At 38.2% G+C, this 70,713-nt stretch overlaps 26 non-coding genes and 2 pseudogenes across 26 annotated transcripts; all 28 read right to left on the bottom strand.

The window, feature by feature from the left end:
* Positions 1-27,761: 27,761 nt before the first annotated feature.
* LOC134990346 (U1 spliceosomal RNA) lies at positions 27,762-27,924 on the bottom strand. Its single transcript, XR_010195186.1, has one exon. It is a non-coding gene; the product is annotated as a U1 spliceosomal RNA (small nuclear RNA).
* Positions 27,925-28,076: 152 nt separating this feature from the next.
* On the bottom strand, positions 28,077-28,240 carry LOC134990328 (U1 spliceosomal RNA). The gene has a single exon (XR_010195170.1). It is a non-coding gene; the product is annotated as a U1 spliceosomal RNA (small nuclear RNA).
* Positions 28,241-28,911: 671 nt separating this feature from the next.
* LOC134990336 (U1 spliceosomal RNA) lies at positions 28,912-29,074 on the bottom strand. Its single transcript, XR_010195177.1, has one exon. It is a non-coding gene; the product is annotated as a U1 spliceosomal RNA (small nuclear RNA).
* Positions 29,075-29,226: 152 nt separating this feature from the next.
* LOC134990330 (U1 spliceosomal RNA) lies at positions 29,227-29,390 on the bottom strand. The gene has a single exon (XR_010195172.1). It is a non-coding gene; the product is annotated as a U1 spliceosomal RNA (small nuclear RNA).
* Positions 29,391-30,061: 671 nt separating this feature from the next.
* On the bottom strand, positions 30,062-30,224 carry LOC134990339 (U1 spliceosomal RNA). Its single transcript, XR_010195180.1, has one exon. It is a non-coding gene; the product is annotated as a U1 spliceosomal RNA (small nuclear RNA).
* Positions 30,225-30,376: 152 nt separating this feature from the next.
* LOC134990326 (U1 spliceosomal RNA) lies at positions 30,377-30,540 on the bottom strand. Its single transcript, XR_010195168.1, has one exon. It is a non-coding gene; the product is annotated as a U1 spliceosomal RNA (small nuclear RNA).
* Positions 30,541-31,211: 671 nt separating this feature from the next.
* LOC134990338 (U1 spliceosomal RNA) lies at positions 31,212-31,374 on the bottom strand. Its single transcript, XR_010195179.1, has one exon. It is a non-coding gene; the product is annotated as a U1 spliceosomal RNA (small nuclear RNA).
* A 152-nt stretch (positions 31,375-31,526) lies between these two features.
* LOC134990323 (U1 spliceosomal RNA) lies at positions 31,527-31,690 on the bottom strand. The gene has a single exon (XR_010195165.1). It is a non-coding gene; the product is annotated as a U1 spliceosomal RNA (small nuclear RNA).
* A 671-nt stretch (positions 31,691-32,361) lies between these two features.
* Positions 32,362-32,524, bottom strand: LOC134990342 (U1 spliceosomal RNA). Its single transcript, XR_010195183.1, has one exon. It is a non-coding gene; the product is annotated as a U1 spliceosomal RNA (small nuclear RNA).
* Positions 32,525-32,676: 152 nt separating this feature from the next.
* On the bottom strand, positions 32,677-32,840 carry LOC134990331 (U1 spliceosomal RNA). The gene has a single exon (XR_010195173.1). It is a non-coding gene; the product is annotated as a U1 spliceosomal RNA (small nuclear RNA).
* Positions 32,841-33,511: 671 nt separating this feature from the next.
* On the bottom strand, positions 33,512-33,674 carry LOC134990335 (U1 spliceosomal RNA). Its single transcript, XR_010195176.1, has one exon. It is a non-coding gene; the product is annotated as a U1 spliceosomal RNA (small nuclear RNA).
* Positions 33,675-33,826: 152 nt separating this feature from the next.
* On the bottom strand, positions 33,827-33,990 carry LOC134990325 (U1 spliceosomal RNA). Its single transcript, XR_010195167.1, has one exon. It is a non-coding gene; the product is annotated as a U1 spliceosomal RNA (small nuclear RNA).
* A 671-nt stretch (positions 33,991-34,661) lies between these two features.
* On the bottom strand, positions 34,662-34,824 carry LOC134990337 (U1 spliceosomal RNA). Its single transcript, XR_010195178.1, has one exon. It is a non-coding gene; the product is annotated as a U1 spliceosomal RNA (small nuclear RNA).
* Positions 34,825-34,976: 152 nt separating this feature from the next.
* On the bottom strand, positions 34,977-35,140 carry LOC134990327 (U1 spliceosomal RNA). Its single transcript, XR_010195169.1, has one exon. It is a non-coding gene; the product is annotated as a U1 spliceosomal RNA (small nuclear RNA).
* Positions 35,141-35,832: 692 nt separating this feature from the next.
* LOC134990347 (U1 spliceosomal RNA) lies at positions 35,833-35,974 on the bottom strand (annotated as a pseudogene).
* A 152-nt stretch (positions 35,975-36,126) lies between these two features.
* On the bottom strand, positions 36,127-36,290 carry LOC134990329 (U1 spliceosomal RNA). Its single transcript, XR_010195171.1, has one exon. It is a non-coding gene; the product is annotated as a U1 spliceosomal RNA (small nuclear RNA).
* A 672-nt stretch (positions 36,291-36,962) lies between these two features.
* On the bottom strand, positions 36,963-37,125 carry LOC134990341 (U1 spliceosomal RNA). Its single transcript, XR_010195182.1, has one exon. It is a non-coding gene; the product is annotated as a U1 spliceosomal RNA (small nuclear RNA).
* Positions 37,126-37,277: 152 nt separating this feature from the next.
* On the bottom strand, positions 37,278-37,441 carry LOC134990322 (U1 spliceosomal RNA). The gene has a single exon (XR_010195164.1). It is a non-coding gene; the product is annotated as a U1 spliceosomal RNA (small nuclear RNA).
* A 671-nt stretch (positions 37,442-38,112) lies between these two features.
* Positions 38,113-38,275, bottom strand: LOC134990334 (U1 spliceosomal RNA). The gene has a single exon (XR_010195175.1). It is a non-coding gene; the product is annotated as a U1 spliceosomal RNA (small nuclear RNA).
* A 152-nt stretch (positions 38,276-38,427) lies between these two features.
* On the bottom strand, positions 38,428-38,591 carry LOC134990321 (U1 spliceosomal RNA). The gene has a single exon (XR_010195163.1). It is a non-coding gene; the product is annotated as a U1 spliceosomal RNA (small nuclear RNA).
* A 665-nt stretch (positions 38,592-39,256) lies between these two features.
* LOC134990340 (U1 spliceosomal RNA) lies at positions 39,257-39,419 on the bottom strand. The gene has a single exon (XR_010195181.1). It is a non-coding gene; the product is annotated as a U1 spliceosomal RNA (small nuclear RNA).
* Positions 39,420-39,571: 152 nt separating this feature from the next.
* LOC134990350 (U1 spliceosomal RNA) lies at positions 39,572-39,735 on the bottom strand. The gene has a single exon (XR_010195188.1). It is a non-coding gene; the product is annotated as a U1 spliceosomal RNA (small nuclear RNA).
* A 692-nt stretch (positions 39,736-40,427) lies between these two features.
* Positions 40,428-40,569, bottom strand: LOC134990343 (U1 spliceosomal RNA; annotated as a pseudogene).
* Positions 40,570-40,721: 152 nt separating this feature from the next.
* Positions 40,722-40,885, bottom strand: LOC134990333 (U1 spliceosomal RNA). The gene has a single exon (XR_010195174.1). It is a non-coding gene; the product is annotated as a U1 spliceosomal RNA (small nuclear RNA).
* Positions 40,886-45,531: 4,646 nt separating this feature from the next.
* Positions 45,532-45,605, bottom strand: TRNAN-AUU (transfer RNA asparagine (anticodon AUU)). Its single transcript has one exon. It is a non-coding gene; the product is annotated as a tRNA-Asn (tRNA).
* A 10,454-nt stretch (positions 45,606-56,059) lies between these two features.
* TRNAN-AUU (transfer RNA asparagine (anticodon AUU)) lies at positions 56,060-56,133 on the bottom strand. The gene has a single exon. It is a non-coding gene; the product is annotated as a tRNA-Asn (tRNA).
* Positions 56,134-58,397: 2,264 nt separating this feature from the next.
* TRNAY-AUA (transfer RNA tyrosine (anticodon AUA)) lies at positions 58,398-58,471 on the bottom strand. The gene has a single exon. It is a non-coding gene; the product is annotated as a tRNA-Tyr (tRNA).
* A 2,261-nt stretch (positions 58,472-60,732) lies between these two features.
* On the bottom strand, positions 60,733-60,806 carry TRNAN-GUU (transfer RNA asparagine (anticodon GUU)). Its single transcript has one exon. It is a non-coding gene; the product is annotated as a tRNA-Asn (tRNA).
* Positions 60,807-70,713: the final 9,907 nt, after the last annotated feature.

Below are 70,713 nucleotides of genomic sequence, written 5' to 3'. Positions count from 1 at the left end.
CAGGGCTCTAAAATCAATGCAAGGTCTAAGCGAGCCATCCTTTTTCTCCACAAAGAAGAAGCCTGCACTTAAAGGAGATTTTGATGGTCTAATAAATCCTTTCTCAAGGCTCTCCTTTACATAATCATTCATAGCCGCAGTTTCTGGCCCGGATAATGCATATAATCTTCCCTTTGGCAATGCGGCACCAGGAATTAACTCAATAGCACAATCATAAGGCCGATGGGGAGGCAGAATGTCCGCATTGCCTTTGGAGAAAACATCAGCAAACTCCTGGTATTCCACCGGAATGAGTTCTGGAATGATAGCTGCTACTCTGACTGGAAACGTGATACATTCCTTATCACAAAAAGTACCCCAATGTGAAATCTTCCCCGACCGCCAATCAATGGTGGGATTATGAAAGGCCAGCCAAGGGTGACCCAGAACAACTGGAACTGCTGGGCAATGTGTAAGAAAGAACTCGATTTTCTCGGAATGTAGAGCTCCTACTGTAAGTAGTACAGGGGGTGTACGGAGAGAAATAATCCCATTAGACAGCGGACTCCCATCTAAGCCATGCATGGTGACACACCTACCCAAAGGTAACTGAGGAATGCCTAAGGCCTTAGCCCAAGTTAAATCCATAAAGTTTCCTGCAGCTCCACTGTCAACAAAAGCCGACACCAAAGAACTGAGGCTGCCAAAGGAAACTTTAACTGGGACTAAAAGGGAGTTATTCGAGGAGATAAGCTGCAGACCTAGGTGAACCCCCTCACAATTCACCTGGTCAAAGCGTTTCCCGACTTGTTCGGACAATTACGAGCAAAATGTCCCTTACCCCCACAGTACAGACAAAGACCAGAATTTTGCCTTCTGGCTCTTTCTTCAGGAGACAGCCGGGAGAGACCCATCTGCATGGTCTCCTCTACGTCTTCAGGAATGGAATATACACACGGACTTGTCCTTACAGGTGCTCCTTTTTCAGCCCTCCGCTCTCTGAGACGACGATCAATCTTAATAGAAAGCTCCATGAGTTTATCGAGAGTCTCAGGAGCAGGGTACTGAAGGAGACTGTCTTTTATAGACTCTGATAAGCCGAGGCGAAACTGACTGCGCAGGGCTGGGTCATTCCAGCCACAGTCGTTCGACCAACGGCGAAACTCCGTACAATAAACCTCTGCAGGATTTCTACCCTGTCTGAGAGGGCGCAACTGACTTTCAGCGGACGCCTCTCTATCAGGGTCATCATACAAGAGCCCTAAAGACTCAAAAAAAGCGTCAATTGACAACAATGCCGGATCCTCTGCTCTTAAACCAAATGCCCAGGTCTGAGGATCCCCCTGGAGCAAAGAAATAATAAACCCGACCCGCTGAGATTCAGTACCCGAGGAAGTCGGTCTTAAACGAAAATAAAGTTTACAGGATTCTTTAAAATTAAAAAACTCTTTTCTATCACCAGAAAAACGGTCAGGCAAATGCATCTTTGGTTCAGGGACTACCCTTGGGGAAGCTCGCAAAAGATCTTCCTGCGACTTCACCCGAAGAGAAAGATCCTGAACCATCTGAGTAAGTTCTTGAATCTGGCTGACTAAGAGCTGACCAGGATTTGGCCCTAAACCTGTTGGATTCATGAGGCCGATAAACTCTCACAAAACTGAATGAGAAAAAATTAAACCCCGTTTAATTTTAAGTTTTGGTATGGCCGGTAATAATGTTATGATTCCAGCACTCTGGTCAGAGAAGATCTTATGGCAAGGACTGGAGCACTGGAACGGAATGCTGGGGAAGGGAGCAGGACAGGAAAATAGCCCCTGGCGCCCTAACTCTGTTGTCTCACCCGTGTTGTCAGAAATCCCCTGCAAGACTATGGTTTCTTGAGCCCTTGGCAGCCGCGTTTGAAGGGCGGATTATGTCTGCCCAACTTCGATGCCCCCCCGGTCTTAATGAGAGACAAAGGGAAACCTGAGACAGGGTGATAACAAGAGGCCCTCTAACTAAACAACCAGGCCAGGGGCTAAGCAAACTCAAAACTATAATATGTGCGGAGAAACCGCCAGGAAACAGGACAACCAAAATATCCACTTGTCCAATTCTCCTACCCGGCACCGCCAAGTACCAGAGAGGACTTGTGGAAGCGGAACCATCCGCAAATGCTCCAAACACAAAATATAAAAGGTAAAGCGGCTGAGCCGCAACACACGGCAGAGCCGCAACTCACGAACACCACTGGATATAAAACGGTGATCAGTCAGGACTCCAGGGAACCAAACGACCTCTTGGGATGAGATGACAACTCCCGAATACCGGACTTCTGCGGACTGGAATGACCGGATACAGCAGGACTGGAAACAGACTCTCAGCAAACAAAGGCAGCATGCAGGAAGCTATTACCGGCGTCTGTGAGAAGCCCTGGGAGTGTATTTAACAAGGAGTCCTCCAATCAGCTGCTAAAGGCTGATTAGAATAAATGCCGTGCAGCTGCCTTGCTGCACGGCCAGAGAGCAGGTGAATATCTTAATTTCCTAAAGCCTAGCAACGGGGAACGCGGTCCGCCAGTGGCGTCCCCGTTGCTAGGGTCCGTGCGGCTCAGCGCGCCCGGCGTCTAGCGTTGCTAGGGAGCCGGCGGCTGTACGTGCACGGCGTCTCTAGTTGCTAGGCGCCGGGCCGCGCAGACCATCAAGCGGACCCCGGCGCCTAACAGTATGACTCCCAAAAACAACAACCGCGTCATTGGGACCAACTGCGATTTTGGCAAGTTTAGGAGCCAACCATGTTGTTGAAGAACTGTCAGGGAGAGTGCAATGTTTTGCACCAACTGGTCCCTGGATCTCACCTTTATCAGGAAATCATCCAAGTACGGGATAATTGTGACTCCTTGCTTGCGAAGGAGAACCATAATTTCCGCCATCACCCTGGTGAAAATCCTCGGAGCCGTGGACAGACCAAACGGCAATGTCTGAAATTGGTAATGACAATCCTGAATTGCAAACCTTAGGTAGCTTGAGGCAGTGGCTAAATGGGAACATGTAAGTAGGCATCCTTTATGTCTACCAAAACCATGAAATCTCCGTCCTCCGGACTGGAGATCACTGCCCTGAGAAATTCCATCTTGAAATTTAATTTCTTTAGGAAGAAATTGAGGGATTTCAGATTTAAGATTGGTCTGACTGAGCCGTCCGGCTTCGGGACCACGAAGAGGCTTGAATAAAAACCTTCTCCCTGCTGACTAAGGCCAATTTGAACAATCGGTGAGGGGGAACGTCTTGAAACCCCAGTTTGTACCCTTGGGACACTATTTGTAAAACCCACGAGTCCAGGTCCGAATGAATCCAGAACTGACTGAAGAGTTTTAGACGTGCCCCCACTGGTGTGGGCTCCTGCAAGAAAGCCCCAGTGTCATGCAGTGGATTTGGCAGAAGCAGAGGACAATCTCTGGTCCTGCGATCTTGAAGAGGCTACAGACCTCTTCCTTTTCCTTCCTCTACCTGCAAAGAAAGGGGAATCTAAACTTCTTGCATATCTATTGGGCCAAAATGACTGCGGTAGATAATGATGCGTCTTCATCCGTTGACAGGGAACATAGGGCAAGAAGGTTGACTTACCATTGAAATGAGGATGCATCTTGCTGCCTTTCCAATGAAGCAAGTTTAATTTAGTAATAGGTGAAAAACCATCCTTACAAAGGTGTTAATCAGAGACTTGGCTTTGTGGACACTTTTCAGAGAACAAATTTGTTAGCATAAAAATAAAGCCAGAAAATGAAGAGCTGTTTAATCACTCAATTGGATTTTTCTGCCAGCATATTTTTTTTCTCTGCAACCCACTGCTAAATTGTGCTTCCTAGCTGTTTTTATAAAATCACTGAATCAAATCTAACTCTGATTACATCAGAGAAGGCCAGGTACCCTACACCATAACAGGGGGTTTGAAATTTTGACTTGTCTACTTAAAGATCACCAAAATCTGATAACAAGGTCAATTAGGTCCCTGGGTGGGATTGAACCACCAACCTTATGGTTAATAGCCGTACATACTAACTGATTGCGCCACAGAGACACTTTGCGAAAGACCATACTGACAAAGGCTAATAAGCATTCATCTAAAACGTTTCCTAGAAAAACTTTAAAAAGTCAATAATCTGGAGAGTTTTTGTAAGATGTTTCTTCCATCAACCAACGAAGAAACACATTGGTACTTTCCCATGATGAGTGAGTGCTTCAGGATCTCTTGCACTTACATGTGCAGCAGAGTACTGCAATGGAAGCATGCTGGGCCCATAACCCAGAGGTAGGCAGATTGAAACTATCCTCTGCTATTTGCATTTTTTTTTGTTAATTAAAGTAATCCAAAACTGGGATTGATATTTTGGCTCTTTTATTTTTACTTAAAGTACAATAACTTTTACCATTTTAATTTGTTTTAATAGTATATTGACAGTATTGTTTTCTTTCAAAAATCCACTTCATTTTCTTTACCCTATTATTAAAATGGTAATTGACAAAAACAAACTACATTGTCACCAGAAGAGCAATACAAAATGTACAAGTGATATATTAAAATCATCTTTCCAGCTTGAATTTCAATGATGCATTGGGGCAACGATTTTGTGAGAAACATCTTCACCCTTAAATAAAGATTTTCTTAATTCCTTACCTGTGTGCTAATTAGATATCACCTTGTTTTCACATTAAACAGACTTCCACATGAGAAAGCAGCAAGGATGCAGTGGCGTTAATGTTTCCTGGTGTCAACCTGTATTATTTCAGTAGACATTGAAATGAGGATGCATCTTGCTGCCTTTCCAATGAAGCAAGTTTAATTTAGTAATAGGTGAAAAACCATCCTTACAAAGGTGTTAATCAGAGACTTGGCTTTGTGGACACTTTTCAGAGAACAAATTTGTTAGCATAAAAATAAAGCCAGAAAATAAAGAGCTGTTTAATCACTCAATTGGATTTTTCTGCCAGCATATTTTTTTTCTCTGCAAACCACTGCTAAATTGTGCTTCCTAGCTGTTTTTATAAAATCACTGAATCAAATCTAACTCTGATTACATCAGAGAAGGCCAGGTACCCTACACCATAACAGGGGGTTTGAAATTTTGACTTGTCTACTTAAAGATCACCAAAATCTGATAACAAGGTCAATTAGGTCCCTGGGTGGGATTGAACCACCAACCTTTTGGTTAATAGCCGTACATACTAACTGATTGCGCCACAGAGACACTTTGCAAAAGTACATACTGACAAAGGCTAATAAGCATTCATCTAAAACGTTTCCTAGAAAAACTTTAAAAAGTCAATAATCTGGAGAGTTTTTGTAAGATGTTTCTTCCATCAACCAACGAAGAAACACATTGGTACTTTCCCATGATGAGTGAGTGCTTCAGGATCTCTTGCACTTACATGTGCAGCAGAGTACAGCAATGGAAGCATGCTGGGCCCATAACCCAGAGGTAGGCAGATTGAAACTATCCTCTGCTATATGCATTTTTTTGTTTGTTAATTAAAGTAATCCAAAACTGGGATTGATATTTTGGCTCTTTTATTTTTACTTAAAGTACAACAACTTTTACCATTTTAATTTATTTTAATAGTATATTGACAGTATTGTTTTCTTTCAAAAATCCACTTCATTTTCTTTACCCTATTATTAAAATGGTAATTGACAAAAACAAACTACATTGTCACCAGAAGAGCAATACAAAATGTACAAGTGATATATTAAAATCATATTTCCAGCTTGAATTTCAATGATGCATTGGGGCAACGATTTTGTGAGAAACATCTTCACCCTTAAATAAAGATTTTCTTAATTCCTTACCCGTGTGCTAATTAGATATCACCTTGTTTTCATATTAAACAGACTTCCACATGAGAAAGCAGCAAGGATGCAGTGGCGTTAATGTTTCCTGGTGTCAACTTGTATTATTTCAGTAGACATTGAAATGAGGATGCATCTTGCTGCCTTTCCAATGAAGCAAGTTTAATTTAGTAATAGGTGAAAAACCATCCTTACAAAGGTGTTAATCAGAGACTTGGCTTTGTGGACACTTTTCAGAGAACAAATTTGTTAGCATAAAAATAAAGCCAGAAAATGAAGAGCTGTTTAATCACTCAATTGGATTTTTCTGCCAGCATATTTTTTTTCTCTGCAACCCACTGCTAAATTGTGCTTCCTAGCTGTTTTTATAAAATCACTGAATCAAATCTAACTCTGATTACATCAGAGAAGGCCAGGTACCCTACACCGTAACAGGGGGTTTGAAATTTTGACTTGTCTACTTAAAGATCACCAAAATCTGATAACAAGGGAAATTAGGTCCCTGGGTGGGATTGAACCACCAACCTTATGGTAAATAGCCGTACATACTAACTGATTGCGCCACAGAGACACTTTGCAAAAGTCCTTACTGACAAAGGCTAATAAGCATTCATCTAAAACGTTTCCTAGAAAAACTTTAAAAAGTCAATAATCTGGAGAGTTTTTGTAAGATGTTTCTTCCATCAACCAATGAAGAAACACATTGGTACTTTCCCATGATGAGTGAGTGCTTCAGGATCTCTTGCACTTACATGTGCAGCAGAGTACTGCAATGGAAGCATGCTGGGCCCATAACCCAGAGGTAGGCAGATTGAAACTATCCTCTGCTATATGCATTTTTTTTTGTTAATTAAAGTAATCCAAAACTGGGACTGATATTTTGTCTTTTATTTTTACTTAAAGTACAATAACTTTTACCATTTTAATTTGTTTTAATAGTATATTGACAGTATTGTTTTCTTTCAAAAATCCACTTCATTTTCTTTACCCTATTATTAAAATGGTAATTGACAAAAACAAACTACATTGTCACCAGAAGAGCAATACAAAATGTACAAGTGATATTTTAAAATCATCTTTCCAGCTTGAATTTCAATGATGCATTGGGGCAACGATTTTGTGAGAAAACATCTTCACCCTTAAATAAAGATTTTCTTAATTCCTTACCTGTGTGCTAATTAGATATCACCTTGTTTTCACATTAAACAGACTTCCACATGAGAAAGCAGCAAGGATGCAGTGGCGTTAATTTTTCCTGGTGTCAACCTGTATTATTTCAGTAGACATTGAAATGAGGATACATCTTGCTGCCTTTCCAATGAAGCAAGTTTAATTTAGTAATAGGTGAAAAACCATCCCTACAAAGGTGTTAATCAGAGACTTGGCTTTGTGGACACTTTTCAGAGAACAAATTTGTTAGCATAAAAATAAAGCCAGAAAATGAAGAGCTGTTGAATCACGCAATTTGATTTTTTTGCCAGCATATTTCTTTTTCTCTGCAACCCACTGCTAAATTGTGCTTCCTAGCTGTTTTTATAAAATCACTGAATCAAATCTAACTCTGATTACATCAGAGAAGGCCAGGTACCCTACACCATAACAGGGGGTATGAAATTTGACTTGTCTACTTAAAGATCACCAAAATCTGATAACAAGGTCAATTACGTCCCTGGGTGGGATTGAACCACCAACCTTTTGGTTAATAGCCGTACACACTAACTGATTGCGCCACAGAGACACTTTTCAAAAGTACATACTGACAAATGCTAATAAGCATTCATCTAAAACGTTTCCTAGAAAAACTTAAAAAAGTCAATAATCTGGAGCGTTTTTGTAAGATGTTTCTTCTATCAACCAACGAAGAAACACATTGGTACTTTCCCATGATGAATGAGTGATTCAGGATCTCTTGCACTTACATGTGCAGCAGAGTACAGCAATGGAAGCATGCTGGGCCCATAACCCAGAGGTAGGCAGATTGAAACTATCCTCTGCTATATGCATTTTTTTTTTGTTAATTAAAGTAATCCAAAACTGGGATTGATATTTTGGCTCTTTTATTTTTACTTAAAGTACAATAACTTTTACCATTTTAATTTGTTTTAATAGTATATTGACAGTATTGTTTTCTTTCAAAAATCCACTTCATTTTCTGTACCCTATTATTAAAATGGTAATTGACAAAAACAAACTACATTGTCACCAGAAGAGCAATACAAAATGTACAAGTGATATATTAAAATCATCTTTCCAGCTTGAATTTCAATGATGCATTGGGTCAACAAATTTGTGAGAAACATCTTCACCCTTAAATAAAGATTTTCTTAATTCCTTACCTGTGTGCTAATTAGATATCACCTTGTTTTCACATTAAACAGACTTCCACATGAGAAAGCAGCAAGGAAGCAGTGGCGTTAATGTTTCCTGGTATCAACTTGTATTATTTCAGTAGACATTGAAATGAGGATGCATCTTGCTGCCTTTCCAATGAAGCAAGTTTAATTTAGTAATAGGTGAAAAACCATCCTTACAAAGGTGTTAATCAGAGACTTGGCTTTGTGGACACTTTTCAGAGAACAAATTTGTTAGCATAAAAATAAAGCCAGAAAATGAAGAGCTGTTTAATCACTGGATTGGATTTTTCTGCCAGCATATTTTTTTTCTCTGCAACCCACTGCTAAATTGTGCTTCCTAGCTGTTTTTTTATAAAATCACTGAATAAAATCTAACTCTGATTACATCAGAGAAGGCCATGTACCCTACACCATAAGAGGGGGTTTGAAATTTTGACTTGTCTACTTAAATATCACCAAAATCTGATCACAAGTTTAATTACGTCCCTAGGTGGGATTGAACCACCAACCTTTCGGTTAATAGCCAAACACACTAACCGATTGCGCCACAGAGACACTTTGCAAAAAGTGCATACTGACAAAGGCTAATAAGCATACATCTAGAACGTTTCCTAGAAAAACATTAAAAAATCAATAATCTGGAGAGTTTTTGTAAGATGTTTCTTCTATCAACCAACGAAGAAACACATTGGTACTTTCCCATGATGAGTGAGTGCTTCAGGATCTCTTGCACTTACATGTGCAGCAGAGTACAGCAATGGAAGCATGCTGGGCCCATAACCCAGAGGTAGGCAGATTGAAACTATCCTCTGCTATATGCATTTTTTTTGTTAATTAAAGTAATCCAAAACTGGGATTGATATTTTGGCTCTTTTATTTTTACTTAAAGTACAATAACTTTTACCATTTTAATTTGTTTTAATAGTATATTGACAGTATTGTTTTCTTTCAAAAATCCACTTAATTTTCTTTACCCTATTATTAAAATGGTAATTGACAAAAACAAACTACATTGTCACCAGAAGAGCAATACAAAATGTACAAGTGATATATTAAAATCATCTTTCCAGCTTGAATTTCAATGATGCATTGGGGAAACGATTTTGTGAGAAACATCTTCACCCTTAAATAAAGATTTCTTAATTCCTTACCTGTGTGATAATTAGATATCACCTTGTTTTCGCATTAAACAGACTTCCACATGAGAAAGCAGCAAGGATGCAGTGGCGTTAATGTTTCCTGGTGTCAACTTGTATTATTTCAGTAGACATTGAAATGAGGATGCATCTTGCTGCCTTTCCAATGAAGCAAGTTTAATTTAGTAATAGGTGAAAAACCATCCTTACAAAGGTGTTAATCAGAGACTTGGCTTTGTGGACACTTTTCAGAGAACAAATTTGTTAGCATAAAAATAAAGCCAGAAAATGAAGAGCTGTTTAATCACTCAATTGAATTTTTCTGCCAGCATATTTTTTTTCTCTGCAAACCACTGCTAAATTGTGCTTCCTAGCTGTTTTTATAAAATCAATGAATCAAATCTAACTCTGATTACATCAGAGAAGGCCAGGTACCCTACACCATAAGAGGGGGTTTGAAATTTTGACTTGTCAATTTAAAGATCACCAAAATCTGATAACAAGATCAATTACATCCCTGGGTGGGATTTAACCACCAACCTTTTAGTTAATAGCCGTACACACTAACCAATTGCGCCACAGAGACACTTTGCGAAAGTGCATACTGACAAAGGCTAATAAGCATTCATCTAAAACGTTTCCTAGAAAAACTTTAAAAAGTCAATAATCTGGAGAGTTTTTGTAAGATGTTTCTTCCATCAACCAACGAAGAAACACATTGGTACTTTCCCATGATGAGTGAGTGCTTCAGGATCTCTTGCACTTACATGTGCAGCAGAGTACAGCAATGGAAGCATGCTGGGCTCATAACCCATAGGTAGGCAGATTGAAACTATCCTCTGCTGTATGCTTTTTTTTTTAATTAAAGTAATCCAAAACTGGGATTGATATTTTGGCTCTTTTATTTTTACTTAAAGTACAATAACTTTTACCATTTTAATTTGTTTTAATAGTATATTGACAGTATTGTTTTCTTTCAAAAATACACTTAATTTTCTTTACCCTATTATTAAAATGGTAATTGACAAAAACAAACTACATTGTCACCAGAAGAGCAATACAAAATGTACAAGTGATATATTAAAATCATCTTTCCAGCTTGAATTTCAATGATGCATTGGGGCAACGATTTTGTGAGAAACATCTTCACCCTTAAATAAAGATTTTCTTAATTCCTTACCTGTGTGCTAATTAGATATCACCTTGTTTTCGCATTAAACAGACTTCCACATGAGAAAGCAGCAAGGATGCAGTGGCGTTAATGTTTCCTGGTGTCAACTTGTATTATTTCAGTAGACATTGAAATGAGGATGCATCTTGCTGCCTTTCCAATGAAGCAAGTTTAATTTAGTAATAGGTGAAAAACCATCCCTACAAAGGTGTTAATCAGAGACTTGGCTTTGTGGACACTTTTCAGAGAACAAATTTGTTAGCATAAAAATAAAGCCAGAAAATGAAGAGCTGTTTAATCACTCAATTGGATTTGTTTTGCCAGCATATTTTTTTTCTCTGCAACCCACTGCTAAATTGTGCTTCCTAGCTGTTTTTTATAAAATCACTGAATCAAATCTAACTCTGATTACATCAAAGAAGGCCAGGTACCCTACACAATAAGAGGGGGTTTGAAATTTTGACTTGTCTACTTAAATATCACCAAAATCTGATCACAAGGTCAATTACGTTCCTGGGTGGGATTGAACCACCAACCTTTTGGTTATTAGCCTTACACACTAACCAATTGCACCACAGAGACACATTGCAAGAAGTACATACTGACAAAGGCTAATAAGCATTCATCAAGAACGTTTCCTAGAAAAACTTTAAAAAGTCAATAATCTGGAGAGTTTTTGTAAGATGTTTCTTCCATCAACCAACAAAGAAACACATTGGTACTTTCCCATGATAAGTGAGTGCTTCAGGATCTCTTGCACTTACATGTGCAGCAGAGTACTGCAATGGAAGCATGCTGGGCCCATAACCCAGAGATAGGCAGATTGAAACTATCCTCTGCTATATGCATTTTTTTTTGTTAATTAAAGTAATCCAAAACTGGGATTGATATTTTGTCTCTTTTATTTTTACTTAAAGTACAATAACTTTTACCATTTTAATTTGTTTTAATAGTATATTGACAGTATTGTTTTCTTTCAAAAATCCACTTCATTTTCTTTACCCTATTATTAAAATGGTAATTGACAAAAACAAACTACATTGTCACCAGAAGAGCAATACAAAATGTACAAGTGATATATTAAATTCATCTTTCCAGCATGAATTTCAATGATGCATTGGGTCAACAATTTTGTGAGAAACATCTTCACCCTTAAATAAAGATTTTCTTAATTCCTTACCTGTGTGCTAATTAGATATCACCTTGTTTTCACATTAAACAGACTTCCACATGAGAAAGCAGCAAGGATGCAGTGGCGTTAATGTTTCCTGGTGTCAACTTGTATTATTTCAGTAGACATTGAAATGAGGATGCATCTTGCTGCCTTTCCAATGAAGCAAGTTTAATTTAGTAATAGGTGAAAAACCATCCTTACAAAGGTGTTAATCAGAGACTTGGCTTTGTGGACACTTTTCAGAGAACAAATTTGTTAGCATAAAAATAAAGCCAGAAAATGAAGAGCTGTTTAATCACTCAATTGGATTTTTCTGCCAGCATATTTTTTTTCTCTGCAACCCACTGCTAAATTGTGCTTCCTAGCTGTTTTTATAAAATCACTGAATCAAATCAAACTCTGATTACATCAGAGAAGGCCAGGTACCCTACACAATAAGAGGGGGTTTGAAATTTTGACTTGTCTACTTAAATATCACCAAAATCTGACCACAAGGTCAATTACGTCCCTGGGTGGGATTGAACCACCAACCTTTTGGTTAATAGCCGAACACACTAACCGATTGCGCCACAGAGACACTTTGTGAAAAGTTCATACTGACAAAGGCTAATAAGCATACATCTAGAACGTTTCCTAGAAAAACATTAAAAAATCAATAATCTGGAGAGTTTTTGTAAGATGTTTCTTCCATCAACCAACAAATAAACACATTGGTACTTTCCCATGATGAGTGAGTGCTTCAGGATCTCTTGCACTTACATGTGCAGCAGAGTACTGCAATGGAAGCATGCTGGACCCATAACCCAGAGGTAGGCAGATTGAAACTATTCTTTGCTATATGCATTTTTTTTTGTTAATTTAAGTAATCAAAACTGGGATTGATATTTTTGCTCTTTTATTTTTACTTAAAGTACAATAACTTTTACCATTTTAATTTGTTTTAATAGTATATTGACAGTATAGTTTTCTTTCAAAAATCCACTTAATTTTCTTTACCCTATTATTAAAATGGTAATTGACAAAAAAAACTACATTGTCACCAGAAGAGCAATACAAAATGTACAAGTGATATATTAAAATCATCTTTCCAGCTTGAATTTCAATGATGCATTGGGGCAACAATTTTGTGAGAAACATCTTCACCCTTAAATAAAGATTTTCGTAATTCCTTACCTGTGTGCTAATTAGATATCACCTTGTTTTCACATTAAACAGACTTCCACATGAGAAAGCAGCAAGGATGCAGTGGCGTTAATGTTTCCTGGTTTCAACCTGTATTATTTCAGTAGACATTGAAATGAGGATGCATCTTGCTGCCTTTCCAATGAAGCAAGTTTAATTTAGTAATAGGTGAAAAACCATCCCTACAAAGGTGTTAATCAGAGACTTGGCTTTGTGGACATTTTTCAGAGAACAAATTTGTTAGCATAAAAATAAAGCCAGAAAATGAAGAGCTGTTTAATCACGCAATTTGATTTTTTTGCCAGCATATTTCTTTTTCTCTGCAACCCACTGCTAAATTGTGCTTCCTAGATGTTTTTATAAAATCACTGAATCAAATCTAACTCTGATTACATCTGAGAAGGCCAGGTACCCTACACAATAACAGGGGGTATGAAATTTGACTTGTCTACTTAAAGATCACCAAAATCTGATAACAAGGTCAATTACGTCCCTGGGTGGGATTGAACCACCAACCTTTTGGTTAATAGCCGTACACACTAACTGATTGCGCCACAGATACACTTTGCAAAAGTACATACTGACAAATGCTAATAAGCATTCATCTAAAACGTTTCCTAGAAAAACTTAAAAAAGTCAATAATCTGGAGAGTTTTTGTAAGATGTTTCTTCTATCAACCAACGAAGAAACACATTGGTACTTTCCCATGATGAGTGAGTGCTTCAGGATCTCTTGCACTTACATGTGCAGCAGAGTACAGCAATGGAAGCATGCTGGGCCCATAACCCAGAGGTAGGCAGATTGAAACTATCCTCTGCTATATGCATTTTTTTTTGTTAATTAAAGTAATCCAAAACTGGGATTGATATTTTGGCTCTTTTATTTTTACTTAAAGTACAATAACTTTTACCATTTTAATTTGTTTTAATAGTATATTGACAGTATTGTTTTCTTTCAAAAATCCACTTCATTTTCTTTACCCTATTATTAAAATGGTAATTGACAAAAACAAACTACATTGTCACCAGAAGAGCAATACAAAATGTACAAGTGATATATTAAATTCATCTTTCCAGCATGAATTTCAATGATGCATTGGGTCAACAATTTTGTGAGAAACATCTTCACCCTTAAATAAAGATTTTCTTAATTCCTTACCCGTGTGCTAATTAGATATCACCTTGTTTTCACATTAAACAGACTTCCACATGAGAAAGCAGCAAGGATGCAGTGGCGTTAATGTTTCCTGGTGTCAACTTGTATTATTTCAGTAGACATTGAAATGAGGATGCATCTTGCTGCCTTTCCAATGAAGCAAGTTTAATTTAGTAATAGGTGAAAAACCATCCTTACAAAGGTGTTAATCAGAGACTTGGCTTTGTGCACACTTTTCAGAGAACAAATTTGTTAGCATAAAAATAAAGCCAGAAAATGAAGAGCTGTTTAATCACTCAATTGGATTTTTCTGCCAGCATATTTTTTTTCTCTGCAACCCACTGCTAAATTGTGCTTCCTAGCTGTTTTTTATAAAATCACTGAATCAAATCTAACTCTGATTACATCAGAGAAGGCCAGGTACCCTACACAATAAGAGGGGGTTTGAAATTTGACTTGTCTACTTAAATATCACCAAAATCTGACCACAAGGTCAATTACGTCCCTGGGTGGGATTGAACCACCAACCTTTTGGTTAATAGCCGAACACACTAACCGATTGCGCCACAGAGACACTTTGCGAAAAGTACATACTGACAAAGGCTAATAAGCATACATCTAGAACGTTTCCTAGAAAAACATTAAAAAATCAATAATCTGGAGAGTTTTTGTAAGATGTTTCTTCCATCAACCAACAAATAAACACATTGGTACTTTCCCATGATGAGTGAGTGCTTCAGGATCTCTTGCACTTACATGTGCAGCAGAGTACTGCAATGGAAGCATGCTGGACCCATAACCCAGAGGTAGGCAGATTGAAACTATTCTTTGCTATATGCATTTTTTTTTGTTAATTTAAGTAATCAAAACTGGGATTGATATTTTTGCTCTTTTATTTTTACTTAAAGTACAATAACTTTTACCATTTTAATTTGTTTTAATAGTATATTGACAGTATTGTTTTCTTTCAAAAATCCACTTCATTTTCTTTACCCTATTATTAAAATGGTAATTGACAAAAAAAACTACATTGTCACCAGAAGAGCAATACAAAATGTACAAGTGATATATTAAAATCATCTTTCCAGCTTGAATTTCAATGATGCATTGGGGCAACAATTTTGTGAGAAACATCTTCACCCTTAAATAAAGATTTTCGTAATTCCTTACCTGTGTGCTAATTAGATATCACCTTGTTTTCACATTAAACAGACTTCCACATGAGAAAGCAGCAAGGATGCAGTGGCGTTAATGTTTCCTGGTTTCAACCTGTATTATTTCAGTAGACATTGAAATGAGGATGCATCTTGCTGCCTTTCCAATGAAGCAAGTTTAATTTAGTAATAGGTGAAAAACCATCCATACAAAGGTGTTAATCAGAGACTTGGCTTTGTGGACACTTTTCAGAGAACAAATTTGTTAGCATAAAAATAAAGCCAGAAAATGAAGAGCTGTTTAATCACGCAATTTGATTTTTTTGCCAGCATATTTCTTTTTCTCTGCAACCCACTGCTAAATTGTGCTTCCTAGCTGTTTTTATAAAATCAATGAATCAAATCTAACTCTGATTACATCAGAGAAGGCCAGGTACCCTACACCATAAGAGGGGGTTTGAAATTTTGACTTGTCTACTGAAAGATCACCAAAATCTGATAACAAGATCAATTACATCTCTGGGTGGGATTGAACCACCAACCTTTTAGTTAATAGCCGTACACACTAACTGATTGCGCCACAGAGACACTTTGCGAAAGTGCATACTGACAAAGGCTAATAAACATTCATCTAAAACGTTTCCTAGAAAAACTTTAAAAAGTCAATAATCTGGAGAGTTTTTGTAAGATGTTTCTTCCATCAACCAACGAAGAAACACATTGGTACTTTCCCATGATGAGTGAGTGCTTCAGGATCTCTTGCACTTACATGTGCAGCAGAGTACAGCAATGGAAGCATGCTGGGCTCATAACCCAGAGGTAGGCAGATTGAAACTATCCTCTGCTGTATGCTTTTTTTTTTAATTTAAGTAATCCAAAACTGGGATTGATATTTTGGCTCTTTTATTTTTACTTAAAGTACAATAACTTTTACCATTTTAATTTGTTTTAATAGTATATTGACAGTATTGTTTTCTTTCAAAAATCCACTTAATTTTCTTTACCCTATTATTAAAATGGTAATTGACAAAAACAAACTACATTGTCACCAGAAGAGCAATACAAAATGTACAAGTGATATATTAAAATCATCTTTCCAGCTTGAATTTCAATGATGCATTGGGGCAACGATTTTGTGAGAAACATCTTCACCCTTAAATAAAGATTTTCTTAATTCCTTACCTGTGTGCTAATTAGATATCACCTTGTTTTCGCATTAAACAGACTTCCACATGAGAAAGCAGTAAGGATGCAGTGGCGTTAATGTTTCCTGGTGTCAACCTGTATTATTTCAGTAGACATTGAAATGAGGATGCATCTTGCTGCCTTTCCAATGAAGCAAGTTTAATTTAGTAATAGGTGAAAAACCATCCCTACAAAGGTGTTAATCAGAGACTTGGCTTTGTGGACACTTTTCAGAGAACAAATTTGTTAGCATAAAAATAAACCAGAAAATGAAGAGCTGTTTAATCACTCAATTGGATTTTTTTGCCAGCATATTTTTTTCTCTGCAACCCACTGCTAAATTGTGCTTCCTAGCTGTTTTTTATAAAATCACTGAATCAAATCTAACTCTGATAACATCAGAGAAGGCCAGGTACCCTACACAATAAGAGGGGGTTTGAAATTTTGACTTGTCTACTTAAATATCACCAAAATCTGATCACAAGGTCAATTACGTCCCTGGGTGGGATTGAACCACCAACCTTTTGGTTAATAGCCTTACACACTAACCAATTGCGCCACAGAGACACTTTGCAAAAGTACATACTGACAAAGGCTAATAAGCAATCATCTAGAACGTTTCCTAGAAAAACTTTAAAAAGTCAATAATCTGGAGAGTTTTTGTAAGATGTTTCTTCCATCAACCAATGAAGAAACACATTGGTACTTTCCCATGATGAGTGAGTGCTTCAGGATCTCTTGCACTTACATGTGCAGCAGAGTACTGCAATGGAAGCATGCTGGGCTCATAACCCAGAGGTAGGCAGATTGAAATTATCCTTTGCTATATGCATTTTTTTTGTTAATTAAAGTAATCCAAAACTGGGATTGATATTTTTGCTCTTTTATTTTTACTTAAAGTACAATAACTTTTACCATTTTAATTTGTTTTAATAGTATATTGACAGTATTGTTTTCTTTCAAAAATCCACTTAATTTTCTTTACCCTATTATTAAAATGGTAATTGACAAAAACAAACTACATTGTCACCAGAAGAGCAATACAAAATGTACAAGTGATATATTAAAATCATCTTTCCAGCTTGAATTTCAATGATGCATTGGGGCAACGATTTTGTGAGAAACATCTTCACCCTTAAATAAAGATTTTCTTAATTCCTTACCTGTGTGCTAATTAGATATCACCTTGTTTTCACATTAAACAGACTTCCACATGAGAAAGCAGCAAGGATGCAGTGGCGTTAATGTTTCCTGGTGTCAACCTGTATTATTTCAGTAGACATTGAAATGAGGATGCATCTTGCTGCCTTTCCAATGAAGCAAGTTTAATTTAGTAATAGGTGAAAAACCATCCTTACAAAGGTGTTAATCAGAGACTTGGCTTTGTGGACACTTTTCAGAGAACAAATTTGTTAGCATAAAAATAAAGCCAGAAAATGAAGATCTGTTTAATCACTCAATTGGATTTTTCTGCCAGCATATTTTTTTTCTCTGCAAACCACTGCTAAATTGTGCTTCCTAGCTGTTTTTATAAAATCAATGAATCAAATCTAACTCTGATTACATCAGAGAAGGCCAGGTACCCTACACAATAAGATGGGGTTTGAAATTTTGACTTGTCTACTTAAATATCACCAAAATCTGATCACAAGGTCAATTACGTCCCTGGGTGGGATTGAACCACCAACCTTTTGGTTAATAGCCTTACACACTAACCAATTGCGCCACAGAGACACTTTGCAAAATTACATACTGACAAAGGCTAATAAGCATTCATCTAGAACGTTTCCTAGAAAAACTTTAAAAAGTCAATAATCTGGAGAGTTTTTGTAAGATGTTTCTTCCATCAACCAATGAAGAAACACATTGGTACTTTCCCATGATGAGTGAGTGCTTCAGGATCTCTTGCACTTACATGTGCAGCAGAGTACTGCAATAGAATCATGCTGGGCCCATAACCCAGAGGTAGGCAGATTGAAACTATCCTTTGCTATATGCATTTTTTTTGTTAATTAAAGTAATCCAAAACTGGGATTGATATTTTGGCTCTTTTATTTTTACTTAAAGTACAATAACTTTTACCATTTTAATTTGTTTTGATAGTATATTGACAGTATTGTTTTCTTTCAAAAATCCACTTAATTTTCTTTACCCTATTATTAAAATGGTAATTGACAAAAACAAACTACATTGTCACCAGAAGAGCAATACAAAATGTACAAGTGATATATTAAAATCATCTTTCCAGCTTGAATTTCAATGATGCATTGGGGCAACGATTTTGTGAGAAACATCTTCACCCTTAAATAAAGATTTTCTTAATTCCTTACCTGTGTGCTAATTAGATATCACCTTGTTTTCACATTAAACAGACTTCCACATGAGAAAGCAGCAAGGATGCAGTGGCGTTAATGTTTCCTGGTGTCAACCTGTATTATATCAGTAGACATTGAAATGAGGATGCATCTTGCTGCCTTTCCAATGAAGCAAGTTTAATTTAGTAATAGGTGAAAAACCATCCCTACAAAGGTGTTAATCAGAGACTTGGCTTTGTGGACACTTTTCAGAGAACAAATTTGTTAGCATAAAAATAAAGCCAGAAAATGAAGAGCTGTTTAATCACTCAATTGTATTTTTTTGCCAGCATATTTTTTTTATCTGCAACCCACTGCTAAATTGTGCTTCCTAGCTGTTTTTTATAAAATCACTGAATCAAATCTAACTCTGATTACATCAGAGAAGGCCAGGTACCCTACACAATAAGAGGGGGTTTGAAATTTTGACTTGTCTACTTAAATATCACCAAAATCTGATCACAAGGTCAATTACATTCCTGGGTGGGATTGAACCACCAACCTTTTGTTAATAGCCTTACACACTAACCAATTGCGCCACAGAGACACTTTGCAAAAGTACATACTGACAAAGGCTAATAAGCATTCATCTAGAACGTTTCCTAGAAAAACTTTAAAAAGTCAATAATCTGGAGAGTTTTTTAAGATGTTTCTTCCATCAACCAACGAAGAAACACATTGGTACTTTCCCATGATGAGTGAGTGCTTCAGGATCTCTTGCACTTACATGTGCAGCAGAGTACTGCAATGGAAGCATGCTGGGCTCATAACCCAGAGGTAGGCAGATTGAAATTATCCTTTGCTATATGCATTTTTTTTTGTTAATTAAAGTAATCCAAAACTGGGATTGATATTTTTGCTCTTTTATTTTTACTTAAAGTACAATAACTTTTACCATTTTAATTTGTTTTAATAGTATATTGACAGTATTGTTTTCTTTCAAAAATCCACTTAATTTTCTTTACCCTATTATTAAAATGGTAATTGACAAAAACAAACTACATTGTCACCAGAAGAGCAATACAAAATGTACAAGTGATATATTAAAATCATCTTTCCAGCTTGAATTTCAATGATGCATTGGGGCAACGATTTTGTGAGAAACATCTTCACCCTTAAATAAAGATTTTCTTAATTCCTTACCTGTGTGCTAATTAGATATCACCTTGTTTTCACATTAAACAGACTTCCACATGAGAAAGCAGCAAGGATGCAGTGGCGTTAATGTTTCCTGGTGTCAACCTGTATTATTTCAGTAGACATTGAAATGAGGATGCATCTTGCTGCCTTTCCAATGAAGCAAGTTTAATTTAGTAATAGGTGAAAAACCATCCCTACAAAGGTGTTAATCAGAGACTTGGCTTTGTGGACACTTTTCAGAGAACAAATTTGTTAGCATAAAAATAAACCAGAAAATGAAGAGCTGTTTAATCACTCAATTGGATTTTTTTGCCAGCATATTTTTTTTCTCTGCAACCCACTGCTAAATTGTGCTTCCTAGCTGTTTTTTATAAAACCACTGAATCAAATCTAACTCTGATAACATCAGAGAAGGCCAGGTACCCTACACAATAAGATGGGGTTTGAAATTTTGACTTGTCTACTTAAATATCACCAAAATCTGATCACAAGGTCAATTACGTCCCTGGGTGGGATTGAACCACCAACCTTTTGGTTAATAGCCTTACACACTAACCAATTGCGCCACAGAGACACTTTGCAAAAGTCCATACTGACAAAGGCTAATAAGCATTCATCTAGAACGTTTCCTAGAAAAACTTTAAAAAGTCAATAATCTGGAGAGTTTTTGTAAGATGTTTCTTCCATCAACCAATGAAGAAACACATTGGTACTTTCCCATGATGAGTGAGTGCTTCAGGATCTCTTGCACTTACATGTGCAGCAGAGTACTGCAATGGAAGCATGCTGGGCCCATAACCCAGAGGTAGGCAGATTGAAATTATCCTTTGCTATATGCATTTTTTTTGTTAATTAAAGTAATCCAAAACTGGGATTGATATTTTTGCTCTTTTATTTTTACTTAAAGTACAATAACTTTTACCATTTTAATTTGTTTTAATAGTATATTGACAGTATTGTTTTCTTTCAAAAATCCACTTAATTTTCTTTACCCTATTATTAAAATGGTAATTGACAAAAACAAACTACATTGTCACCAGAAGAGCAATACAAAATGTACAAGTGATATATTAAAATCATCTTTCCAGCTTGAATTTCAATGATGCATTGGGGCAACGATTTTGTGAGAAACATCTTCACCCTTAAATAAAGATTTTCTTAATTCCTTACCTGTGTGCTAATTAGATATCACCTTGTTTTCACATTAAACAGACTTCCACATGAGAAAGCAGCAAGGATGCAGTGGCGTTAATGTTTCCTGGTGTCAACCTGTATTATTTCAGTAGACATTGAAATGAGGATGCATCTTGCTGCCTTTCCAATGAAGCAAGTTTAATTTAGTAATAGGTGAAAAACCATCCTTACAAAGGTGTTAATCAGAGACTTGGCTTTGTGGACACTTTTCAGAGAACAAATTTGTTAGCATAAAAATAAAGCCAGAAAATGAAGATCTGTTTAATCACTCAATTGGATTTTTCTGCCAGCATATTTTTTTTCTCTGCAAACCACTGCTAAATTGTGCTTCCTAGCTGTTTTTATAAAATCAATTAATCAAATCTAACTCTGATTACATCAGAGAAGGCCAGGTACCCTACACAATAAGATGGGGTTTGAAATTTTGACTTGTCTACTTAAATATCACCAAAATCTGATCACAAGGTCAATTACGTCCCTGGGTGGGATTGAACCACCAACCTTTTGGTTAATAGCCTTACACACTAACCAATTGCGCCACAGAGACACTTTGCAAAAGTACATACTGACAAAGGCTAATAAGCATTCATCTAGAACGTTTCCTAGAAAAACTTTAAAAAGTCAATAATCTGGAGAGTTTTTGTAAGATGTTTCTTCCATCAACCAATGAAGAAACACATTGGTACTTTCCCATGATGAGTGAGTGCTTCAGGATCTCTTGCACTTACATGTGCAGCAGAGTACTGCAATAGAATCATGCTGGGCCCATAACCCAGAGGTAGGCAGATTGAAACTATCCTTTGCTATATGCATTTTTTTTGTTAATTAAAGTAATCCAAAACTGGGATTGATATTTTGGCTCTTTTATTTTTACTTAAAGTACAATAACTTTTACCATTTTAATTTGTTTTGATAGTATATTGACAGTATTGTTTTCTTTCAAAAATCCACTTAATTTTCTTTACCCTATTATTAAAATGGTAATTGACAAAAACAAACTACATTGTCACCAGAAGAGCAATACAAAATGTACAAGTGATATATTAAAATCATCTTTCCAGCTTGAATTTCAATGATGCATTGGGGCAACGATTTTGTGAGAAACATCTTCACCCTTAAATAAAGATTTTCTTAATTCCTTACCTGTGTGCTAATTAGATATCACCTTGTTTTCACATTAAACAGACTTCCACATGAGAAAGCAGCAAGGATGCAGTGGCGTTAATGTTTCCTGGTGTCAACCTGTATTATATCAGTAGACATTGAAATGAGGATGCATCTTGCTGCCTTTCCAATGAAGCAAGTTTAATTTAGTAATAGGTGAAAAACCATCCCTACAAAGGTGTTAATCAGAGACTTGGCTTTGTGGACACTTTTCAGAGAACAAATTTGTTAGCATAAAAATAAAGCCAGAAAATGAAGAGCTGTTTAATCACTCAATTGTATTTTTTTGCCAGCATATTTTTTTTATCTGCAACCCACTGCTAAATTGTGCTTCCTAGCTGTTTTTTATAAAATCACTGAATCAAATCTAACTCTGATTACATCAGAGAAGGCCAGGTACCCTACACAATAAGAGGGGGTTTGAAATTTTGACTTGTCTACTTAAATATCACCAAAATCTGATCACAAGGTCAATTACATTCCTGGGTGGGATTGAACCACCAACCTTTTGTTAATAGCCTTACACACTAACCAATTGCGCCACAGAGACACTTTGCAAAAGTACATACTGACAAAGGCTAATAAGCATTCATCTAGAACGTTTCCTAGAAAAACTTTAAAAAGTCAATAATCTGGAGAGTTTTTTAAGATGTTTCTTCCATCAACCAACGAAGAAACACATTGGTACTTTCCCATGATGAGTGAGTGCTTCAGGATCTCTTGCACTTACATGTGCAGCAGAGTACTGCAATGGAAGCATGCTGGGCTCATAACCCAGAGGTAGGCAGATTGAAATTATCCTTTGCTATATGCATTTTTTTTTGTTAATTAAAGTAATCCAAAACTGGGATTGATATTTTTGCTCTTTTATTTTTACTTAAAGTACAATAACTTTTACCATTTTAATTTGTTTTAATAGTATATTGACAGTATTGTTTTCTTTCAAAAATCCACTTAATTTTCTTTACCCTATTATTAAAATGGTAATTGACAAAAACAAACTACATTGTCACCAGAAGAGCAATACAAAATGTACAAGTGATATATTAAAATCATCTTTCCAGCTTGAATTTCAATGATGCATTGGGGCAACGATTTTGTGAGAAACATCTTCACCCTTAAATAAAGATTTTCTTAATTCCTTACCTGTGTGCTAATTAGATATCGCCTTGTTTTCACATTAAACAGACTTCCACATGAGAAAGCAGCAAGGATGCAGTGGCGTTAATGTTTCCTGGTGTCAACCTGTATTATTTCAGTAGACATTGAAATGAGGATGCATCTTGCTGCCTTTCCAATGAAGCAAGTTTAATTTAGTAATAGGTGAAAAACCATCCCTACAAAGGTGTTAATCAGAGACTTGGCTTTGTGGACACTTTTCAGAGAACAAATTTGTTAGCATAAAAATAAACCAGAAAATGAAGAGCTGTTTAATCACTCAATTGGATTTTTTTGCCAGCATATTTTTTTTCTCTGCAACCCACTGCTAAATTGTGCTTCCTAGCTGTTTTTTATAAAACCACTGAATCAAATCTAACTCTGATAACATCAGAGAAGGCCAGGTACCCTACACAATAAGATGGGGTTTGAAATTTTGACTTGTCTACTTAAATATCACCAAAATCTGATCACAAGGTCAATTACGTCCCTGGGTGGGATTGAACCACCAACCTTTTGGTTAATAGCCTTACACACTAACCAATTGCGCCACAGAGACACTTTGCGAAAGTCCATACTGACAAAGGCTAATAAGCATTCATCTAGAACGTTTCCTAGAAAAACTTTAAAAAGTCAATAATCTGGAGAGTTTTTGTAAGATGTTTCTTCCATCAACCAATGAAGAAACACATTGGTACTTTCCCATGATGAGTGAGTGCTTCAGGATCTCTTGCACTTACATGTGCAGCAGAGTACTGCAATGGAAGCATGCTGGGCCCATAACCCAGAGGTAGGCAGATTGAAACTATCCTTTGCTATATGCATTTTTTTTTGTTAATTAAAGTAATCCAAAACTGGGATTGATATTTTTGCTCTTTTATTTTTACTTAAAGTACAATAACTTTTACCATTTTAATTTGTTTTAATAGTATATTGACAGTATTGTTTTCTTTCAAAAATCCACTTAATTTTCTTTACCCTATTATTAAAATGGTAATTGACAAAAACAAACTACATTGTCACCAGAAGAGCAATACAAAATGTACAAGTGATATATTAAAATCATCTTTCCAGCTTGAATTTCAATGATGCATTGGGGCAACGATTTTGTGAGAAACATCTTCACCCTTAAATAAAGATTTTCTTAATTCCTTACCTGTGTGCTAATTAGATATCACATTGTTTTCACATTAAACAAACTTCCACATGAGAAAGCAGCAAGGATGCAGTGGCGTTAATGTTTCCTGGTGTCAACCTGTATTATTTCAGTAGACATTGAAATGAGGATGCATCTTGCTGCCTTTCCAATGAAGCAAGTTTAATTTAGTAATAGGTGAAAAACCATCCCTACAAAGGTGTTAATCAGAGACATGGCTTTGTGGACACTTTTCAGAGAACAAATTTGTTAGCATAAAAATAAAGCCAGAAAATGAAGAGCTGTTTAATCACTCAATTGGATTTTTCTGCCAGCATATTTTTTTTATCTGCAACCCACTGCTAAATTGTGCTTCCTAGCTGTTTTTTATAAAATCACTGAATCAAATCTAACTCTGATTACATCAGAGAAGGCCAGGTACCCTACACAATAAGAGGGGGTTTGAAATTTTGACTTGTCTACTTAAATATCACCAAAATCTGATCACAAGGTCAATTACATTCCTGGGTGAGATTGAACCACCAACCTTTTGATTAATAGCCTTACACACTAACTAATTGCGCCACAGAGACACTTTGCAAAAGTACATACTGACAAAGGCTAATAAGCATTCATCTAGAACGTTTCCTAGAAAAACTTTAAAAAGTCAATAATCTGGAGAGTTTTTGTAAGATGTTTCTTCCATCAACCAACGAAGAAACACATTGGTACTTTCCCATGATGAGTGAGTGCTTCAGGATCTCTTGCACTTACATGTGCAGCAGAGTACTGCAATGGAAGCATGCTGGGCCCATAACCCAGAGGTAGGCAGATTGAAACTATCCTTTGCTATATGCATTTTTTTTTGTTAATTAAAGTAATCCAAAACTGGGATTGATATTTTTGCTCTTTTATTTTTACTTAAAGTACAATAACTTTTACCATTTTAATTTGTTTTAATAGTATATTGACAGTATTGTTTTCTTTCAAAAATCCACTTAATTTTCTTTACCCTATTATTAAAATGGTAATTGACAAAAACAAACTACATTGTCACCAGAAGAGCAATACAAAATGTACAAGTGATATATTAAAATCATCTTTCCAGCTTGAATTTCAATGATGCATTGGGGCAACGATTTTGTGAGAAACATCTTCACCCTTAAATAAAGATTTTCTTAATTCCTTACCTGTGTGCTAATTAGATATCACCTTGTTTTCACATTAAACAGACTTCCACATGAGAAAGCAGCAAGGATGCAGTGGCGTTAATGTTTCCTGGTGTCAACTTGTATTATTTCAGTAGACATTGAAATGAGGATGCATCTTGCTGCCTTTCCAATGAAGCAAGTTTAATTTAGTAATACGTGAAAAACCATCCCTACAAAGGTGTTAATCAGAGACTTGGCTTTGTGGACACTTTTCAGAGAACAAATTTGTTAGCATAAAAATAAAGCCAGAAATGAAGAGCTGTTTAATCACTCAATTGGATTTTTTTGCCAGCATATTTCTTTTTCTCTGCAACCCACTGCTAAATTGTGCTTCCTAGCTGTTTTTATAAAATCACTGAATCAAATCTAACTCTGATTACATCAGAGAAGGCTAGGTACCCTACACAATAAGAGGGGGTTTGAAATTTTGACTTGTCTACTTAAATATTACCAAAATCTGATCACAAGGTCAATTACGTCCCTGGGTAGGATTTAACCACCAACCTTTTGGTTAATAGCCGTACACACTAACCAATTGCGCCACAGAGACACTTTGCAAAAAGTACATACTGACAAAGGCTAATAAGCATTCATCTAGAACGTTTCCTAGAAAAACTTTAAAAAGTCAATAATCTGGAGAGTTTTTGTAAGATGTTTCTTCCATCAACCAACAAAGAAACACATTGGTACTTTCCCATGATGAGTGAGTGCTTCAGGATCTCTTGCACTTACATGTGCAGCAGAGTACTGCAATGGAAGCATGCTGGGCCCATAACCCAGAGGTAGGCAGATTGAAACTATCCTTTGCTATATGCATTTTTTTTGTTAATTAAAGTAATCCAAAACTGGGATGGATATTTTTGCTCTTTTATTTTTACTTAAAGTACAATAACTTTTACCATTTTAATTTGTTTTAATAGTATATTGACAGTATTGTTTTCTTTCAAAAATCCACTTAATTTTCTTTACCCTATTATTAAAATGGTAATTGACAAAAACAAACTACATTGTCACCAGAAGAGCAATACAAAATGTACAAGTGATATATTAAAATCATCTTTCCAGGTTGAATTTCAATGATGCATTGGGGCAACGATTTTGTGAGAAACATCTTCACCCTTAAATAAAGATTTTCTTAATTGCTTACCTGTGTGCTAATTAGATATCACCTTGTTTTCACATTAAACAGACTTCCACATGAGAAAGCAGCAAGGATGCAGTGCCGTTAATGTTTCCTGGTGTCAACCTGTATTATTTCAGTAGACATTGAAATGAGGATGCATCTTGCTGCCTTTCCAATGAAGCAAGTTTAATTTAGTAATAGGTGAAAAACCATCCTTACAAAGGTGTTAATCAGAGACTTGGCTTTGTGGACACTTTTCAGAGAACAAATTTGTTAGCATAAAAATAAAGCCAGAAAATGAAGAGCTGTTTATTCACTCAATTGGATTTTTCTGCCAGCATATTTTTTTTTTCTCTGCAACCTACTGCTAAATTGTGCTTCCTAGCTGTTTTTATAAAATCACTGAATCAAATCTAACTCTGATTACATCAGGGAAGGCCAGGTACCCACACCATAACAGGGGGTTTGAAATTTTGACTTGTCTACTTTAAGATCACCAAAATCTGATCACAAGGTAAATTACGTCCCTGGGTGGGATTGAACCACCAACCTTTTAGATAATAACCGAACACGCTAACTGATTGCGCCACAGAGACACTTTGCAAACTTACATTCTGACAAACGCTAATAAGCATTCATCTAGAACGTTTCCTAGAAAAACTTTAAAAAGTCAATAATCTGGAGAGTTTTTGTAAGATGTTTCTTCCATCAATCAACGAAGAACATTCATGCTGATTTCTTGCAGCAGCTGGGCACTGTAACAGCTCCAGAGCTGCTCTGTAAGGCAACTAAAAGGGTGTGGGCCCTGCAGCACTACCTGTAGTTCGCATTGTGCGCTGGAAGGCACAAAGTAAGCAGACGGGAGAAGTCAGGATAGTGCGCAAGGGCATAGAAGGGAGCGGCTCAAGAAAAGAGAAGTGGAAACTGACAGCAAACTAGGCTGGAGAGAGACCTGAGACAAAGAGATCTGAATTATACGAGAGCCGACCAGGGGAAACACAAATTATGCAGTCGAGTTTCCCACATTTGGGGAAATAGCTGGAGCAGCACACACAGAGTGCAATGGGTGAGCCTTGCCCTGGGAGAAGCACCTTCATGATCATAGTATCTCACCTGGCAGGTAAGTAGGAGTTGGGCAAGAGCTGAGGAGGGTCGCTGCTCGGGCACCCCCCTGTCAAGTGAAGGAGATCCAACTGAGGCAGCACAAGAGAACTCTCGAAAGAAGAACAAGGCTAGAGGAAGATCTGAGACACAGAAATCTGGCTTTTACCAGAGCTGACCAGAGGAAAGCACAAACACAGTCCCCCACTACCACAAATAATGCAGTCGAGTTTCCCACATTTGGGGAAATCACAGGGGTCAGCATACCCAGAATGCAATGAATGAACCTCACCATGGGAGAACAATCTTCATGACCATGGTATCTCCTATGCAAAATAAGTATGATTTGGGATAGGGCTGGGGAGGGCCGCTGCTCAGGCACATCTCTGTCAAGTAAAGGAGATTCAACTGAGGCAGCACAAGGGAACTCTCATCTGGGGACAACAACTGCAGGGAGAACACATATTTTCAGATGAACATGGGAGGGCAGAAGGCTGCCTAATACTGAAGCACCCCCAAACAACAAACCAAATGCAACAACTAGTGCAAGCATTCCTGGGGGAAGGCCTGCAGCAGATGGATTTGCATATGGTGATGTCATCCAAGCAGTGGGTCAAAGTTGGCTTCAACCCTCGTCTGCATATGAAAAGAAAAAAGGGATGTGCAGGGCATGGCGGCCTTTTGCGGCGCTTGCATGACCCCTAATTCGCATTAAACACCTCCACCCTCCTTAGGTGTGGGGCTCATGTTGGCTATGCCCCAGCACCTGAAGCATTCAAGCTGATTTCTTGCAGCAGCTGGGCACTGTAACAGCTCCAGAGCTGCTCTGTAAGGCAAGTAAAAGGGTGTGGGCCCTGCAGCACTACCTGTAGTTCGCATTGTGCGTTGGAAGGCACAAAGTAAGCAGACGGGAGAAGTCAGGATAGTGCGCAAGGGCATAGAAGGGAGCGGCTCAAGAAAAGAGAAGTGGAAACAGACAGCAAACTAGGCTGGAGAGAGACCTGAGACAAAGAGATCTGAATTATACGAGAGCCGACCAGAGGAAACACAAATTATGCAGTCAAGTGTCCCACATTTGGGGAAATCGCAGGAGCAGCACACCCAGAGTGCAATGGGTGAGCCTTGCCCTGGGAGAAGCACCTTCCTGATCATAGTATCTCACCTGGCAGGTAAGTAGGAGTTGGGCTAGAGCTGGGGAGGGTCGCTGCTCGGGCACCCCCCTGTCAAGTGAAGGAGATCCAACTGAGGCAGCACAAGGGAACTCTCGAAAGAAGAACAAGGCTAGAGGAAGATCTGAGACAAAGAAATCTGACTTTTACCAGAGCTGACCAGAGGAAAGCACAAACACAGTCCCCCTCTACCACAAATAATGCAGTCGAGTTTCCCACATTTGGGGAAATCACAGGGGTCATCATACCCAGAATGCAATGAATGAACCTCACCCTGGGAGAACAATCTTCATGACCATGATATCTCCTATGCAAAATAAGTATGATTTGGGATAGGGCTGGGGAGGGCCGCTGCTCAGGCACATCTCTGTCAAGTAAAGGCGATTCAACTGAGGCAGCACAAGGGAACTCTCATCTGGGGACAACAACTGCAGGGAGAACACATATTTTCAGATGAACATGGGAGGGCAGAAGGCTGCCTAATACTGAAGCACCCCCAAACAACAAACCAAATGCAACAACTAGTGCAAGCATTCCTGGGGGAAGGCCTGCAGCAGATGGATTTGCATATGGTGATGTCATCCAAGCAGTGGGTCAAAGGTGGCTTCAACCCTCGTCTGCATATGAAAAGAAAAAAGGGATGTGCAGGGCATGGCGGCCTTTTGCGGCGCTTGCATGACCCCTAATTCGCATTAAACACCTCCACCCTCCTTAGGTGTGGGGCTCATGTTGGCTATGCCCCAGCACCTGAAGCATTCAAGCTGATTTCTTGCAGCAGCTGGGCACTGTAACAGCTCCAGAGCTGCTCTGTAAGGCAACTAAAAGGGTGTGGGCCCTGCAGCACTACCTGTAGTTCGCATTGTGCGTTGGAAGGCACAAAGTAAGCAGACAGGAGAAGTCAGGATAGTGCGCAAGGGCATAGAAGGGAGCGGCTCAAGAAAAGAGAAGTGGAAACAGACAGCAAACTAGGCTGGAGAGAGACCTGAGACAAAGAGATCTGAATTATACGAGAGCCGACCAGAGGAAACACAAATTATGCAGTCAAGTGTCCCACATTTGGGGAAATCGCAGGAGCAGCACACCCAGAGTGCAATGGGTGAGCCTTGCCCTGGGAGAAGCACCTTCCTGATCATAGTATCTCACCTGGCAGATAAGTAGGAGTTGGGCTAGAGCTGGGGAGGGTCGCTGCTCGGGCACCCCCCTGTCAAGTGAAGGAGATCCAACTGAGGCAGCACAAGGGAACTCTCGAAAGAAGAACAAGGCTAGAGGAAGATCTGAGACAAAGAAATCTGACTTTTACCAGAGTTGACCAGAAGAAAGCACAAACACAGTCCCCCACTACCACAAATAATGCAGTCGAGTTTCCCACATTTGGGGAAATCACAGGGGTCAGCATACCCAGAATGCAATGAATGAACCTCACCCTGGGAGAACAATCTTCATGACCATGGTATCTCCTATGCAAAATAAGTATGATTTGGGATAGGGCTGGGGAGGGCCGCTGCTCAGGCACATCTCTGTCAAGTAAAGGAGATTCAACTGAGGCAGCACAAGGGAACTCTCATCTGGGGACAACAACTGCAGGGAGAACACATATTTTCAGATGAACATGGGAGGGCAGAAGGCTGCCTAATACTGAAGCACCCCCAAACAACAAACCAAATGCAACAACTAGTGTAAGCATTCCTGGGGGAAGGCCTGCAGCAGATGGATTTGCATATGGTGATGTCATCCAAGCAATGGGTCAAAGTTGGCTTCAACCCTCGTCTGCATATGAAAAGAAAAAAGGGATGTGCAGGGCATGGCGTCCTTTTGTGGCGCTTGGATGACCCTTAATTCGCATTAAACATCTCCACCCTCCTTCGGTGTGGGGCTCATGTTGGCTATGCCCCAGCCCCTGAAGCATTCAAGATGATTTCTTGCAGCAGCTGGGCACTGTAACAGCTCCAGAGCTGTTCTTTAAAGCATGTAAAAGGGTGTGGGCCCTGCAGCACTACCTGTAGTATGCATTGTGCGTTGGAAGGCACAAAGTAAGCAGACGGGAGAGGTCAGGATAGTGCGCAAGGGCATAGAAGGGAGCGGCTCAAGAAAAGAGAAGTGGAAACAGACAGCAAACTAGGCTGGAGAAAGACCTGAGACAAAGAGATCTGAATTATACGAGAGCCGACCAGAGGAAACACAAATTATGCAGTCAAGTTTCCCACATTTGGGGAAATCGCAGTAGCAGCACACCCAGAGTGCAATGGGTGAGCCTTGCCCTGGGAGAAGCACCTTCCTGATCATAGTATCTCACCTGGCAGGTAAGTAGGAGTTGGGCTAGAGCTGGGGAGGGTCGCTGCTCGGGCACCCCCCTGTCAAGTGAAGGAGATCCAACTGAGGCAGCACAAGGGAACTCTCGAAAGAAGAACAAGGCTAGAGGAAGATCTGAGACAAAGAAATCTGACTTTTACCAGAGCTGAGCAGAGGAAAGCACAAACACAGTCCCCCACTACCACAAATAATGCAGTCGAGTTTCCCACATTTGGGGAAATCACAGGGGTCAGCATACCCAGAATGCAATGAATGAACCTCACCCTGGGAGAACAATCTTCATGACCATGGTATCTCCTATGCAAAATAAGTATGATTTGGGATAGGGCTGGGGAGGGCCGCTGCTCAGGCACATCTCTGTCAAGTAAAGGAGATTCAACTGAGGCAGCACAAGGGAACTCTCATCTGGGGACAACAACTGCAGGGAGAACACATATTTTCAGATGAACATGGGAGGGCAGAAGGCTGCCTAATACCGAAGCACCCCCAAACAACAAACCAAATGCAACAACTAGTGCAAGCATTCCTGGGGGAAGGCCTGCAGCAGATTGATTTGCATATGGTAATGCCATCCAAGCAGTGGGTCAAAGTTGGCTTCAACCCTCGTCTGCATATGAAAAGAGAAAAGGGGCGTGCAGGGCATGGCGGCCTTTTGCGGCGCTTGGGTGACCCTTAGTTCGCATTAAACACCTCCACCCTCCTTCGGTGTGGGGCTCATGTTGGCAATGCCCCAGCCCCTGAAGCATTCAAGCTGATTTCTTGCAGCAGCTGGGTACTGTAACAGCTCCAGAGCTGCTCTGTGAGGCAAGTAAAAGGGTGTGGGCCCTGCAGCACTACCTGTAGTTTGCATTGTGTGTTGGAAGGCACAAAGTAAGCAGACGGGAGAAGTCAGGATAGTGCGCAAGGGCATAGAAGGGAGCGGCTCAAGAAAAGAGAAGTGGAAACAGACAGCAAACTAGGCTGGAGAGAGACCTGAGACAAAGAGATCTGAATTATACGAGAGACGACCAGGGGAAACACAAATTATGCAGTCAAGTTTCCCACATTTGGGGAAATCACAGGGGCAGCACACCCAGAGTGCAATGGGTGAGCCTTGCCCTGGGAGAAGCACCTACATGATCATAGTATCTCACCTGGCAGGTAAGTAGGAGTTGGGCTAGAGCTGGGGAGGGTCGCTGCTCGGGTACCCCCCTGTCAAGTGAAGGAGATCCAACTGAGGCAGCACAAGGGAACTCTCGAAAGAGGAACAAGGCTAGAGGAAGATCTGAGACAAAGAAATCTGATTTTTACCAGAGTTGACCAGAAGAAAGCACAAACACAGTCCCCCACTACCACAAATAATGCAGTCGAGTTTCCCACATTTGGGGAAATCACAGGGGTCATCATACCCAGAATGCAATGAATGAACCTCACCCTGGGAGAACAATCTTCATGACCATGGTATCTCCTATGCAAAATAAGTATGATTTGGGATAGGGCTGGGGAGGGCCGCTGCTCAGGCACATCTCTGTCAAGTAAAGGAGATTCAACTGAGGCAGCACAAGGGAACTCTCATCTGGGGACAACAACTGCAGGGAGAACACATATTTTCAGATGAACATGGGAGGGCAGAAGGCTGCCTAATACTGAAGCACCCCCAAACAACAAACCAAATGCAACAACTAGTGCAAGCATTCCTGGGGGAAGGCCTGCAGCAGATGGATTTGCATATGGTGATGTCATCCAAGCAGTGGGTCAAAGTTGGCTTCAACCCTCGTCTGCATATGAAAAGAAAAAAGGGATGTGCAGGGCATGGCGGCCTTTTTCGGCGCTTGCATGACCCCTAATTCGCATTAAACACCTCCACCCTCCTTAGGTGTGGGGCTCATGTTGGCTATGCCCCAGCACCTGAAGCATTCAAGCTGATTTCTTGCAGCAGCTGGGCACTGTAACAGCTCCAGAGCTGCTCTGTAAGGCAACTAAAAGGGTGTGGGCCCTGCAGCACTACCTGTAGTTCGCATTGTGCGTTGGAAGGCACAAAGTAAGCAGACGGGAGAAGTCAGGATAGTGCGCAAGGGCATAGAAGGGAGCGGCTCAAGAAAAGAGAAGTGGAAACAGACAGCAAACTAGGCTGGAGAGAGACCTGAGACAAAGAGATCTGAATTATACGAGAGCCGACCAGAGGAAACACAAATTATGCAGTCAAGTGTCCCACATTTGGGGAAATCGCAGGAGCAGCACACCCAGAGTGCAATGGGTGAGCCTTGCCCTGGGAGAAGCACCTTCCTGATCATAGTATCTCACCTGGCAGGTAAGTAGGAGTTGGGCTAGAGCTGGGGAGGGTCGCTGCTCGGGCACCCCCCTGTCAAGTGAAGGAGATCCAACTGAGGCAGCACAAGGGAACTCTCAAAAGAAGAACAAGGCTAGAGGAAGATCTGAGACAAAGAAATCTGACTTTTACCAGAGTTGACCAGAAGAAAGCACAAACACAGTCCCCCACTACCACAAATAATGCAGTCGAGTTTCCCACATTTGGGGAAATCACAGGGGTCAGCATACCCAGAATGCAATGAATGAACCTCACCCTGGGAGAACAATCTTCATGACCATGGTATCTCCTATGCAAAATAAGTATGATTTGGGATAGGGCTGGGGAGGGCCGCTGCTCAGGCACAGCTCTGTCAAGTAAAGGAGATTCAACTGAGGAAGCACAAGGGAACTCTCATCTGGGGACAACAACTGCAGGGAGAACACATATTTTCAGATGAACATGGGAGGGCAGAAGGCTGCCTAATACTGAAGCACCCCCAAACAACAAACCAAATGCAACAACTAGTGTAAGCATTCCTGGGGGAAGGCCTGCAGCAGATGGATTTGCATATGGTGATGTCATCCAAGCAGTGGGTCAAAGTTGGCTTCAACCCTCGTCTGCATATGAAAACAAAAAAGGGATGTGCAGGGCATGGCGTCCTTTTGTGGCGCTTGGATGACCCTTAATTCGCATTAAACATCTCCACCCTCCTTCGGTGTGGGGCTCATGTTGGCTTTGCCCCAGCCCCTGAAGCATTCAAGATGATTTCTTGCAGCAGCTGGGCACTGTAACAGCTCCAGAGCTGTTCTGTAAAGTATGTAAAAGGGTGTGGGCCCTGCAGCACTACCTGTAGTATGCATTGTGCGTTGGAAGGCACAAAGTAAGCAGACGGGAGAGGTCAGGATAGTGCGCAAGGGCATAGAAGGGAGCGGCTCAAGAAAAGAGAAGTGGAAACAGACAGCAAACTAGGCTGGAGAAAGACCTGAGACAAAGAGATCTGAATTATACGAGAGCCGACCAGAGGAAACACAAATTATGCAGTCAAGTTTCCCACATTTGGGGAAATCACAGGAGCAGCACACCCAGAGTGCAATGGGTGAGCCTTGCCCTGGGAGAAGCACCTTCCTGATCATAGTATCTCACCTGGCAGGTAAGTAGGAGTTGGGCTAGAGCTGGGGTGGGTCGCTGCTCGGGCACCCCCCTGTCAAGTGAAGGAGATCCAACTGAGGCAGCACAAGGGAACTCTCGAAAGAAGAACAAGGCTAGAGGAAGATCTGAGACAAAGAAATCTGACTTTTACCAGAGCTGAGCAGAGGAAAGCCCAAACACAGTCCCCCACTACCACAAATAATGCAGTCGAGTTTCCCACATTTGGGGAAATCACAGGGGTCAGCATACCCAGAATGCAATGAATGAACCTCACCCTGGGAGAACAATCTTCATGACCATGGTATCTCCTATGCAAAATAAGTATGATTTGGGATAGGGCTGGGGAGGGCCGCTGCTCAGGCACATCTCTGTCAAGTAAAGGAGATTCAACTGAGGCAGCACAAGGGAACTCTCATCTGGGGACAACAACTGCAGGGAGAACACATATTTTCAGATGAACATGGGAGGGCAGAAGGCTGCCTAATACTGAAGCACCCCCAAACAACAAACCAAATGCAACAACTAGTGTAAGCATTCCTGGGGGAAGGCCTGCAGCAGATGGATTTGCATATGGTGATGTCATCCAAGCAGTGGGTCAAAGTTGGCTTCAACCCTCATCTGCATATGAAAAGAGAAAAGGGGCGTGCAGGGCATGGCGGCCTTTTGCGGCGCTTGGATGACCCCTAGTTCGCATTAAACACCTCCACCCTCCTTCGGTGTGGGGCTCATGTTGGCTATGCCCCAGCCCCTGAAGCATTCAAGCTGATTTCTTGCAGCAGCTGGGCACTGTAACAGCTCCAGAGCTGCTCTGTAAGGCAAGTAAAAGGGTGTGGGCCCTGCAGCACTACCTGTAGTTCGCATTGTGCGTTGGAAGGCACAAAGTAAGCAGATGGGAGAAGTCAGGATAGTGCGCAAGGGCATAGAAGGGAGCGGCTCAAGAAAAGAGAAGTGGAAACAGACAGCAAACTAGGCTGAAGAGAGACCTGAGACAAAGAGATCTGAATTATATGAGAGCCGACCAGGGGAAACACAAATTATGCAGTCAAGTTTCCCACATTTGGGGAAATCAAAGGGGCAGCACACCCAGAGTGCAATGGGTGAGCCTTGCCCTGGGAGAAGCACCTACATCATCATAGTATCTCACCTGGCAGGTAAGTAGGAGTTGGGCTAGAGCTGGGGAGGGTCGCTGCTCGGGCACCCCCCTGTCAAGTGAAGGAGATCCAACTGAGGCAGCACAAGGGAACTCTCGAAAGAAGAACAAGGCTAGAGGAAGATCTGAGACAAAGAAATCTGACTTTTACCAGAGCTGACCAGAGGAAAGCACAAACACAGTCCCCCACTACCACAAATAATGCAGTCGAGTTTCCCACATTTGGGGAAATCACAGGGGTCATCATACCCAGAATGCAATGAATGAACCTCACCCTGGGAGAACAATCTTCATGACCATGATATCTCCTATGCAAAATAAGTATGATTTGGTATAGGGCTGGGGAGGGCCGCTGCTCAGGCACATCTCTGTCAAGTAAAGGCGATTCAACTGAGGCAGCACAAGGGAACTCTCATCTGGGGACAACAACTGCAGGGAGAACACATATTTTCAGATGAACATGGGAGGGCAGAAGGCTGCCTAATACTGAAGCACCCAAAAAACAACAAACCAAATGCAACAACTAGTGCAAGCATTCCTGGGGGAAGGCCTGCAGCAGATGGATTTGCATATGGTGATGTCATCCAAGCAGTGGGTCAAAGTTGGCTTCAACCCTCGTCTGCATATGAAAAGAAAAAAGGGATGTGCAGGGCATGGCGGCCTTTTGCGGCGCTTGCATGACCCCTAATTCGCATTAAACACCTCCACCCTCCTTCGGTGTGGGGCTCATGTTGGCTATGCCCCAGCACCTGAAGCATTCAAGATGATTTCTTGCAGCAGCTGGGCACTGTAACAGCTCCAGAGCTGCTCTGTAAGGCAAGTAAAAGGGTGTGGGCCCTGCAGCACTACCTGTAGTTCGCATTGTGCGTTGGAAGGCACAAAGTAAGCAGACGGGAGAAGTCAGGATAGTGCGCAAGGGCATAGAAGGGAGCGGCTCAAGAAAAGAGAAGTGGAAACAGACAGCAAACTAGGCTGGAGAGAGACCTGAGACAAAGAGATCTGAATTATACGAGAGCCGACCAGAGGAAACACAAATTATGCAGTCAAGTGCCCCACATTTGGGGAAATCGCAGGAGCAGCACACCCAGAGTGCAATGGGTGAGCCTTGCCCTGGGAGAAGCACCTTCCTGATCATAATATCTCACCAGGCAGGTAAGTAGGAGTTGGGCTAGAGCTGGGGAGGGTCGCTGCTAGGGCACCCCCCTGTCAAGTGAAGGAGATCCAACTGAGGCAGCACAAGGGAACTCTCGAAAGAAGAACAAGGCTAGAGGAAGATCTGAGACAAAGAAATCTGACTTTTACCAGAGCTGAGCAGAGGAAAGCACAAACACAGTCCCCCACTACCACAAATAATGCAGTCGAGTTTCCCACATTTGGGGAAATCACAGGGGTCAGCATACCCAGAATGCAATGAATGAACCTCACCCTGGGAGAACAATCTTCATGACCATGGTATCTCCTATGCAAAATAAGTATGATTTGGGATAGGGCTGGGGAGGGCCGCTGCTCAGGCATATATCTGTCAAGTAAAGGAGATTCATCTGAGGCAGCACAAGGGAACTCTCATCTGGGGACAACAACTGCAGGGAGAACACATATTTTCAAATGAACATGGGAGGGCAGAAGGCTGCCTAATACTGAAGCACCCCCAAACAACAAACCAAATGCAACAACTAGTACAAGCATTCCTGGGGGAAGGTCTGCAGAAGACGGATTTGCATACAGTGATGTCATCCAAGCAGTGGGCCAAAGTTGGCTGGAACCCTCATCTGCATATGAAAAGAGAAAAGGGGTATGCAGGGCATGGCGGCCTTTTGCGGCGCTTGGATGACCCTCAGTTCGCATTAAACACCCCCACCCTCCTTCGGTGTGGGGCTCATGTTGGCAATGCCCCAGCCCCTGAAGCATTCCAGCTGATTTCTTGCAGCAGCTGGGCACTGTAACAGCTCCAGAGCTGCTCTGTAAGGCAACTAAAAGGGTGTGGGCCCTGCAGCACTACCTGTAGTTCGCATTGTGCGTTGGAAGGCACAAAGTAAGCAGACGGGAGAAGTCAGGATAGTGCGCAAGGGCATAGAAGGGAGCGGCTCAAGAAAAGAGAAGTGGAAACAGACAGCAAACTAGGCTGGAGAGAGACCTGAGACAAAGAGATCTGAATTATACGAGAGCCGACCAGAGGAAACACAAATTATGCAGTCAAGTGTCCCACATTTGGGGAAATCGCAGGAGCAGCACACCCAGAGTGCAATGGGTGAGCCTTGCCCTGGGAGAAGCACCTTCCTGATCATAGTATCTCACCTGGCAGGTAAGTAGGAGTTGGGCTAGAGCTGGGGAGGGTCGCTGCTCGGGCACCCCCCTGTCAAGTGAAGGAGATCCAACTGAGGCAGCACAAGGGAACTCTCGAAAGAAGAACAAGGCTAGAGGAAGATCTGAGACAAAGAAATCTGACTTTTACCAGAGCTGACCAGAGGAAAGCACAAACACAGTCCCCCACTACCACAAATAATGCAGTCGAGTTTCCCACATTTGGGGAAATCACAGGGGTCAGCATACCCAGAATGCAATGAATGAACCTCACCCTGGGAGAACAATCTTCATGACCATGGTATCTCCTATGCAAAATAAGTATGATTTGGGATAGGGCTGGGGAGGGCCGCTGCTCAGGCATATCTCTGTCAAGTAAAGGAGATTCAACTGAGGCAGCACAAGGGAACTCTCATCTGGGGACAACAACTGCAGGGAGAACACATATTTTCAAATGAACATGGGAGGGCAGAAGGCTGCCTAATACTGAAGCACCCCCAAACAACAAACCAAATGCAACAACTAGTACAAGCATTCCTGGGGGAAGGTCTGCAGAAGACGGATTTGCATACAGTGATGTCATCCAAGCAGTGGGCCAAAGTTGGCTGGAACCCTCATCTGCATATGAAAAGAGAAAAGGGGTATGCAGGGCATGGCGGCCTTTTGCGGCGCTTGGATGACCCTTAGTTCGCATTAAACACCCCCACCATCCTTCGGTGTGGGGCTCATATTGGCAATGCCCCAGCATTCAAGCTGATTTCTTGCAGCAGCTTGGCACTGTAACAGCTCCAGAGCTGCTCTGTAAGGCAAGTAAAAGGTTGTGGGCCCTGCAGCACTACCTGTAGTTTGCATTGTGCATTGGAAGGCACAAAGTAAGCAGACAGGAGTAGAAGTCAGGATAGTGCACAAGGGTATAGAAGGGAGGGGCTCAAAAAAAAAGAAGTGGAAACAGACAGCAAACTAGGCTGGAGAGAGACCTGAGACAAAGAGATCTGAATTATATGAAAGCCGACCAGTGGAAACACAAATTATGCAGTCAAGTTTCCCACATTTGGGGAAATCACAGGAGCAGCACACCCAGAGTGCAATGGATGAGCCTTGCCCTGGGAGAAGCACCTTCATGATCATAGTATCTCACCTGGCAGGTAAGTAGGAGTTGGGCTAGAGCTGGGGAGGGTCGCTGCTCGGGCACCCCCCTGTCAAGTGAAGGAGATCCAACTGAGGCAGCACAAGGGAACTCTCGAAAGAAGAACAAGGCTAGAGGAAGATCTGAGACAAAGAAATCTGACTTTTACCAGAGCTGACCAGAGGAAAGCACAAACACAGTCCCCCACTACCACAAATAATGCAGTCGAGTTTCCCACATTTGGGGAAATCACAGGGGTCAGCATACCCAGAATGCAATGAATGAACCTCACCCTGGGAGAACAATCTTCATGACCATGGTATCTCCTATGCAAAATAAGTATGATTTGGGATAGGGCTGGGGAGGGCCGCTGCTCAGGCACATCTCTGTCAAGTAAAGGAGATTCAACTGAGGCAGCACAAGGGAACTCTCATCTGGGGACAACAACTGCAGGGAGAACACATATTTTCAGATGAACATGGGAGGGCAGAAGGCTGCCTAATACTGAAGCACCCCCAAACAACAAACCAAATGCAACAACTAGTGCAAGCATTCCTGGGGGAAGGCCTGCAGCAGATGGATTTGCATATGGTGATGTCATCCAAGCAGTGGGTCAAAGTTGGCTTCAACCCTCGTCTGCATATGAAAAGAGAAAAGGGGCATGCAGGGCATGGCGGCCTTTTGCGGCGCTTGGATGACCCCTAGTTCGCATTAAACACCTCCACCCTCCTTCGGTGTGGGGCTCATGTTGGCTATGCCCCAGCCCCTGAAGCATTCAAGCTGATTTCTTGCAGCAGCTGGGCACTGTAACAGCTCCAGAGCTGCTCTGTAAGGCAAGTAAAAGGGTGTGGGCCCTGCAGCACTACCTGTAGTTCGCATTGTGCGTTGGAAGGCACAAAGTAAGCAGATGGGAGAAGTCAGGCTAGTGTGCAAGGGCATAGAAGGGAGCGGCTCAAGAAAAGAGAAGTGGAAACAGACAGCAAACTAGGCTGAAGAGAGACCTGAGACAAAGAGATCTGAATTATATGAGAGCCGACCAGGGGAAACACAAATTATGCAGTCAAGTGTCCCACATTTGGGGAAATCAAAGGGGCAGCACACCCAGAGTGCAATGGGTGAGCCTTGCCCTGGGAGAAGCACCTTCCTGATCATAGTATCTCACCTGGCAGGTAAGTAGGAGTTGGGCTAGAGCTGGGGAGGGTCGCTGCTCGGGCACCCCCCTGTCAAGTGAAGGAGATCCAACTGAGGCAGCACAAGGGAACTCTCGAAAGAAGAACAAGGCTAGAGGAAGATCTGAGACAAAGAAATCTGACTTTTACCAGAGCTGACCAGAGGAAAGCACAAACACAGTCCCCCACTACCACAAATAATGCAGTCGAGTTTCCCATATTTGGGGAAATCACAGGGGTCATCATACCCAGAATGCAATGAATGAACCTCACCCTGGGAGAACAATCTTCATGACCATGATATCTCCTATGCAAAATAAGTATGATTTGGGATAGGGCTGGGGAGGGCCGCTGCTCAGGCACATCTCTGTCAAGTAAAGGCGATTCAACTGAGGCAGCACAAGGGAACTCTCATCTGGGGACAACAACTGCAGGGAGAACACATATTTTCAAATGAACATGGGAGGGCAGAAGGCTGCCTAATACTGAAGCACCCCCAAACAACAAACCAAATGCAACAACTAGTACAAGCATTCCTGGGGGAAGGTCTGCAGAAGACGGATTTGCATACAGTGATGCTGGGCCCATAACCCAGAGGTAGGCAGATTGAAACTATCCTCTGCTATATGCATTTTTTTTTTGTTAATTAAAGTAATCCAAAACTGGGATTGATATTTTGTCTCTTTTATTTTTACTTAAAGTACAATAACTTTTACCATTTTAATTTGTTTTAATAGTATATTGACAGTATTGTTTTCTTTCAAAAATCCACTTCATTTTCTTTACCCTATTATTAAAATGGTAATTGACAAAAACAAACTACATTGTCACCAGAAGAGCAATACAAAATGTACAAGTGATATATTAAAATCATCTTTCCAGCTTGAATTTCAATGATGCATTGGGGCAACGATTTTGTGAGAAACATCTTCACCCTTAAATAAAGATTTTCTTAATTCCTTACCTGTGTGCTAATTAGATATCACCTTGTTTTCACATTAAACAGACTTCCACATGAGAAAGCAGCAAGGATGCAGTGGCGTTAATGTTTCCTGGTGTCAACCTGTATTATTTCAGTAGACATTGAAATGAGGATGCATCTTGCTGCCTTTCCAATGAAGCAAGTTTAATTTAGTAATAGGTGAAAAACCATCCTTACAAAGGTGTTAATCAGAGACTTGGCTTTGTGGACACTTTTCAGAGAACAAATTTGTTAGCATAAAAATAAAGCCAGAAAATAAAGAGCTGTTTAATCACTCAATTGGATTTTTCTGCCAGCATATTTTTTTTCTCTGCAACCCACTGCTAAATTGTGCTTCCTAGCTGTTTTTATAAAATCACTGAATCAAATCTAACTCTGATTACATCAGAGAAGGCCAGGTACCCTACACCATAAAAGGGGGTATGAAATTTTGACTGTCTACTTAAAGATCACCAAAATCTGATAACAAGGTCAATTAGGTCCCTGGGTGGGATTGAACCACCAACCTTTTGGTTAATAGCCGTACATACTAACTGATTGCGCCACAGAGACACTTTGCAAAAGTCCATACTGACAAAGGCTAATAAGCATTCATCTAAAACGTTTCCTAGAAAAACTTTAAAAAGTCAATAATCTGGAAAGTTTTTGTAAGATGTTTCTTCCATCAACCAACGAAGAAACACATTGGTACTTTCCCATGATGAGTGAGTGCTTCAGGATCTCTTGAACTTACATGTGCAGCAGAGTACTGCAATGGAAGCATGCTGGGCCCATAACCCAGAGGTAGGCAGATTGAAACTATCCTCTGCTATATGCATTTTTTTGTTTGTTAATTAAAGTAATCCAAAACTGGGATTGATATTTTGTCTGTTTTATTTTTACTTAAAGTACAATAACTTTTACCATTTTAATTTGTTTTAATAGTATATTGACAGTATTGTTTTCTTTCAAAAATCCACTTCATTTTCTTTACCCTATTATTAAAATGGTAATTGACAAAAACAAACTACATTGTCACCAGAAGAGCAATACAAAATGTACAAGTGATATATTAAAATCATCTTTCCAGCTTGAATTTCAATGATGCATTGGGTCAACAATTTTGTGAGAAACATCTTCACCCTTAAATAAAGATTTTCTTTATTCCTTACCTGTGTGCTAATTAGATATCACCTTGTTTTCACATTAAACAGACTTCCACATGAGAAAGCAGCAAGGATGCAGTGGCGTTAATGTTTCCTGGTGTCAACCTGTATTATTTCAGTAGACATTGAAATGAGGATACATCTTGCTGCCTTTCCAATGAAGCAAGTTTAATTTAGTAATAGGTGAAAAACCATCCCTACAAAGGTGTTAATCAGAGACTTGGCTTTGTGGACACTTTTCAGAGAACAAATTTGTTAGCATAAAAATAAAGCCAGAAAATGAAGAGCTGTTTAATCACGCAATTTGATTTTTTTGCCAGCATATTTCTTTTTCTCTGCAACCCACTGCTAAATTGTGCTTCCTAGATGTTTTTATAAAATCACTGAATCAAATCTAACTCTGATTACATCAGAGAAGGCCAGGTACCCTACACCATAACAGGGGGTATGAAATTTGACTTGTCTACTTAAAGATCACCAAAATCTGATAACAAGGTCAATTACGTCCCTGGGTGGGATTGAACCACCAACCTTTTGGTTAATAGCCGTACACACTAACTGATTGCGCCACAGAGACACTTTGCAAAAGTACATACTGACAAATGCTAATAAGCATTCATCTAAAACGTTTCCTAGAAAAACTTAAAAAAGTCAATAATCTGGAGAGTTTTTGTAAGATGTTTCTTCTATCAACCAACGAAGAAACACATTGGTACTTTCCCATGATGAGTGAGTGCTTCAGGATCTCTTGCACTTACATGTGCAGCAGAGTACAGCAATGGAAGCATGCTGGGCCCATAACCCAGAGGTAGGCAGATTGAAACTATCCTCTGCTATATGCATTTTTTTGTTTGTTAATTAAAGTAATCCAAAACTGGGATTGATATTTTGGCTCTTTTATTTTTACTTAAAGTACAATAACTTTTACCATTTTAATTTGTTTTAATAGTATATTGACAGTATTGTTTTCTTTCAAAAATCCACTTAATTTTCTTTACCCTATTATTAAAATGGTAATTGACAAAAACAAACTACATTGTCACCAGAAGAGCAATACAAAATGTACAAGTGATATATTAAAATCATCTTTCCAGCTTGAATTTCAATGATGCATTGGGGCAACGATTTTGTGAGAAACATCTTCACCCTTAAATAAAGATTTTCTTAATTCCTTACCTGTGTGCTAATTAGATATCACCTTGTTTTCACATTAAACAGACTTACACAAGAGAAAGCAGCAAGGATGCAGTGGCGTTAATGTTTCCTGGTGTCAACCTGTATTAATTCAGTAGACATTGAAATGAGGATGCATCTTGCTGCCTTTCCAATGAAGCAAGTTTAATTTAGTAATAGGTGAAAAACCATCCTTACAAAGGTGTTAATCAGAGACTTGGCTTTGTGGACACTTTTCAGAGAACAAATTTGTTAGCATAAAAATAAAGCCAGAAAATAAAGAGCTGTTTAATCACTCAATTGGATTTTTCTGCCAGCATATTTTTTTTCTCTGCAACCCACTGCTAAATTGTGCTTCCTAGCTGTTTTTATAAAATCACTGAATCAAATCTAACTCTGATTACATCAGAGAAGGCCAGGTACCCTACACCATAACAGGGGGTTTGAAATTTTGACTTGTCTACTTAAAGATCACAAAAATCTGATAACAAGGTCAATTAGGTCCCTGGGTGGGATTGAACCACCAACCTTATGGTTAATAGCCGTACATACTAACTGATTGCGCCACAGAGACACTTTGCAAAAGTCCATACTGACAAAGGCTAATAAGCATTCATCTAAAACGTTTCCTAGAAAAATTTTCAAAAGTCAATAATCTGGAGAGTTTTTGTAAGATGTTTCTTCCATCAACCAACGAAGAAACACATTGGTACTTTCCCATGATGAGTGAGTGCTTCAGGATCTCTTGAACTTACATGTGCAGCAGAGTACTGCAATGGAAGCATGCTGGGCCCATAACCCAGAGGTAGGCAGATTGAAACTATCCTCTGCTATATGCATTTTTTTTTTGTTAATTAAAGTAATCCAAAACTGGGATTGATATTTTGTCTCTTTTATTTTTACTTAAAGTACAATAACTTTTACCATTTTAATTTGTTTTAATAGTATATTGACAGTATTGCTTTCTTTCAAAAATCCACTTCATTTTCTTTACCCTATTATTAAAATGGTAATTGACAAAAACAAACTACATTGTCACCAGAAGAGCAATACAAAATGTACAAGTGATATATTAAAATCATCTTTCCAGCTTGAATTTCAATGTTGCATTGGGTCAACAATTTTGTGAGAAACATCTTCACCCTTAAATAAAGATTTTCTTAATTCCTTACCTGTGTGCTAATTAGATATCACCTTGTTTTCACATTAAACAGACTTCCACATGAGAAAGCAGCAAGGATGCAGTGGCATTAATGTTTCCTGGTGTCAACTTGTATTATTTCAGTAGACATTGAAATGAGGATGCATCTTGCTGCCTTTCCAATGAAGCAAGTTTAATTTAGTAATAGGTGAAAAACCATCCTTACAAAGGTGTTAATCAGAGACTTGGCTTTGTGGACACTTTTCAGAGAACAAATTTGTTAGCATAAAAATAAAGCCAGAAAATGAAGAGCTGTTTAATCACTCGATTGGATTTTTCTGCCAGCATATTTTTTTTCTCTGCAACCCACTGCTAAATTGTGCTTCCTAGCTGTTTTTTATAAAATCACTAAATCAAATCTAACTCTGATTACATCAGAGAAGGCCATGTACCCTACACCATAAGAGGAGGTTTGAAATTTTGACTTGTCTACTTAAATATCACCAAAATCTGATCACAAGGTTAATTACGTCCCTGGGTGGGATTGAACCACCAACCTTTTGGTTAATAGCCAAACACACTAACCGATTGCGCCACAGAGACACTTTGCAAAAGTCCATACTGACAAAGGCTAATAAGCATTCATCTAAAACGTTTCCTAGAAAAACTTTAAAAAGTCAATAATCTGGAGAGTTTTTGTAAGATGTTTCTTCCATCAACCAACGAAGAAACACATTGGTACTTTCCCATGATAAGTGAATGCTTCAGGATCTCTTGCACTTACATGTGCAGCAGAGTACTGCAATGGAAGCATGCTGGGCCCATAACCCAGAGGTAGGCAGATTGAAACTATCCTCTGCTATATGCATTTTTTTGTTTGTTAATTAAAGTAATCCAAAACTGGGATTGATATTTTGGCTCTTTTATTTTTACTTAAAGTACAATAACTTTTACCATTTTAATTTGTTTTAATAGTATATTGACAGTATTGTTTTCTTTCAAAAATCCACTTAATTTTCTTTACCCTATAATAAAATGGTAATTGACAAAAACAAACTACATTGTCACCAGAAGAGCAATACAAAATGTACAAGTGATATATTAAAATCATCTTTCCAGCTTGAATTTCAATGATGCATGGGGGCAACGATTTTGTGAGAAACATCTTCACCCTTAAATAAAGATTTTCTTAATTCCTTACCTGTGTGCTAATTAGATATCACCTTGTTTTCACATTAAACAGACTTCCACATGAGAAAGCAGCAAGGATGCAGTGGCGTTAATGTTTCCTGGTGTCAACCTGTATTATTTCAGTAGACATTGAAATGAGGATGCATCTTGCTGCCTTTCCAATGAAGCAAGTTTTATTTAGTAATAGGTGAAAAACCATCCTTACAAAGGTGTTAATCAGAGACTTGGCTTTGTGGACACTTTTCAGAGAACAAATTTGTTAGCATAAAAATAAAGCCAGAAAATAAAGAGCTGTTTAATCACTCAATTGGATTTTTCTGCCAGCATATTTTTTTTCTCTGCAACCCACTGCTAAATTGTGCTTCCTAGCTGTTTTTATAAAATCACTGAATCAAATCTAACTCTGATTACATCAGAGAAGGCCAGGTACCCTACACCATAACAGGGGGTTTGAAATTTTGACTTGTCTACTTAAAGATCACCAAAATCTGATAACAAGGTCAATTAGGTCCCTGGGTGGGATTGAACCACCAACCTTTTGGTTAATAGCCGTACATACTAACTGATTGCGCCACAGAGACACTTTGCAAAAGTCCATACTGACAAAGGCTAATAAGCATTCATCTAAAACGTTTCCTAGAAAAACTTTAAAAAGTCAATAATCTGGAGAGTTTTTGTAAGATGTTTCTTCCATCAACCAACGAAGAAACACATTGGTACTTTCCCATGATGAGTGAGTGCTTCAGGATCTCTTGCACTTACATGTGCAGCAGAGTACTGCAATGGAAGCATGCTGGGCCCATAACCCAGAGGTAGGCAGATTGAAACTATCCTCTGCTATATGCATTTTTTTTTTGTTAATTAAAGTAATCCAAAACTGGGATTGATATTTTGTCTCTTTTATTTTTACTTAAAGTACAATAACTTTTACCATTTTAATTTGTTTTAATAGTATATTGACAGTATTGTTTTCTTTCAAAAATCCACTTCATTTTCTTTACCCTATTATTAAAATGGTAATTGACAAAAACAAACTACATTGTCACCAGAAGAGCAATACAAAATGTACAAGTGATATATTAAAATCACATTTCCAGCTTGAATTTCAATGATGCATTGGGGCAACGATTTTGTGAGAAACATCTTCACCCTTAAATAAAGATTTTCTTAATTCCTTACCTGTGTGCTAATTAGATATCACCTTGTTTTCATATTAAACAGACTTCCACATGAGAAAGCAGCAAGGATGCAGTGGCGTTAATGTTTCCTGGTGTCAACTTGTATTATTTTAGTAGACATTGAAATGAGGATGCATCTTGCTGCCTTTCCAATGAAGCAAGTTTAATTTAGTAATAGGTGAAAAACCATCCTTACAAAGGTGTTAATCAGAGACTTGGCTTTGTGGACACTTTTCAGAGAACAAATTTGTTAGCATAAAAATAAAGCCAGAAAATGAAGAGCTGTTTAATCACTCAATTGGATTTTTCTGCCAGCATATTTTTTTTCTCTGCAACCCACTGCTAAATTGTGCTTCCTAGCTGTTTTTATAAAATCACTGAATCAAATCTAACTCTGATTACATCAGAGAAGGCCAGGTACCCTACACCATAACAGGGGGTATGAAATTTGACTTGTCTACTTAAAGATCACCAAAATCTGATAACAAGGTCAATTAGGTCCCTGGGTGGGATTGAACCACCAACCTTTTGGTTAATAGCCGTACACACTAACTGATTGCGCCACAGAGACACTTTTTCAAAAGCACATACTGACAAAGGCTAATAAGCATTCATCTAAAACGTTTCCTAGAAAAACTTTCAAAAGTTAATAATCTGGAGAGTTTTTGTAAGATGTTTCTTCCATCAACCAACGAAGAAACACATTGGTACTTTCCCATGATGAGTGAGTGCTTCAGGATCTCTTGCACTTACATGTGCAGCAGAGTACAGCAATGGAAGCATGCTGGGCCCATAACCCAGAGGTAGGCAGATTGAAACTATCCTCTGCTATATGCATTTTTTTGTTTGTTAATTAAAGTAATCCAAAACTGGGATTGATATTTTGGCTCTTTTATTTTTACTTAAAGTACAATAACTTTTACCATTTTAATTTGTTTTAATAGTATATTGACAGTATTGTTTTCTTTCAAAAATCCACTTAATTTTCTTTACCCTATTATTAAAATGGTAATTGACAAAAACAAACTACATTGTCACCAGAAGAGCAATACAAAATGTACAAGTGATATATTAAAATCATCTTTCCAGCTTGAATTTCAATGATGCATTGGGGCAACGATTTTGTGAGAAACATCTTCACCCTTAAATAAAGATTTTCTTAATTCCTTACCTGTGTGCTAATTAGATATCACCTTGTTTTCACATTAAACAGACTTCCACAAGAGAAAGCAGCAAGGATGCAGTGGCGTTAATGTTTCCTGGTGTCAACCTGTATTAATTCAGTAGACATTGAAATGAGGATGCATCTTGCTGCCTTTCCAATGAAGCAAGTTTAATTTAGTAATAGGTGAAAAACCATCCTTACAAAGGTGTTAATCAGAGACTTGGCTTTGTGGACACTTTTCAGAGAACAAATTTGTTAGCATAAAAATAAAGCCAGAAAATAAAGAGCTGTTTAATCACTCAATTGGATTTTTCTGCCAGCATATTTTTTTTCTCTGCAACCCACTGCTAAATTGTGCTTCCTAGCTGTTTTTATAAAATCACTGAATCAAATCTAACTCTGATTACATCAGAGAAGGCCAGGTACCCTACACCATAACAGGGGGTTTGAAATTTTGACTTGTCTACTTAAAGATCACAAAAATCTGATAACAAGGTCAATTAGGTCCCTGGGTGGGATTGAACCACCAACCTTATGGTTAATAGCCGTACATACTAACTGATTGCGCCACAGAGACACTTTGCAAAAGTCCATACTGACAAAGGCTAATAAGCATTCATCTAAAACGTTTCCTAGAAAAACTTTCAAAAGTCAATAATCTGGAGAGTTTTTGTAAGATGTTTCTTCCATCAACCAACGAAGAAACACATTGGTACTTTCCCATGATGAGTGAGTGCTTCAGGATCTCTTGAACTTACATGTGCAGCAGAGTACTGCAATGGAAGCATGCTGGGCCCATAACCCAGAGGTAGGCAGATTGAAACTATCCTCTGCTATATGCATTTTTTTTTTTGTTAATTAAAGTAATCCAAAACTGGGATTGATATTTTGTCTCTTTTATTTTTACTTAAAGTACAATAACTTTTACCATTTTAATTTGTTTTAATAGTATATTGACAGTATTGCTTTCTTTCAAAAATCCACTTCATTTTCTTTACCCTATTATTAAAATGGTAATTGACAAAAACAAACTACATTGTCACCAGAAGAGCAATACAAAATGTACAAGTGATATATTAAAATCATCTTTCCAGCTTGAATTTCAATGTTGCATTGGGTCAACAATTTTGTGAGAAACATCTTCACCCTTAAATAAAGATTTTCTTAATTCCTTACCTGTGTGCTAATTAGATATCACCTTGTTTTCACATTAAACAGACTTCCACATGAGAAAGCAGCAAGGATGCAGTGGCGTTAATGTTTCCTGGTGTCAACTTGTATTATTTCAGTAGACATTGAAATGAGGATGCATCTTGCTGCCTTTCCAATGAAGCAAGTTTAATTTAGTAATAGGTGAAAAACCATCCTTACAAAGGTGTTAATCAGAGACTTGGCTTTGTGGACACTTTTCAGAGAACAAATTTGTTAGCATAAAAATAAAGCCAGAAAATGAAGAGCTGTTTAATCACTCGATTGGATTTTTCTGCCAGCATATTTTTTTTCTCTGCAACCCACTGCTAAATTGTGCTTCCTAGCTGTTTTTTATAAAATCACTGAATCAAATCTAACTCTGATTACATCAGAGAAGGCCATGTACCCTACACCATAAGAGGAGGTTTGAAATTTTGACTTGTCTACTTAAATATCACCAAAATCTGATCACAAGGTTAACTACGTCCCTGGGTGGGATTGAACCACCAACCTTTTGGTTAATAGCCAAACACACTAACTGATTGCGCCACAGAGACACTTTGCAAAAGTCCATACTGACAAAGGCTAATAAGCATTCATCTAAAACGTTTCCTAGAAAAACTTTAAAAAGTCAATAATCTGGAGAGTTTTTGTAAGATGTTTCTTCCATCAACCAACGAAGAAACACATTGGTACTTTCCCATGATAAGTGAGTGCTTCAGGATCTCTTGCACTTACATGTGCAGCAGAGTACTGCAATGGAAGCATGCTGGGCCCATAACCCAGAGGTAGGCAGATTGAAACTATCCTCTGCTATATGCATTTTTTTGTTTGTTAATTAAAGTAATCCAAAACTGGGATTGATATTTTGGCTCTTTTATTTTTACTTAAAGTACAATAACTTTTACCATTTTATTTTGTTTTAATAGTATATTGACAGTATAGTTTTCTTTCAAAAATCCACTTAATTTTCTTTACCCTGTTATTAAAATGGTAATTGACAAAAAAACTACATTGTCACCAGAAGAGCAATACAAAATGTACAAGTGATATATTAAAATCATCTTTCCAGCTTGAATTTCAATGATGCATTGGGGCAACAATTTTGTGAGAAACATCTTCACCCTTAAATAAAGATTTTCGTAATTCCTTACCTGTGTGCTAATTAGATATCACCTTGTTTTCACATTAAACAGACTTCCACATGAGAAAGCAGCAAGGATGCAGTGGCTTTAATGTTTCCTGGTGTCAACCTGTATTATTTCAGTAGACATTGAAATGAGGATGCATCTTGCTGCCTTTCCAATGAAGCAAGTTTAATTTAGTAATAGGTGAAAAACCATCCTTACAAAGGTGTTAATCAGAGACTTGGCTTTGTGGACACTTTTCAGAGAACAAATTTGTTAGCATAAAAATAAATTCCAGAAAATGAAGAGCTGTTTAATCACTCAATTGGATTTTTCTGCCAGCATATTTTTTTTCTCTGCAACCCACTGCTAAATTGTGCTTCCTAGCTGTTTTTTTATAAAATCACTGAATCAAATCTAACTCTGATTACATCAGAGAAGGCCAGGTACCCTACACAATAAGAGGGGGTTTGAAATTTTGACTTGTCTACTTAAATATCACCAAAATCTGATCACAAGGTCAATTACGTCCCTGGGTGGGATTGAACCACCAACCTTTTGGTTAATAGCCAAACACACTAACCGATTGCGCCACCGAGACACTTTGCAAAAAGTACATACTGACAAAGGCTAATAAGCATACATCTAGAACGTTTCCTAGAAAAATATTAAAAAATCAATAATCTGGAGAGTTTTTGTAAGATGTTTCTTCCATCAACCAATGAATAAACACATTGGTACTTTCCCATGATGAGTGAGTGCTTCAGGATCTCTTGCACTTACATGTGCAGCAGAGTACTGCAATGGAAGCATGCTGGACCCATAACCCAGAGGTAGGCAGATTGAAACTATCCTTTGCTATATGCATTTTTTTTTGTTAATTTAAGTAATCAAAACTGGGATTGATATTTTTGCTCTTTTATTTTTACTTAAAGTACAATAACTTTTACCATTTTAATTTGTTTTAATAGTATATTGACAGTATAGTTTTCATTCAAAAATCCACTTAATTTTCTTTACCCTATTATTAAAATGGTAATTGACAAAAAAAACTACATTGTCACCAGAAGAGCAATACAAAATGTACAAGTGATATATTAAAATCATCTTTCCAGCTTGAATTTCAATGATGCATTGGGGCAACAATTTTGTGAGAAACATCTTCACCCTTAAATAAAGATTTTCGTAATTTCTTACCTGTGTGCTAATTAGATATCACCTTGTTTTCACATTAAACAGACTTCCACATGAGAAAGCAGCAAGGATGCAGTGGCTTTAATGTTTCCTGGTGTCAACCTGTATTATTTCAGTAGACATTGAAATGAGGATGCATCTTGCTGCCTTTCCAATGAAGCAAGTTTAATTTAGTAATAGGTGAAAAACCATCCTTACAAAGGTGTTAATCAGAGACTTGGCTTTGTGGACACTTTTCAGAGAACAAATTTGTTAGCATAAAAATAAATTCCAGAAAATGAAGAGCTGTTTAATCACTCAATTGGATTTTTCTGCCAGCATATTTTTTTTCTCTGCAACCCACTGCTAAATTGTGCTTCCTAGCTGTTTTTTTATAAAATCACTGAATCAAATCTAACTCTGATTACATCAGAGAAGGCCAGGTACCCTACACAATAAGAGGGGGTTTGAAATTTTGACTTGTCTACTTAAATATCACCAAAATCTGATCACAAGGTCAATTACGTCCCTGGGTGGGATTGAACCACCAACCTTTTGGTTAATAGCCAAACACACTAACCGATTGCGCCACCGAGACACTTTGCAAACAGTACATACTGACAAAGGCTAATAAGCATACATCTAGAACGTTTCCTAGAAAAATATTAAAAAATCAATAATCTGGAGAGTTTTTGTAAGATGTTTCTTCCATCAACCAATGAATAAACACATTGGTACTTTCCCATGATGAGTGAGTGCTTCAGGATCTCTTGCACTTACATGTGCAGCAGAGTACTGCAATGGAAGCATGCTGGACCCATAACCCAGAGGTAGGCAGATTGAAACTATCCTTTGCTATATGCATTTTTTTTTGTTAATTTAAGTAATCAAAACTGGGATTGATATTTTTGCTCTTTTATTTTTACTTAAAGTACAATAACTTTTACCATTTTAATTTGTTTTAATAGTATATTGACAGTATAGTTTTCTTTCAAAAATCCACTTAATTTTCTTTACCCTATTATTAAAATGGTAATTGACAAAAAAAACTACATTGTCACCAGAAGAGCAATACAAAATGTACAAGTGATATATTAAAATCATCTTTCCAGCTTGAATTTCAATGATGCATTGGGGCAACAATTTTGTGAGAAACATCTTCACCCTTAAATAAAGATTTTCGTAATTTCTTACCTGTGTGCTAATTAGATATCACCTTGTTTTCACATTAAACAGACTTCCACATGAGAAAGCAGCAAGGATGCAGTGGCGTTAATGTTTCCTGGTGTCAACCTGTATTATTTCAGTAGACATTGAAATGAGGATGCATCTTGCTGCCTTTCCAATGAAGCAAGTTTAATTTAGTAATAGGTGAAAAACCATCCCTACAAAGGTGTTAATCAGAGACTTGGCTTTGTGGACACTTTTCAGAGAACAAATTTGTTAGCATAAAAATAAAGCCAGAAAATGAAGAGCTGTTTAATCACGCAATTTGATTTTTTTGCCAGCATATTTCTTTTTCTCTGCAACCCACTGCTAAATTGTGCTTCCTAGATGTTTTTATAAAATCACTGAATCAAATCTAACTCTGATTACATCAGAGAAGGCCAGGTACCCTACACCATAACAGGGGGATATGAAATTTGACTTGTCTACTTAAAGATCACCAAAATCTGATAACAAGGTCAATTAGGTCCCTGGGTGGGATTGAACCACCAACCTTTTGGTTAATAGCTGTACATACTAACTGATTGCGCCACAGAGACACTTTGCAAAAGTCCATACTGACAAAGGCTAATAAGCATTCATCTAAAACGTTTCCTAGAAAAACTTTAAAAAGTCAATAATCTGGAGAGTTTTTGTAAGATGTTTCTTCCATCAACCAACGAAGAAACACATTGGTACTTTCCCATGATGAGTGAGTGCTTCAGGATCTCTTGAACTTACATGTGCAGCAGAGTACTGCAATGGAAGCATGCTGGGCCCATAACCCAGAGGTAGGCAGATTGAAACTATCCTCTGCTATATGCATTTTTTTTTTTGTTAATTAAAGTAATCCAAAACTGGGATTGATATTTTGTCTCTTTTATTTTTACTTAAAGTACAATAACTTTTACCATTTTAATTTGTTTTAATAGTATATTGACAGTATTGTTTTCTTTCAAAAATCCACTTCATTTTCTTTACCCTATTATTAAAATGGTAATTGACAAAAACAAACTACATTGTCACCAGAAGAGCAATACAAAATGTACAAGTGATATATTAAAATCATCTTTCCAGCTTGAATTTCAATGTTGCATTGGGTCAACAATTTTGTGAGAAACATCTTCACCCTTAAATAAAGATTTTCTTAATTCCTTACCTGTGTGCTAATTAGATATCACCTTGTTTTCACATTAAACAGACTTCCACATGAGAAAGCAGCAAGGATGCAGTGGCGTTAATGTTTCCTGGTGTCAACTTGTATTATTTCAGTAGACATTGAAATGAGGATGCATCTTGCTGCCTTTCCAATGAAGCAAGTTTAATTTAGTAATAGGTGAAAAACCATCCTTACAAAGGTGTTAATCAGAGACTTGGCTTTGTGGACACTTTTCAGAGAACAAATTTGTTAGCATAAAAATAAAGCCAGAAAATGAAGAGCTGTTTAATCACTCGATTGGATTTTTCTGCCAGCATATTTTTTTTCTCTGCAACCCACTGCTAAATTGTGCTTCCTAGCTGTTTTTTATAAAATCACTGAATCAAATCTAACTCTGATTACATCAGAGAAGGCCATGTACCCTACACCATAAGATGAGGTTTGAAATTTTGACTTGTCTACTTAAATATCACCAAAATCTTAACACAAGGTTAATTATGTCCATGGGTGGGATTGAACCACCAACCTTTTGGTTAATAGCCAAACACACTAACCGATTGCACCACAGAGACACTTTGCAAAAGTCCATACTGACAAAGGCTAATAAGCATTCATCTAAAACGTTTCCTAGAAAAACTTTAAAAAGTCAATAATCTGGAGAGTTTTTGTAAGATGTTTCTTCCATCAACCAACGAAGAAACACATTGGTACTTTCCCATGATGAGTGAGTGCTTCAGGATCTCTTGCACTTACATGTGCAGCAGAGTACTGCAATGGAAGTATGCTGGTCCCATAACCCAGAGGTAGGCAGATTGAAACTATCCTCTGCTATATGCATTTTTTTGTTTGTTAATTAAAGTAATCCAAAACTGGGATTGATATTTTGGCTCTTTTATTTTTACTTAAAGTACAATAACTTTTACCATTTTAATTTGTTTTAATAGTATATTGACAGTATAGTTTTCTATCAAAAATCCACTTAATTTTCTTTACCCTGTTATTAAAATGGTAATTGACAAAAAAACTACATTGTCACCAGAAGAGCAATACAAAATGTACAAGTGATATATTAAAATCATCTTTCCAGCTTGAATTTCAATGATGCATTGGGGCAACAATTTTGTGAGAAACATCTTCACCCTTAAATAAAGATTTTCTTAATTCCTTACCTGTGTGCTAATTAGATATCACCTTGTTTTCACATTAAACAGACTTCCACATGAGAAAGCAGCAAGGATGCAGTGGCGTTAATGTTTCCTGGTGTCAACTTGTATTATTTCAGTAGACATTGAAATGAGGATGCATCTTGCTGCCTTTCCAATGAAGCAAGTTTAATTTAGTAATAGGTGAAAAACCATCCTTACAAAGGTGTTAATCAGAGACTTGGCTTTGTGGACACTTTTCAGAGAACAAATTTGTTAGCATAAAAATAAAGCCAGAAAATGAAGAGCTGTTTAATCACTCGATTGGATTTTTCTGCCAGCATATTTTTTTTCTCTGCAACCCACTGCTAAATTGTGCTTCCTAGCTGTTTTTTATAAAATCACTGAATCAAATCTAACTCTGATTACATCAGAGAAGGCCATGTACCCTACACCATAAGATGAGGTTTGAAATTTTGACTTGTCTACTTAAATATCACCAAAATCTGATCACAAGGTTAATTATGTCCCTGGGTGGGATTGAACCACCAACCTTTTGGTTAATAGCCAAACACACTAACCGATTGCACCACAGAGACACTTTGCAAAAGTCCATACTGACAAAGGCTAATAAGCATTCATCTAAAACGTTTCCTAGAAAAACTTTAAAAAGTCAATAATCTGGAGAGTTTTTGTAAGATGTTTCTTCCATCAACCAACGAAGAAACACATTGGTACTTTCCCATGATGAGTGAGTGCTTCAGGATCTCTTGCACTTACATGTGCAGCAGAGTACTGCAATGGAAGTATGCTGGGCCCATAACCCAGAGGTAGGCAGATTGAAACTATCCTCTGCTATATGCATTTTTTTGTTTGTTAATTAAAGTAATCCAAAACTGGGATTGATATTTTGGCTCTTTTATTTTTACTTAAAGTACAATAACTTTTACCATTTTAATTTGTTTTAATAGTATATTGACAGTATAGTTTTCTATCAAAAATCCACTTAATTTTCTTTACCCTGTTATTAAAATGGTAATTGACAAAAAAACTACATTGTCACCAGAAGAGCAATACAAAATGTACAAGTGATATATTAAAATCATCTTTCCAGCTTGAATTTCAATGATGCATTGGGGCAACAATTTTGTGAGAAACATCTTCACCCTTAAATAAAGATTTTCGTAATTCCTTACCTGTGTGCTAATTAGATACCACCTTGTTTTCACATTAAACATACTTCCACATGAGAAAGCAGCAAGGATGCAGTGGCGTTAATGTTTCCTGGTGTCAACCTGTATTATTTCAGTAGACATTGAAATGAGGATACATCTTGCTGCCTTTCCAATGAAGCAAGTTTAATTTAGTAATAGGTGAAAAACCATCCCTACAAAGGTGTTAATCAGAGACTTGGCTTTGTGGACACTTTTCAGAGAACAAATTTGTTAGCATAAAAATAAAGCCAGAAAATAAAGAGCTGTTTAATCACTCAATTGGATTTTTCTGCCAGCATATTTTTTTTCTCTGCAACCCACTGCTAAATTGTGCTTCCTAGCTGTTTTTATAAAATCACTGAATCAAATCTAACTCTGATTACATCAGAGAAGGCCAGGTACCCTACACCATAACAGGGGGTTTGAAATTTTGACTTGTCTACTTAAAGATCACCAAAATCTGATAACAAGGTCAATTAGGTCCCTGGGTGGGATTGAACCACCAACCTTTTGGTTAATAGCCGTACATACTAACTGATTGCGCCACAGAGACACTTTGCAAAAGTCCATACTGACAAAGGCTAATAAGCATTCATCTAAAACGTTTCCTAGAAAAACTTTAAAAAGTCAATAATCTGGAGAGTTTTTGTAAGATGTTTCTTCCATCAACCAACGAAGAAACACATTGGTACTTTCCCATGATGAGTGAGTGCTTCAGGATCTCTTGAACTTACATGTGCAGCAGAGTACTGCAATGGAAGCATGCTGGGCCCATAACCCAGAGGTAGGCAGATTGAAACTATCCTCTGCTATATGCATTTTTTTTTTGTTAATTAAAGTAATCCAAAACTGGGATTGATATTTTGTCTCTTTTATTTTTACTTAAAGTACAATAACTTTTACCATTTTAATTTGTTTTAATAGTATATTGACAGTATTGTTTTCTTTCAAAAATCCACTTCATTTTCTTTACCCTATTATTAAAATGGTAATTGACAAAAACAAACTACATTGTCACCAGAAGAGCAATACAAAATGTACAAGTGATATATTAAAATCATCTTTCCAGCTTGAATTTCAATGTTGCATTGGGTCAACAATTTTGTGAGAAACATCTTCACCCTTAAATAAAGATTTTCTTAATTCCTTACCTGTGTGCTAATTAGATATCACCTTGTTTTCACATTAAACAGACTTCCACATGAGAAAGCAGCAAGGATGCAGTGGCGTTAATGTTTCCTGGTGTCAACTTGTATTATTTCAGTAGACATTGAAATGAGGATGCATCTTGCTGCCTTTCCAATGAAGCAAGTTTAATTTAGTAATAGGTGAAAAACCATCCTTACAAAGGTGTTAATCAGAGACTTGGCTTTGTGGACACTTTTCAGAGAACAAATTTGTTAGCATAAAAATAAAGCCAGAAAATGAAGAGCTGTTTAATCACTCGATTGGATTTTTCTGCCAGCATATTTTTTTTCTCTGCAACCCACTGCTAAATTGTGCTTCCTAGCTGTTTTTTATAAAATCACTGAATCAAATCTAACTCTGATTACATCAGAGAAGGCCAGGTACCCTACACAATAAGAGGGGGTTTGAAATTTTGACTTGTCTACTTAAATATCACCAAAATCTGATCACAAGGTCAATTACGTCCCTGGGTGGGATTGAACCACCAACCTTTTGGTTTATAGCCGAACACACTAACCGATTGCGCCACCGAGACACTTTGTAAACAGTACATACTGACAAAGGCTAATAAGCATACATCTAGAACGTTTCCTAGAAAAATATTAAAAAATCAATAATCTGGAGAGTTTTTGTAAGATGTTTCTTCCATCAACCAATGAATAAACACATTGGTACTTTCCCATGATGAGTGAGTGCTTCAGGATCTCTTGCACTTACATGTGCAGCAGAGTACTGCAATGGAAGCATGCTGGACCCATAACCCAGAGGTAGGCAGATTGAAACTATCCTTTGCTATATGCATTTTTTTTGTTAATTTAAGTAATCAAAACTGGGATTGATATTTTTGCTCTTTTATTTTTACTTAAAGTACAATAACTTTTACCATTTTAATTTGTTTTAATAGTATATTGACAGTATAGTTTTCTTTCAAAAATCCACTTAATTTTCTTTACCCTATTATTAAAATGGTAATTGACAAAAAAAACTACATTGTCACCAGAAGAGCAATACAAAATGTACAAGTGATATATTAAAATCATCTTTCCAGCTTGAATTTCAATGATGCATTGGGGCAACGATTTTGTGAGAAACATCTTCACCCTTAAATAAAGATTTTCTTAATTCCTTACCTGTGTGCTAATTAGATATCACCTTGTTTTCATATTAAACAGACTTTTACATGAGAAAGCAGCAAGGATGCAGTGGCGTTAATGTTTCCTGGTGTCAACCTGTATTATTTCAGTAGACATTGAAATGAGGATGCATCTTGCTGCCTTTCCAATGAAGCAAGTTTAATTTAGTAATAGGTGAAAAACCATCCTTACAAAGGTGTTAATCAGAGACTTGGCTTTGTGGACACTTTTCAGAGAACAAATTTGTTAGCATAAAAATAAAGCAAGAAAATAAAGAGCTGTTTAATCACTCAATTGGATTTTTCTGCCAGCATATTTTTTTTCTCTGCAACCCACTGCTAAATTGTGCTTCCTAGCTGTTTTTATAAAATCACTGAATCAAATCTAACTCTGATTACATCAGAGAAGGCCAAGTACCCTACACCATAACAGGGGGTTTGAAATTTTGACTTGTCTACTTAAAGATCACCAAAATCTGATAACAAGGTCAATTAGGTCCCTGGGTGGGATTAAACCACCAACCTTTTGGTTAAAAGCCATACATACTAACTGATTGCGCCACAGAGACACTTTGCAAATTTCCATACTGACAAAGGCTAATAAGCATTCATCTAAAACGTTTCCTAGAAAAACTTTAAAATGTCAATAATCTGGAGAGTTTTTGTAAGATGTTTCTTCCATCAACCAACGAAGAAACACATTGGTACTTTCCCATGATGAGTGAGTGCTTCAGGATCTCTTGCACTTACATGTGCAGCAGAGTACTGCAATGGAAGCATGCTGGGCCCATAACCCAGAGGTAGGCAGATTGAAACTATCCTCTGCTATATGCATTTTTTTTTGTTAATTAAAGTAATCCAAAACTGGGATTGATATTTTGTCTCTTTTATTTTTACTTAAAGTACAATAACTTTTACCATTTTAATTTGTTTTAATAGTATATTGACAGTATTGTTTTCTTTCAAAAATCCACTTCATTTTCTTTACCCTATTATTAAAATGGTAATTGACAAAAACAAACTACATTGTCACCAGAAGAGCAATACAAAATGTACAAGTGATATATTAAAATCATCTTTCCAGCTTGAATTTCAATGATGCATTGGGTCAACAATTTTGTGAGAAACATCTTCACCCTTAAATAAAGATTTTCTTAATTCCTTACCTGTGTGCTAATTAGATATCACCTTGTTTTCACATTAAACAGACTTCCACATGAGAAAGCAGCAAGGATGCAGTGGCGTTAATGTTTCCTGGTGTCAACTTGTATTATTTCAGTAGACATTGAAATGAGGATGCATCTTGCTGCCTTTCCAATGAAGCAAGTTTAATTTAGTAATAGGTGAAAAACCATCCTTACAAAGGTGTTAATCAGAGACTTGGCTTTGTGGACACTTTTCAGAGAACAAATTTGTTAGCATAAAAATAAAGCCAGAAAATGAAGAGCTGTTTAATCACTCGATTGGATTTTTCTGCCAGCATATTTTTTTTCTCTGCAACCCACTGCTAAATTGTGCTTCCTAGCTGTTTTTTATAAAATCACTGAATCAAATCTAACTCTGATTACATCAGAGAAGGCCATGTACCCTACACCATAAGAGGAGGTTTGAAATTTTGACTTGTCTACTTAAATATCACCAAAATCTGATCACAAGGTTAATTACGTCCCTGGGTGGGATTGAACCACCAACCTTTTGGTTAACAGCCAAACACACTAACCGATTGCGCCACAGAGACACTTTGCAAAAAGTACATACTGACAAAGGCTAATAAGCATACATCTAGAACGTTTCCTAGAAAAACATTAAAAAATCAATAATCTGGAGAGTTTTTGTAAGATGTTTCTTCCATCAACCAACGAATAAACACATTGGTACTTTCCCATGATGAGTGAGTGCTTCAGGATCTCTTGCACTTACATGGGCAGCAGAGTACTGCAATGGAAGCATGCTGGACCCATAACCCAGAGGTAGGCAGATTGAAACTATCCTTTGCTATATGCATTTTTTTTGTTAATTTAAGTAATCAAAACTGGGATTGATATTTTTGCTCTTTTATTTTTACTTAAAGTACAATAACTTTTACCATTTTAATTTGTTTTAATAGTATATTGACAGTATAGTTTTCTTTCAAAAATCCACTTAATTTTCTTTACCCTGTTATTAAAATGGTAATTGACAAAAAAACTACATTGTCACCAGAAGAGCAATACAAAATGTACAAGTGATATATTAAAATCATCTTTCCAGCTTGAATTTCAATGATGCATTGGGGCAACAATTTTGTGAGAAACATCTTCACCCTTAAATAAAGATTTTCGTAATTCCTTACCTGTGTGCTAATTAGATATCACCTTGTTTTCACATTAAACAGACTTCCATGTGAGAAAGCAGCAAAGATGCAGTGGCGTTAATGTTTCCTGGTGTCAACCTGTATTATTTCAGTAGACATTGAAATGAGGATGCATCTTGCTGCCTTTCCAATGAAGCAAGTTTAATTTAGTAATAGGTGAAAAACCATCCTTACAAAGGTGTTAATCAGAGACTTGGCTTTGTGGACACTTTTCAGAGAACAAATTTGTTAGCATAAAAATAAATTCCAGAAAATGAAGAGCTGTTTAATCACTCAATTGGATTTTTCTGCCAGCATATTTTTTTTCTCTGCAACCCACTGCTAAATTGTGCTTCCTAGCTGTTTTTTATAAAATCACTGAATCAAATCTAACTCTGATTACATCAGAGAAGGCCAGGTACCCTACACAATAAGAGGGGGTTTGAAATTTTGACTTGTCTACTTAAATATCACCAAAATCTGATCACAAGGTCAATTACGTCCCTGGGTGGGATTGAACCACCGACCTTTTGGTTAATAGCCGAACACACTAACCGATTGCGCCACCAAGACACTTTGCAAACAGTACATACTAACAAAGGCTAATAAGCATACATCTAGAACGTTTCCTAGAAAAATATTAAAAAATCAATAATCTGGAGAGTTTTTGTAAGATGTTTCTTCCATCAACCAATGAATAAACACATTGGTACTTTCCCATGATGAGGGAGTGCTTCAGGATCTCTTGCACTTACATGTGCAGCAGAGTACTGCAATGGAAGCATGCTGGACCCATAACCCAGAGGTAGGCAGATTGAAACTATCCTTTGCTATATGCATTTTTTTTTGTTAATTTAAGTAATCAAAACTGGGATTGATATTTTTGCTCTTTTATTTTTACTTAAAGTACAATAACTTTTACCATTTTAATTTGTTTTAATAGTATATTGACAGTATAGTTTTCTTTCAAAAATCCACTTAATTTTCTTTACCCTATTATTAAAATGGTAATTGACAAAAAAAACTACATTGTCACCAGAAGAGCAATACAAAATGTACAAGTGATATATTAAAATCATCTTTCCAGCTTGAATTTCAATGATGCATTGGGGCAACAATTTTGTGAGAAACATATTCACCCTTAAATAAAGATTTTCGTAATTTCTTACCTGTGTGCTAATTAGATATCACCTTGTTTTCACATTAAACAGACTTCCACATGAGAAAGCAGCAAGGATGCAGTGGCGTTAATGTTTCCTGGTGTCAACCTGTATTATTTCAGTAGACATTGAAATGAGGATGCATCTTGCTGCCTTTCCAATGAAGCAAGTTTAATTTAGTAATAGGTGAAAAACCATCCCTACAAAGGTGTTAATCAGAGACTTGGCTTTGTGGACACTTTTCAGAGAACAAATTTGTTAGCATAAAAATAAAGCCAGAAAATGAAGAGCTGTTTAATCACGCAATTTGATTTTTTTGCCAGCATATTTCTTTTTCTCTGCAACCCACTGCTAAATTGTGCTTCCTAGATGTTTTTATAAAATCACTGAATCAAATCTAACTCTGATTACATCAGAGAAGGCCAGGTACCCTACACCATAACAGGGGGTATGAAATTTGACTTGTCTACTTAAAGATCACCAAAATCTGATAACAAGGTCAATTAGGTCCCTGGGTGGGATTGAACCACCAACCTTTTGGTTAATAGCCGTACATACTAACTGATTGCGCCACAGAGACACTTTGCAAAAGTTCATACTGACAAAGGCTAATAAGCATTCATCTAAAACGTTTCCTAGAAAAACTTTAAAAAGTCAATAATCTGGAGAGTTTTTGTAAGATGTTTCTTCCATCAACCAACGAAGAAACACATTGGTACTTTCCCATGATGAGTGAGTGCTTCAGGATCTCTTGCACTTACATGTGCAGCAGAGTACTGCAATGGAAGCATGCTGGGCCCATAACCCAGAGGTAGGCAGATTGAAACTATCCTCTGCTATATGCATTTTTTTTTGTTAATTAAAGTAATCCAAAACTGGGATTGATATTTTGGCTCTTTTATTTTTACTTAAAGTACAATAACTTTTACCATTTTAATTTGTTTTAATAGTATATTGACAGTATTGTTTTCTTTCAAAAATCCACTTCATTTTCTTTACCCTATTATTAAAATGGTAATTGACAAAAACAAACTACATTGTCACCAGAAGAGCAATACAAAATGTACAAGTGATATATTAAAATCATCTTTCCAGCTTGAATTTCAATGATGCATTGGGGCAACGATTTTGTGAGAAACATCTTCACCCTTAAATAAAGATTTTCTTAATTCCTTACCTGTGTGCTAATTAGATATCACCTTGTTTTCATATTAAACAGACTTTTACATGAGAAAGCAGCAAGGATGCAGTGGCGTTAATGTTTCCTGGTGTCAACCTGTATTATTTCAGTAGACATTGAAATGAGGATGCATCTTGCTGCCTTTCCAATGAAGCAAGTTTAATTTAGTAATAGGTGAAAAACCATCCTTACAAAGGTGTTAATCAGAGACTTGGCTTTGTGGACACTTTTCAGAGAACAAATTTGTTAGCATAAAAATAAATTCCAGAAAATGAAGAGCTGTTTAATCACTCAATTGGATTTTTCTGCCAGCATATTTTTTTTCTCTGCAACCCACTGCTAAATTGTGCTTCCTAGCTGTTTTTTATAAAATCACTGAATCAAATCTAACTCTGATTACATCAGAGAAGCCAAGGTACCCTACACAATAAGAGGGGGTTTGAAATTTTGACTTGTCTACTTAAATATCACCAAAATCTGATCACAAGGTCAATTACGTCCCTGGGTGGGATTGAACCACCGACCTTTTGGTTAAGAGCCGAACACACTAACCGATTGCGCCACCAAGACACTTTGCAAACAGTACATACTAACAAAGGCTAATAAGCATACATCTAGAACGTTTCCTAGAAAAATATTAAAAAATCAATAATCTGGAGAGTTTTTGTAAGATGTTTCTTCCATCAACCAATGAATAAACACATTGGTACTTTCCCATGATGAGGGAGTGCTTCAGGATCTCTTGCACTTACATGTGCAGCAGAGTACTGCAATGGAAGCATGCTGGACCCATAACCCAGAGGTAGGCAGATTGAAACTATCCTTTGCTATATGCATTTTTTTTGTTAATTTAAGTAATCAAAACTGGGATTGATATTTTTGCTCTTTTATTTTTACTTAAAGTACAATAACTTTTACCATTTTAATTTGTTTTAATAGTATATTGACAGTATAGTTTTCTTTCAAAAATCCACTTAATTTTCTTTACCCTATTATTAAAATGGTAATTGACAAAAAAAACTACATTGTCACCAGAAGAGCAATACAAAATGTACAAGTGATATATTAAAATCATCTTTCCAGCTTGAATTTCAATGATGCATTGGGGCAACAATTTTGTGAGAAACATATTCACCCTTAAATAAAGATTTTCGTAATTTCTTACCTGTGTGCTAATTAGATATCACCTTGTTTTCACATTAAACAGACTTCCACATGAGAAAGCAGCAAGGATGCAGTGGCGTTAATGTTTCCTGGTGTCAACCTGTATTATTTCAGTAGACATTGAAATGAGGATGCATCTTGCTGCCTTTCCAATGAAGCAAGTTTAATTTAGTAATAGGTGAAAAACCATCCCTACAAAGGTGTTAATCAGAGACTTGGCTTTGTGGACACTTTTCAGAGAACAAATTTGTTAGCATAAAAATAAAGCCAGAAAATGAAGAGCTGTTTAATCACGCAATTTGATTTTTTTGCCAGCATATTTCTTTTTCTCTGCAACCCACTGCTAAATTGTGCTTCCTAGATGTTTTTATAAAATCACTGAATCAAATCTAACTCTGATTACATCAGAGAAGGCCAGGTACCCTACACCATAACAGGGGGTATGAAATTTGACTTGTCTACTTAAAGATCACCAAAATCTGATAACAAGGTCAATTAGGTCCCTGGGTGGGATTGAACCACCAACCTTTTGGTTAATAGCCGTACATACTAACTGATTGCGCCACAGAGACACTTTGCAAAAGTTCATACTGACAAAGGCTAATAAGCATTCATCTAAAACGTTTCCTAGAAAAACTTTAAAAAGTCAATAATCTGGAGAGTTTTTGTAAGATGTTTCTTCCATCAACCAACGAAGAAACACATTGGTACTTTCCCATGATGAGTGAGTGCTTCAGGATCTCTTGCACTTACATGTGCAGCAGAGTACTGCAATGGAAGCATGCTGGGCCCATAACCCAGAGGTAGGCAGATTGAAACTATCCTCTGCTATATGCATTTTTTTTTGTTAATTAAAGTAATCCAAAACTGGGATTGATATTTTGGCTCTTTTATTTTTACTTAAAGTACAATAACTTTTACCATTTTAATTTGTTTTAATAGTATATTGACAGTATTGTTTTCTTTCAAAAATCCACTTCATTTTCTTTACCCTATTATTAAAATGGTAATTGACAAAAACAAACTACATTGTCACCAGAAGAGCAATACAAAATGTACAAGTGATATATTAAAATCATCTTTCCAGCTTGAATTTCAATGATGCATTGGGGCAACGATTTTGTGAGAAACATCTTCACCCTTAAATAAAGATTTTCTTAATTCCTTACCTGTGTGCTAATTAGATATCACCTTGTTTTCATATTAAACAGACTTTTACATGAGAAAGCAGCAAGGATGCAGTGGCGTTAATGTTTCCTGGTGTCAACCTGTATTATTTCAGTAGACATTGAAATGAGGATGCATCTTGCTGCCTTTCCAATGAAGCAAGTTTAATTTAGTAATAGGTGAAAAACCATCCTTACAAAGGTGTTAATCAGAGACTTGGCTTTGTGGACACTTTTCAGAGAACAAATTTGTTAGCATAAAAATAAAGCCAGAAAATAAAGAGCTGTTTAATCACTCAATTGGATTTTTCTGCCAGCATATTTTTTTTCTCTGCAACCCACTGCTAAATTGTGCTTCCTAGCTGTTTTTATAAAATCACTGAATCAAATCTAACTCTGATTACATCAGAGAAGGCCAAGTACCCTACACCTTAACAGGGGGTTTGAAATTTTGACTTGTCTACTTAAAGATCACCAAAATCTGATAACAAGGTCAATTAGGTCCCTAGGTGGGATTAAACCACCAACCTTTTGGTTAAAAGCCGTACATACTAACTGATTGCGCCACAGAGACACTTTGCAAATTTCCATACTGACAAAGGCTAATAAGCATTCATCTAAAACGTTTCCTAGCAAAACTTTAAAAAGTCAATAATCTGGAGAGTTTTTGTAAGATGTTTCTTCCATCAACCAACGAAGAAACACATTGGTACTTTCCCATGATGAGTGAGTGCTTCAGGATCTCTTGAACTTACATGTGCAGCAGAGTACTGCAATGGAAGCATGCTGGGCCCATAACCCAGAGGTAGGCAGATTGAAACTATCCTCTGCTATATGCATTTTTTTTTGTTAATTAAAGTAATCCAAAACTGGGATTGATATTTTGTCTCTTTTATTTTTACTTAAAGTACAATAACTTTTACCATTTTAATTTGTTTTAATAGTATATTGACAGTATTGTTTTCTTTCAAAAATCCACTTAATTTTCTTTACCCTATTATTAAAATGGTAATTGACAAAAACAAACTACATTGTCACCAGAAGAGCAATACAAAATGTACAAGTGATATATTAAAATCATCTTTCCAGCTTGAATTTCAATGATGCATTGGGTCAACAATTTTGTGAGAAACATCTTCACCCTTAAATAAAGATTTTCTTAATTCCTTACCTGTGTGCTAATTAGATATCACCTTGTTTTCACATTAAACAGACTTCCACATGAGAAAGCAGCAAGGATGCAGTGGCGTTAATGTTTCCTGGTGTCAACTTGTATTATTTCAGTAGACATTGAAATGAGGATGCATCTTGCTGCCTTTCCAATGAAGCAAGTTTAATTTAGTAATAGGTGAAAAACCATCCTTACAAAGGTGTTAATCAGAGACTTGGCTTTGTGGACACTTTTCAGAGAACAAATTTGTTAGCATAAAAATAAAGCCAGAAAATGAAGAGCTGTTTAATCACTCGATTGGATTTTTCTGCCAGCATATTTTTTTTCTCTGCAACCCACTGCTAAATTGTGCTTCCTAGCTGTTTTTTATAAAATCACTGAATCAAATCTAACTCTGATTACATCAGAGAAGGCCATGTACCCTACACCATAAGAGGAGGTTTGAAATTTTGACTTGTCTACTTAAATATCACCAAAATCTGATCACAAGGTTAATTACGTCCCTGGGTGGGATTGAACCACCAACCTTTTGGTTAATAGCCGAACACACTAACCGATTGCGCCACAGAGACACTTTGCAAACAGTACATACTGACAAAGGCTAATAAGCATACATCTAGAACGTTTCCTAGAAAAACATTAAAAAATCAATAATCTGGAGAGTTTTTGTAAGATGTTTCTTCCATCAACCAATGAATAAACACATTGGTACTTTCCCATGATGAGTGAGTGCTTCAGGATCTCTTGCACTTACATGTGCAGCAGAGTACTGCAATGGAAGCATGCTGGACCCATAACCCAGAGGTAGGCAGATTGAAACTATCCTTTGTTATATGCATTTTTTTTTGTTAATTTAAGTAATCAAAACTGGGATTGATATTTTTGCTCTTTTATTTTTACTTAAAGTACAATAACTTTTACCATTTTAATTTGTTTTAATAGTATATTGACAGTATAGTTTTCTTTCAAAAATCCGCTTAATTTTCTTTACCCTATTATTAAAATGGTAATTGACAAAAAAAACTACATTGTCACCAGAAGAGCAATACAAAATGTACAAGTGATATATTAAAATCATCTTTCCAGCTTGAATTTCAAAGATGCATTGGGGCAACAATTTTGTGAGAAACATCTTCACCCTTAAATAAAGATTTTCGGAATTTCTTACCTGTGTGCTAATTAGATATCACCTTGTTTTCACATTAAACAGACTTCCACATGAGAAAGCAGCAAGGATGCAGTGGCGTTAATGTTTCCTGGTGTCAACTTGTATTATTTCAGTAGACATTGAAATGAGGATGCATCTTGCTGCCTTTCCAATGAAGCAAGTTTAATTTAGTAATAGGTGAAAAACCATCCCTACAAAGGTGTTAATCAGAGACTTGGCTTTGTGGACACTTTTCAGAGAACAAATTTGTTAGCATAAAAATAAAGCCAGAAAATGAAGAGCTGTTTAATCACGCAATTTGATTTTTTTGCCAGCATATTTCTTTTTCTCTGCAACCCACTGCTAAATTGTGCTTCCTAGATGTTTTTATAAAATCACTGAATCAAATCTAACTCTGATTACATCAGAGAAGGCCAGGTACCCTACACCATAACAGGGGGTATGAAATTTGACTTGTCTACTTAAATATCACCAAAATCTGATAACAAGGTCAATTGGTGGGATTGAACCACCAACCTTTTGGTTAATAGCCGTACATACTAACTGATTGCGCCACAGAGACACTTTGCAAAAGTTCATACTGTCAAAGGCTAATAAGCATTCATCTAAAACGTTTCCTAGAAAAACTTTAAAATGTCAATTATCTGGAGAGTTTTTGTAAGATGTTTCTTCCATCAACCAACGAAGAAACACATTGGTACTTTCCCATGATGAGTGAGTGCTTCAGGATCTCTTGCACTTACATGTGCAGCAGAGTACTGCAATGGAAGCATGCTGGGCCCATAACCCAGAGGTAGGCAGATTGAAACTATCCTCTGCTATATGCATTTTTTTTTGTTAATTAAAGTAATCCAAAACTCGGATTGATATTTTGTCTCTTTTATTTTTACTTAAAGTACAATAACTTTTACCATTTTAATTTGTTTTAATAGTATATTGACAGTATTGTTTTCTTTCAAAAATCCACTTCATTTTCTTTACCCTATTATTAAAATGGTAATTGACAAAAACAAACTACATTGTCACCAGAAGAGCAATACAAAATGTACAAGTGATATATTAAAATCATCTTTCCAGCTTGAATTTCAATGATGCATTGGGTCAACAATTTTGTGAGAAACATCTTCACCCTTAAATAAAGATTTTCTTAATTCCTTACCTGTGTGCTAATTAGATATCACCTTGTTTTCACATTAAACAGACTTCCACATGAGAAAGCAGCAAGGATGCAGTGGCGTTAATGTTTCCTGGTGTCAACTTGTATTATTTCAGTAGACATTGAAATGAGGATGCATCTTGCTGCCTTTCCAATGAAGCAAGTTTAATTTAGTAATAGGTGAAAAACCATCCTTACAAAGGTGTTAATCAGAGACTTGGCTTTGTGGACACTTTTCAGAGAACAAATTTGTTAGCATAAAAATAAAGCCAGAAAATGAAGAGCTGTTTAATCACTCGATTGGATTTTTCTGCCAGCAAATTTTTTTTCTCTGCAACCCACTGCTAAATTGTGCTTCCTAGCTGTTTTTTATAAAATCACTGAATCAAATCTAACTCTGATTACATCAGAGAAGGCCATGTACCCTACACCATAAGAGGAGGTTTGAAATTTTGACTTGTCTACTTAAATATCACCAAAATCTGATCACAAGGTTAATTACATCCCTGGGTGGGATTGAACCACCAACCTTTTGGTTAACAGCCAAACACACTAACCGATTGCGCCACAGAGACACTTTGCAAAAAGTACATACTGACAAAGGCTAATAAGCATACATCTAGAACGTTTCCTAGAAAAACATTAAAAAATCAATAATCTGGAGAGTTTTTGTAAGATGTTTCTTCCATCAACCAACGAATAAACACATTGGTACTTTCCCATGATGAGTGAGTGCTTCAGGATCTCTTGCACTTACATGGGCAGCAGAGTACTGCAATGGAAGCATGCTGGACCCATAACCCAGAGGTAGGCAGATTGAAACTATCCTTTGCTATATGCATTTTTTTTGTTAATTTAAGTAATCAAAACTGGGATTGATATTTTTGCTCTTTTATTTTTACTTAAAGTACAATAACTTTTACCATTTTAATTTGTTTTAATAGTATATTGACAGTATAGTTTTCTTTCAAAAATCCACTTAATTTTCTTTACCCTGTTATTAAAATGGTAATTGACAAAAAAACTACATTGTCACCAGAAGAGCAATACAAAATGTACAAGTGATATATTAAAATCATCTTTCCAGCTTGAATTTCAATGATGCATTGGGGCAACAATTTTGTGAGAAACATCTTCACCCTTAAATA

This window comes from Pseudophryne corroboree, unplaced genomic scaffold (assembly GCF_028390025.1).
Source record: "Pseudophryne corroboree isolate aPseCor3 unplaced genomic scaffold, aPseCor3.hap2 scaffold_1162, whole genome shotgun sequence".
In the NCBI taxonomy this organism is placed as follows: Eukaryota; Metazoa; Chordata; class Amphibia; order Anura; family Myobatrachidae; genus Pseudophryne; species Pseudophryne corroboree.
The sequence above is the reverse complement of the archived record's forward strand: the minus strand, read 5'-3'. Positions and strand labels throughout refer to the sequence as shown.